Genomic DNA, 60948 nt, shown 5'->3' on the forward strand with positions numbered 1-60948 from the left:
TAGTATTATGTGCTTTTTCTATATTCGTCAAAAAAATGTACAAACGATTATTTTATAATATTTTTCCTACGATTGAGTGTATAGCTCGTGCAAAAGTTTTTCAGAGTTGGAAACGGTGGTCCACAATCTGCGATAGCTGGTGCAAGTATGATGGAGATTCAAATGGTCCCTTAGTAGTAAAATTATATGGCCCATGCAATTGATTCGCCACCCTACCCCTATATGCATTGCTAGCTATAGTATACTACTGCTTAACCAGATAGCTGCAAGATAAGTGCAAATATCACCAGATTTTCTCGAAAACATAGCTATGGTCCCCCTAAATTCAGACCCACAAATGGATTTTTATTTTATTTTATTGTAATTTTCCCTTTTAACTGTATGTTTCACGTAAGGAAGATTGGAACAGTGAAGTACGAACAAGGTGTCAGTGCGGTGAGTGCATGGAATAAACAAGAGAGAATTGGGATTCTGTATCAGAAACAGTTAAGAGTGTCTGCTGGTCAAGATTGAGATATCTACATGTAATGAATTTCTTTAAAGAAGTTGATGATAATGACCTCTCAGTTATGCTAGATGCTGAAGATCCATGGACTCCTATAAAAATTTATCTTTGTTATATTATAAAAATTTGCGTTTTCCAAGAAAAAGTTGAAAGTTTTACTACCAGTAAACTGCGTGAATCTTGGGTTGCTAATATTCCCGTTTTCATCAAGTTCTTGGAAATTGTTTCTCTTTGTTCTTTCTATTCTCAAGCTTCTCAATCTCAAATTTCACGTCTTAATTTCTAAGTTCTTTTCCATTGTCAGGCATTGTTATAAGTTATTGCGTGCATGAACATTAAGATGAAGATGAAATGAAGGTTACACAGACAGTTCTGTTATTGAATTTTCAAGATGAAAATATGAATTTGAAACCCGCTCATTTTCTATTTCAATACCTTAAAAGTACAAAAAGATTAATCTGATTATTCTATATTGACATGATCTAATACGATTATCTAAATAATAATATTTATATTATTAAATATAATATATTTTAATTGATTGAATGTATATACTCGATTTCGATAAATTTCACCTGAGCGATTATATATAACATTAATTATTTTATTTTATAAATAAAAGAGAAGAAAAAAGGGAGAGGAAAATAAAATAGATTAGATCTTCAACAACTTAATCGGAGCCGCAAGGAAAGGACTACTACGAGAAAACGGCGCCAATTTCGTCAATGGGCCTTTTCCGGACCCATGAGTTTTCATTTCTTGCCGAAAAGGCCACAAAGGATATTATGTCATAAACTAATTACAAAGTGTATATAAATACCCTAAAAATTATATGTTTATTCTCTTTCTTTATCTATATTAAATTATATATTATTTTTGTTTTTAAATAATAATTTATTTGCTATTTAATGGATATTTTAATAAAATAAATTTTAATATTTTAACTATTTAAAACTATACGCTTTAATTTCCACAAAATGGTAATAAATCTACACTTATAATCATGATAAAAAGAAGATATATATATATATTAAACAAAAATGAATCAAATTACAAAAACATCAAAACCAACAATTATCATAGAGAATGAGAAACAGATTGAAGGCCGCAAAATCCAAAAACCAAAAAAGTAACCGCCACCGACACGCAAAACGCGTTTCTCAGTCCCTCACATTCTTACCGCGAAAAAAAGATGATTAACGGCAACAAAAATCACGCCTCCCGCGTTTATCATCCAACTCTGATACTCTTTTAAAACGCTCCTTCATCTGTTTCACCCCAGATCTCCATCTCTCTCATCAATGGGGTCTCTCGACCTTTCCTCTCCCAATTTTTCTCCCAAAATTGACCCAAATACCCTCCTCAATCTCTTCAAATCCCAACAAAACCATCTCAATTTCTTCTTCCAAAACCTCGACCTCTCCCAGACCCTCTCCTTCACCCAAACCCTCCTTAATTCTCGTGGCACCATTTTCTTCTCCGGCGTCGGCAAGTCTGGCTTCGTCGCTAATAAGATCTCCCAAACCCTCATCTCTCTAGGCATTCGCGCTGGCTTTCTCTCCCCTGTCGATGCGCTTCATGGCGACATCGGTATCCTCACCTCTCGTGACATTCTCGTTCTCTTTAGTAAATCTGGGAATACTGAGGAGTTGTTGCGTCTTGTGCCTTGCGCTAAGGCTAAGGGTGCTTATCTTGTGTCTGTGACGTCCGTGGAGGGCAATGCTCTTGCTTCTGTATGTGATATGAATGTGCATTTGCCCTTGGAGAGAGAATTGTGTCCTTTTGATTTGGCTCCTGTGACTTCTACTGCTATACAGATGGTTTTTGGGGATACGGTGGCGATTGCGCTTATGGGAGCCAGGAAATTGAGTAAGGATGAGTATGCTGCTAATCATCCTGCTGGGAGGATCGGGAAGAGCTTGATTTTTAAGGTCGGTTGATTTTTTTTTATCGTTTGTGACTTTTCATATCTAAATTCATTTTTTTAAAATCAATTAGATTGTATATGAATAGATCTTTATTTCTCAAGAGTGTTCATCTGATCTGATTATGTTTGAGCATGCGTATCCTTAAGTTTCAATTGCTAAGATTAGTTACAATGTAGGCTTCAATTGGACAATGTCTGCACCAGAACTACTCAGGATCGAATTTATATATTTTTATAAATTGTTTGCAATTCCCTTTGCCTAGTTTGGGATTTAGAAAAGGAATCGATAGTTGCCGATTTCATGTGATATCTGGCAATGCTAAGATTCACAATGCATGTGTTTGGAGATAACAGTGACATGTATTGTTGATTGGTTTAGCAGTGTTTTGGTGGAGTTGCAATTGCATTCATGTTGCTGATTGTTTGAGCTGGCAACCTTGTGATTTTTTTGCAAAGCTTATTTGTTGTGGATGTACTGATTTTTTCTTTTTCAATTGAATGACCCTTTACTTGCTATTATAGCATAGTCTTCCCAGTCACTTCTCCCTGATAGAAATTGCAGCTTCATTAAAGAGAGAGATGAAACAAGTTGGAGTATACAAGGGATTTACTTAATTTAAAGTGTTGGTTGGTTATTCCTTGAAATTCTAGTTGAGTTTCAGTTAAAAATGCCACCGATTTTGCTTGCAATTGGGATATCAGCTGTTCTGTCGATCTCATCTTTGATGTAACAGTGGTTCATGCACCTGGGAATGCAATTTCTTCCTCAGGATGGTTCTTCAATTCCTTCCCCAGCATTCACAAACTGCACTCTCATACTGTTGCTTAAAACTACAAAATTATTGTGTTTGCATGTTTGGTACGTAGAGCACAGGAATGCCTAAGCTGCTGAATAATGGCGTACATGTAGGTAAAAGATGTTATGAAGAAGCAAGATGAACTTCCAGTCTGCAGGGAAGGAGATATGATAATGGATCAGCTAGTTGAGCTAACAAGTAAAGGTTGTGGATGCCTGCTTGTCATAGATGAAGAGTATCACCTGATTGGAACTTTTACAGATGGTGACCTTAGGCGCACTCTCAAAGCTAGTGGGGAAGGCATCTTTAAGCTCACAGTGGGGGAAATGTGCAACAGGTAAAATAAAGAAAATATGAATTTTTTTACTTTATATAGGATTATTTCTGGAACTTTTGGTCATAGGCTGGCTTGATTAAGAGTAATTTAAAAGAAAAGGCGCTAGGCAAGCTTAATCAGATGCCTAATACTTAGGCTCAATAAAAGTTGTGTACATATGGCAAATGCTTTCAAGATCGTCTTTCTTTTCTCTCTCCTCCGCCAATGCAGCAAATTATGATAGATTGGAACTAGGGAGAGGGAGTGAAGGATGGGGAGGGTTGTGGTAACATTACCTGATTCTTATTACATATTTTGCTGCTACAGGAACCCAAGAACAATTGGTCAAGATGCAATGGCCGTGGACGCCATGAAGAAGATGGAATCACCACCATCCCCTGTACAGTTTTTGCCTGTGATCAATCATCAAAACATCGTGATTGGCATTGTTACACTGCATGGATTAGTTTCGGCTGGTCTTTGATCTGCAACTTTTTTTTTTCTCTCTTTTCTCTAGTGATATATATATTTTTTTCTTAAGGTTAATTCTTTTGGCTACAACTTGAATTTACCCCATGGGGGGGGGGGGATCTTTTGTACTTCTACTGCTCAATCATTGACATTGTCAAATGAATATGCGTCTAATATTCGGTACGTAAAGTGGTCGAGTTGTTTGTATTTTTATTCAGATGGGGACATTGTGTCATTTTGTCAATAGTGACAGAATTTTGGCATTCTGTGCCTCATTTTAAGCCATTCCGATCAGTGTATCCCATCATCTAAAGATTATTTTCTTGCAAAGTTGCCCCTCTTCTACCCAAACAAATGCCACCTCACACGGAGAAAACTGGGCCGAGTGAGCCGCAAAAATATTAAAGCTTCCCTACTGATAATAAATAGTACAGGAATTTTTCTGAAATGCATATGAACTATAAATAATTCCAATAACAGATAAAAATTAAAACTCAAGTGCTTGACGATGAGATTAGGCCCAATTAAAAGTATATTACTATTTATTTGGAGCAAACGAAAGGGATACCATGAAATAAGAGTTACCATAAACTGTGCATTCATTTCTGAAATTGATTGCGCAAGCTAACAACTAAATATGAACAATCAAGGAAAATGAAGAATGAAACACACCTTCGTCATGGGATAGGACTATGGTTCCGTTTTGACAATCTAAGCATGACCACATGTATACCTCTACCAGAGGCTAGCTCAGCAAAACTACGCCGTCCAACATATCCTAGTAGAAACAAAAAATAAATAAGAGAATAAAGACCAATGAGCTTCAGTTTGGAGTCAGCTCCGAGACCATGTCTTGCATTTGATTCCTTAGCCAGAGCTAATTGCACATATAGAGAGAGCGCGAGACATTGTGAAAAGAGAATAAGCATACGACATTAAACCATTCCCCCCCTGAAAAGACTATGTCTCTATTTTAGTATGAAATGATACTTTGGGACTACTAATGCACAACTGTTAATACACTGATCTGCATATCTAGTCTACTTTGATTCCTCTGTACACTTAACCAAAGAGGAAAACTTTTGAATCTCAGAAGCCAATTTGCTTCAGCCTCCTTCATATGAAGCATGTAGCTCATGGTGCTTCCTAGAGAAACCCTGTACATTTTTCTTTCCAGGATGACATAGTTCAATATTTGAGATGGGAACAAAAAGAGCAATCATTTTTGACAAGCTATTTGCAATTCTAGGATGTCCCCGACTCTGAGGAACTTGAGACACTTGTACTTCCAGATTTTGATGCTAAAAATGAACCATCCGGAGCAGCACTCGTAACAAATGTAGAGTCTGTCATGTTCTGCTTTGGATTTTGCATGTTCAAGGATCTTGTTTGAAGCAGGCGTGCCTTTAATTCTTCCCTGAGGCTTGAAAAGTTACTACTGGATGTTGCTGAATTTCGTCGGGCCTCATGCTCTTTCTCTTCTGATTCATTTATGTGAGAACTTAGACCACCAATACCCCTTCTTGGTGCTTGTGAATTATCTTCAGAGCTATCGCAGTACACAGAGAGTTTAAGAATCTCCCTCGCACATTTGTATACTGCACTTAGTTTTCCTTCCACGGCTTCAAGAAGAGTATTTAACTCGCTTATTTCATAACGGAATAGAAAGATCTTTTGACTCCAAGCACAGGAGCATAGCTGCTTTGAATGATTAAGACACGTGTATCTGTCTGCGGAACATTGGCACCCAACTGCAGAAAGGTGCAAATCGTAGAAACATATGCTGCATTCTCTTTTGCTTGTTGCATCAAATTTTTTGTCCATCCTCTGTGAATGCAAAGAGGTGCAAAGGTAATCCCTTCTATTGCCTTCCAACTTTATTCGCGACTGCACAAGTTGGCCAAAGTAAGGAGATCAAGCTTGTCACTACAGCCAACACGTAGAATGGATTATGGATCTTGGCATTGTATTGGAAAATATATAAAGAAAAAGTACTATTTAGTCCCTATAATATGAAAAAACTCACTAATTACTCTCTTAATTAAAATACATTAAAATAAAAATTTATTACTTAATTTCTTCGTTAATTTTACCATTAATTATTTTACTACTTAGTCCATATGACTTTTAAAAATTTATTAATTGGTCCCTCAAATTTTTAAAAAATTTACTAATTAATCCTCCGTATTATAGACATTTTAAACTTTTTTGCAATACTTAATAGTTAAACTTAACAGAAAAACTAACTAGTAGACTTTTTAAAACATCCTAACATTTCAATATATTTTTTAAAATCGAGATATCAACTAATGTATTTCTCTATACTATAGAGACTAAGTAGTAATTTTTTTCAATATATAACAATCAAGGATAAATTACTAGTAAGTCCTTGAGTTTTTATAAAAATAATTAATTCATCTCTATTTCAAAATTACTCAATTAAAACGTCCTATCTTTTATAAAATCTAATTCTTTAGTCATTATGTTAAAAACCGTTAGTTGCCTTAAATTATTTATGATGTTTTGAATCCGTTTAGTAAAGCTAAAATAATTTAACTATCAATTTTTTTGACAAAAGACTAAAAAATTTGATTTTACAAAATATAAAAACGTTTTAATTTAGTGATTTTAAAATAAAGATGAATTAATGAATTTTCTAAAAATTCAGAAACCTCATAATAATTCTCCCAAAAAGAAAAAGCAGTAGATAAGAGAGTAATGAGTTTGAGAATGAAGACAAAAAGAAATCTAAACACACGATAATCCATTCGCATCATATTCAAACAGGACCTGAATTCAGAAGGAAAAAAAAAAGAGCAAAACAATTTGGGGCTGAGCTTACCTTGAGTGCTTTTGCTAGGATACCATCCTTTCCACATGCATCTTTCCATCTTAAATTATCTTCACTATTCTTCTTCAATAGTGAAATTTCCCACTGTGCCTTAACAGCTTTCCTAACTGCACCTAGCAATAACTTATCATGGGAAATGGATGTCTTTTTCCCCTGTTCACAATAGAGTTCTACAACGTTCTGCCCATATGGCAACCACTCAATTGGAGCAACATTTACTGCTTCAACACAGTTAAACCCACAATCAAATCCCGAATAATATGCTCCTGGAAGGATGAGAACAAACTCCCCAGGATACTGAATGCAACGATAAACAGGTATACCCTCAGACTTCACTGCAGATGGATACAGTTTATTGGCCTGTATCAAATAGATAAAATCTATTTTCATCTGGAAAGAAATGAAGCTAAAAGCTTGAAAGTAAAGCTAAGAATACATTTCATCATAGTAGAAGGAATGAGTCAGGACATTACAAGTTAAAATATGGAGAAAACACAAACAAGCTAAAGAAATTAGGATGCATAATATATGGCTTGTCGCATAAAACCAGCCATTACATGCTTCAGTCATTTAAGAAGATAACTCATTTCTCCTGTATGAGGCAATCAAAAAGAAGAAAGATACTGTAACTCACCAGCCTATCCCGCAATTTAGGTTCAACCACTAACAAATCTGGAAGATGTTTCTTCAAAAGAGCCTTAAACTTAACGTTATGCCTCCCGGGGATGCCATACCATATTTTAGGGGCACCCAGATGCATGTAACAGAGTGCATATAAGTGGTGCTCTTCAACTTTCTGTTTTTCAAAAATCAACTAAACAAATAAAAAGACCATAATAGAGAAAGGTTGGGAAGCTGCATTAGCAAAGACAACGCTGAGTAATTCATTGTTTGCAGATTAAAACTACTTTTGGTTCCACAAAAATATGTAAAAGAAATTAACTTATTCTCGGGCAATGAAAAATCTTTGAATCTTACCCAACAAAATGATGAGAAGCACATTCCTACTCTTACTTTAGGCACTTGAGAACCACAAGTTCTAAAGCTTTCAAATGAAAGAAGAGAACCCGAAAGCCCAGGTGTATTATTTAAGTTCCAGCCTGAATTCAAGTATTCATAATAATCAAGTATCTTAGAGAAGCTGGATCTGGAAGGAAATCCACCGAGAAAAACTTCACTGTCCAGGCCCCCTCCATAAAGCACCTATGATAACACAATAGAATAATAACAATAAAAAAAAAAAAAAACTGTCCTTAAAAAAGGAAGAAAACACAAAAAGTAATTGAATGTGCTTACCTCAATTTCCTCAGTAGGATTCTCAATAATTCGTCTATACTCACCCTCAATATTTTCCAAGGATGGTTCCCACCTCTCTTGATCCAGAGTGGAATCCACATCTGAGCCCACAACCTCACTTCTAGCACAAAAGTATTGGCTCTTGAAATTGTCAGCATATTTGTGGAAAGTTTCAAGAGTAAATTCTGGACCACTTTCAGATTCAAAACCTTCAACGTCATAGCATCCAACACCGTCAAGACCATCCATTCTAAGGCTGCTGCTCTCACAGCTTCCATTTTCACAAGTTCTATCCATTTGACCCTCTCCATATTGATTTTGAAGTCCATCTATCCGTTGAATTTGTGCAACAAACTTAGAATTTCTCCAAATTTCCTTTTCCTCCATAAGGCAAGGGTGGTGCCATGAAGGAGGAGGAACAATGCGACAAATTCCAAATGCCTCCATTCTGGGATGAATACTTGCAATATACTTCAATGTGTCTTCAAATTCCTGCAGTTAAAATTCATCCTCCATCAGAAACTGAGATTTCCACCAATTAAATCACTCCAAATTGAACTAACTTAGATATTAGGAACATACAAAAGGAAGTTGAAACAGAAAAATAAATGATAAAGTTATTTATTGCAGTTCGACAAGAAAGACCTCTTCAGTTGGATGAAAAACAGGAGCCTCTTCAAGGACATTGTTTCTTGCATCTTTGGGAAGCCACCTTGCCGTTACCTGTACCAAGTCTTCAATAAATGAGATGAAAACATGAGATGTTTACATGGCAACCTTTTATGGTTTGCAAAAATACACTACAATTTTAGTAGAAAAAGAGTATCTTGATGACAAATATCAACCTTCACACAATTACTACAGTCTGGGCATCCACGGGCAACCCCTTTTGGAAGGCTGGTTCTTAAAGAAATACCCTGTGAAGAATTATAAGAAATAGTTATGGCCAACAGCCAGTAATGTGTGAAAAGAGAAGGAAATAAAACACAACCCTGTGAGAAGACGGCTTGTTGAATATGTGATACGGTAGTGTTGGGAGACAAAACATACATGGTGACGCCTATACATATATAGTGGTTGCTAGTGTTACTCCCTCTCCCAGTAATTACTTGAGATAGATCAAATTTCAAAATATCACGAACTAGTAATTTTATATAGAATCTGCATAATATGCACTCTGCATAGTTTTCTGATTGCAAGATATCAATATATAAATAACTAGAGGTGCATGTTTGTGTGAAATATGGACAAGCATCAGCTTATGTTATTTAGTGTATCTACAAGAGAGCACAGGCATGAATATATATCTATATATAGGAGTGGTTGCTTGTGTTCCCTTTCCCTGTAATTACTTGCGACAGGTTAAATTTCACAACATCATGAACTAGTAATTTTATATAGAACCACACAATATGCACTCTGTATAGTTTTCTGAGTGCAAAATATCAATAAATAGGAGAGGTGCATGTTTGTGTGATATATGGACAGATCTATGTACACCTAAACTCGTCCCACCAGATTAAAAGCCATTACCATTATTTCTATATCTCAAGACTTTACTGTTGAATATGTCAGTACAATAACTCAAAACCCATATGTTAAATTATAAAGAGTAATTAACCACAGGCTATAGAACAACTATGTTTCCCCTCTTTGCTTGCAGCCATGCCTATGCCATTCAAGATATCCTGCCCACCTTTTAACCATTTTATGCATGCACCATCTTTTGCTCATCCACACATTAAGGCTTCATTTCTTTTGTGAAAAATATTTTCCAAAAAATCATTTTTCCTATTTGCTAGTGTTTGGGGTATTTATAAAAATTAGCCGATGAAAATATTTTCCAAGTCAAAATAAAATTAAGTCATTCATAAGGAAAATGAAAATATTTTTTCAAATGAGAGAAGTCATTTTTATGCACTTTGAGAATCTTATAACCACTATCGATTTTTTATACATGAATGTTACTAACGCCATTGATTTTTAAATATTGCAATCAAACAATGGAAACAAGTTATTTTCTTGGAAAATATTTTCCACATATATGTTATTTTTTGCAAAAACAACTGGGGACCTAATCTCAATGCTCTCTCCTTGTCATGCATATTGAAAGTCCTAATGTTGTCCCCATTCTAAAGCAACTTAATAAACATCAAACCAAAAAGAGAGGAAGATAGGGGGAGAGGGAGGATATATACCATGACAACTTGTTCAGTGTCAGATTTCTCTTGATTGTGATTGTGATTTTTCTGATTGTCAAGAATCCATGGTCTGTAACAGAAAGATCTTTTCAATGATGCAACATCAATAGCATTGGAAGCTGAATCCATCTCGATTGGATTTCCATTAGATGCACTTGCAAAGGCCATGGAAGTTGGTTCCTCACTTTCTACTTTCCTCAACTTAAAGGATGTCAGAGATGCAAAACCTGGAGGGGCGGAAAGTTTGCCTGCACTTTCATATTCTGGACAACTCCTTGTGCGCTTGATCCCCATTAGAATTCTATCGCCTTAAAAAAACAGAGAAGCACAACAGATGAAAACTTACTGGCAGATTCTGCAAAAAATTGCTTAATAGTCTGCATTACTATTCCAATTTTTTTTTCCGAGAAAAATCTAGACTTTTTTTTCTGTAACAGCAAATAAGGAAGCAATTAGTTGGCTAGTGGCATACAATTCAATTTCCACACAAGGTGTTACAAAGAGAATTTAACAAAGTTCAATATTCATGGATTCTTCTGAAAATCGAGAACCTAGATTATAACATGAAGAAAACATCTTCAAGCCATTAGTACATGATTCTGTAGGTGTGTTTGTCTAAGTTTATAGCTAACTAGCTTATAAGTCCTAAAAGTTAGATGACCTATTTGTTTATAACAATTTACTGGATTATAAATTCAGCTTGTAAGCCAAAAAAATAAGTTGGAGGTAACCAGCTTTTCATTTTGGTGCTTTTAAGCATTAAACTTATAAGCTTGTTTGACTAAACAAGTTACTATATTTCTCTTATTTAATTTTAAAACTTCTACACATATCTTATTTAATATCCATTTTAGTAACTTTAATAATAAATGTGCTTATAATAAGCTATTTACCAAACATGTCTAGTGCTTATTTGTCACTTATAAACATTTTAATCAAACACATAATTGCTTAAACTTTTAAAGGCTTATAAAGTGCTTATAAGTCAATTTTCATAAGCTAAACCAAACATCTCTAACCCTAAACCAATCAGGCCATTTATCATTAGCTTAAAAGTTACAAAATGAAGAACAAAGCACAAGTACCAGAGTTTGCAAGCGAAACTGGAACTTTCTAGCTTCTTTAGACAAAAAACCAAATAAAAATAAAATCATAATGTATATGCTTGACACTTCAGTACCATAAATAAACAAGAACAAAACACTAAAGCTTCAAAATGTAAAGGCAAATAACAGTATCATATGAAAAATTAGAGCCATATAACAAATGGGTTTATTGCTATTTGATGTTGGAAGAGAAGCATAACTGTAAGCACTTCGCTCATTAGGACATAACCCCTTCAAGGCAGTCCTCACAATTGAATATTCAATACAATCAGCAGCTTAATTGAAAGTTTGTGAACTTACCCAAAGAGAAACAGCGAGCAATGATGATATCAGACGCTGAACTCGGTCAAAGTTTGAAGAAACCATGAAAATTTGCTTGCTGGCTCGCTTGCTCGCTTGCTCGCTTAGGCTTCATCTCTAACCTTTTTATCTTCTCTAGATTTCGATATCCAACAATTACGGTGTTTGAAATTACGATAATGCCCTCGCTGATGACCAACACCAGAAGGGATGGCAAGGGGTAAGGTATTTTTAAGTACCTGCCCGACCTACCTGACTCAGGAGGACAAGCATGAGCAGTTATAATTGGATTTAAAATAATTTTAATTTAAAATTTAATATATAAATTTAAGTTAAATTTATATTTTTTTTAAATCAACATTTGTGATTTTATTATCACATTCAAAAAATTATAATATAAAAAGGGTTAAATTAACTTACTAAACTCTCAAATTTAACTTAAAATAGATGGCGTCACTAACAAATAGATAACTATATTAATCTATAATTAAAATAATATTTAATATCAATAATATCACTTAAAAAATATTTATAATCATTAATGATCAAATCATATGATTTAACGGTAAACCTTAATAAATTAATTGTTTGAACAATTGAATAATTAAGAGGGCATTCGATTCGATCAGACCCCGCTGTCAATATTCACTCTTTATCCAACTTAAAACTTTAACAATATCTATAGTTTCTGCATTTTTTACTGAGAATAAACCTGAATAATGTCAGACTTTAGCCACCACAAACTCTTCATATAAGTCACGCACAACAGCACTTAGACCCACAAAATCTAAACTCGGGTCGATAGATGTATCCACATTGACCTTCATCCATCCTTCCGGTGACCATTAAGTCACGCACAACAGCACTTAGACCCACAAAATTCAGACTTGGGCCGATAGATGCATCCACATTAACCTTCATCCATCCTTCCGGTGACCGTTGCCATGAACACAGGTGGTATGAACTTGGTGCAGCAGTAGTAGTTAAAGAAAAAGCCGCAGCAACAGTTCAATTTTATAGAAACCGTGAGGGCATATGAAAAACTGTTATTTATGTTTCCACACAATAAAGTTCCTATTAGTCCATAATATCCAACAAACCATGAGGATTAATTTGCATTTATTCATAGAGGTTGAAACAAATGCATCTAAGAACCAATCTATCAATGAATTAACACCTAAATACTATCATCCTACATCAATTTGCACCCAAATTTCTCGAGTAAAAGAACATTGAATCAAATTATGCATTATAGTCTCACTTCCACGCCGATAAATCTGACATACATTATGGATTTGCATCTGACGTGGTTAAAATACATCATAACAAGACACTACATTCAAAAGTGCCTTCCAAACAAAATTAAAAATTTTAGGGGCATCTTGCATTTTCAAAACTCGCTTCAAAGGCTCGAGATAGATGCAGGAGGAGAAGTATAAGAACACCATGATTACCTGATTTTCATTATTCTTTTATTTCTACACATTTTCCTAAGTCTTGTACTATTGATTTGTTGAGAATAATTGGAATTTGCCTCTTATTGCCTATGAATTTAATGAATGAGATATTCAACAGATTCTATCAATTCCACTCAAGCGGTTGTGCGTGTTGAATTTATATTTTATTTATATATACTTATTATTGAAATTAGATTATATAAATAATTAATTTAATATAAAAATATATACATTATAATATTTGTAAAATTTTTATATATTTTTATTTAAAAATTAAAATTTAATTTTAAAAATAAATAAAAATATTAATAAAAAAAGATTTTTTATATAAATTATTAATTAAAATATATAAAATTAAATAAATTCAAATTTTATTTGAATAATAATAATTTAATATATTTTATCATTTCAAATGAATTTAAAATAGATTCACATATTATTAATATAAATTAAATTCTAATTTAAATAATTTAATTTTCGCCAATATACTATCCGTTTAAATTAGGAGAACCCCTTTTAGACTTTGTTTACTTCTTTTCACTCAAATTTAATTTTAATAAAAAATCTATTGGTTTAAAAATACAATAATTTTATAGTTTGTTATATTTATAATTAAAATTTTTAGTTTTAAATAAAAACTCTGATTATAATAATTTTTTAAATTAATTTTAACAAAATTTAAATTAACTTACGTCACATATCATTATTTTTATTATATAACTAATTTAATTAATTAAAAATAAATTTTAATTAAGATTCTAGAAATTTATAAAATTATATAATTGAAATATTTAATTCTCTCTCATTTAAATAAAAATTTTAAATAAAAATTTTAGATAATTAAAAATTAAAAATTTTAATTAAAATTTATTTCAAGTTAATCAAGTAAAAATAATGATATATGATATACTAATGTGAACTAATTTAAATCAAATTAAAATTAATTTAAAGAATTATTAAAATTATAACAAATTTAAAAATTATAATTTTTTTATTTAAAATTAAAATTTTTAACGATCATAAATGTTAAGTATAAAGTTGTATAGGTAAAAAAAAATGTTGCATCCGAAATTTTATCCTTTTTAATTTATTTTTTAAATTATTATTAAATAAAATTAAAATAAAACTAAATAAATTTTAAAAAATATAATTCCCCTTGTGAAATTCCAAATTAATAATGTATTTTATTGATCTTTAATATGAATAAATTTAGATGGAAAATAAAATTTAATATTTTTAATTTTATTACATAGTTGTAAAATGGTTGTTGATTTCTTTTTAAGTTAATTGATCTGATTTAATTAATTTGTTTGTGATTTTAATTAATTTTTCGTCAAAATTCTAACCGAACTTTATTTTAGGTTTCAGAGAATAAGTTAATATTGTTATTCATAAGCTATTTAGAATAGTTATATATTATACTAATCTAATTATATAGTCTGTTTTTTTAGTGTTGTTTTATCTATTTTAATTTTTAAAAAATTACATGCTTTTTATTAGTTAATGTATTGTGCCGAGCATAATAAAAAGGAAGATGAATAATTGTTTTATTTTTTTAAAATTTATCAAAATATTAATTTTCTCGGTAGATTAATATCTTATATTTAATGTGTCTTTTATTTTGTTTATGAAAATAATACATTGCATTATTATAATTTTGTAAAATGAATGCTAAATATGAATATTTGTGAAATGAAATTTTAAGTACATCTCGAACGCTACACTAATTTTCAATTTAGCGCTGCAGATGGCCCTCCAACACAGCACCAAAATCCAGCGAAATTTTGGTGCTGCGCTACAGTGTCACGCCAAATATGATGTGACACATATATGATAATTGAACAATATATAGTAATTTAAACTACAATCATCAATAGTATATTAAATATTTAATATTCTGGAAGGTTAGATCCGATCCAACAATATTATTGAGATATTGATCATATACATTAGATGCGAATGATGCTGGTGATAGTTGAAGTAAAATAAACAATATAATATTAAAGAGAGAGAAGAATATAAACAGAATATTCTTTTTGGTGTTAAAAATGATTCAGAAAATTGGAGATAATATTGCGCTATTTTAATGTTTTGCATAAAAATAGTGTAAAAAATGGTACCTAGCATTGGAGATGGCTTAAATTATTAAGCAAGTGATATATTGAAGTTAAATACATCATTTCTCAAAAAATATATATCCTAATTTTTCAAGAATTCACAAATTTAATTTTCGATATAAATCTAATTATATAAATTTTTTATGCTTTAATTTAAAAATACATAATTATTCAGTTCTTGAGATTTAATTTTATTAATTTTATGTCGGATCTCTTATTTCATTCTTTAATTAAAAAATATAAATTAAAATTTTTTTATTAATGAGTTTTTGTTCAAGGTTGTAATAGTTTATCATACAATTTGTGCTATGATTATTCATTGCTTATTTTTCATAAAAGATTTGGTGATGATTTATATTTTTATCAGATTTTCAATGAGATTTGAATTTGATAAATTTTGATTCTATTTATATTTATAGAATCAAAATTTATCTCTACTAACCCTAAAACAAAGATAAATTCTAGACATTGTTAACCCTAAAAACTAACAATTTATCCATTAATATATTTATCAAACGAGGAGCTTATAAATGAAATTCTCAATATCTTCCTAACATCACTTTCTTTTTTTTTTTTCTCTTAAGCAAAGTTTAGTAACCCAATTTTTTTAAAAAAATTAATTTATTTTATTTGGAGGAAAAAAATAACTTCTTCTTTTTATTTTGTTTTAAATAGTTATTAAAATTCATGAAAAAAAATTAAAAAAAGAATTTGCTGCATATTAGAAATTCCTTTAAATTTATAGGCTTAACTTTCTATATATTAAAAGTAATTCTTTTGGGTATGTACAAACAGTCAATAAATAACTATTATATAATTTACTTGAAAAAAAAAATACATTAGTGACTAAGTGTATGAATACCTTGGTGCTGTTAAAATTTTTCCATATACTAAATATATATTATAGTCAATTCGTAAGCACAATTGAATTATTTAATATTTTATTTTAATAATATAATATAATTTTTTATATTTTATAAAATCATATCATACATTTTATTTTAAAATTTTAATTAAATATAATTTTATTTCAAATCTTAATAATTTTACTTTATATTATTTTTTATAAAAATAACCAACGTCGAATATGTAAATTTAAAATTAATTCATCTTTTTCAATTTGGTAGTCTTATTGTGCCACATAAATTTTAAAATTATTTAATTTAAATATTAAGTAGAAAGAAAAGAATTGTTTAAAAGTAAAAAAAATAATTACATGTTTATTTAAATTATTTAATAATATGTTGTTATTTAGGAGATTTAAGAGATTTCTTAAATTTTTTAAAAAATAACAATGGTGATAGTAGTTCTCGAAAATAAAAAAAAAAGTTTTAAAAAAAATGAGTGAGTAAAAAAAAAAAGGAGAGGTGTAGAGATGACACGAAAGATAGAGATTTTTTTCTACTTCTAAAACAGTGTTAATGTAGACTTTTTTAATGAAAAGATAATTTTTTTAAATTAAAAAATAATAAATCTTCTGCTGCTATTATTATTATTCTAATTTTTATCTGATTTTATTTGCAGTTATCTAAAATAATTTTAAATTTTATATAACTAATAAAAATATAAATTTTATAATCTTTTAAAATAATATTATTTTATTATTTTTATATTTTCAGATTAAAATCTATCCAAAATTAAAATATAAGTAAAAAGTCAATTATTTATATTAAAATTATAATAAAATTATAAAATTTAATATAAATAAACTGATGAATTTAAACTCATCAAATAATAATAAAAGGAGGTGGAAATTATTTTTTAAATATTTTTATTGATAAAAGTAGTAATAAAAAATAATAATAGATTATTTTTTAAGTTATTAATATAGATAGTAAATTATTGTAAAACTGTTTATAGGGCTTGTTTTACAATATACTAGTAGTTTTGCTTGCACGTTGCATGAATTATTTATTAGTTTATTTTAATAATAAAAATTGAGAATTTCATTCTGTTATTTAATTAATTTTCAAAAAAAAAAATCGTGACATTATTGTTAATTAAAAATATGTTACATTATATAGTTTTAAAGTGTTAGCTTCTTTTACATTTCTAGAAAATGTCTATATATATGTTTTATCATGCAAATAATGCATTGTAAAACCAAAAAGGTCGTAAAGATTACAAAAATTCAGACAATTTCAAAAAATTATAAAAAAATATGAATTTAAATTCTAATTAAATTTATTCTTTTATTCTTCTGTTGTTGATATTTAAGAAGGGATGATGAAACAATGACATGAACGTCGGCTTCCTTTATTACAAATGTATAATTAATATAGCAAATGAAACGAAACCCTAATCAGTGAAGAAAATCAATCATCTGTCCCAAGTCTAGATTAACTAAACCATCAAATGAGTTAGATACAAGGCATATTCTAATATTTCCTCTTCGTTGCATGATTGCTCCGTTTTGGAATATTTATAATGACATTATCTAATTTGTTTCAATAATTAAAAGTTATATATAAAACCACGCTTCCAAGTATTTGGAAAGTTTTAGGTTTCAGCTCCGGATTAATAATCTCTCGAATTTATTGAAATACACTTTATTATCGAGTTAAATCTGTTAGTATATAAATTAATTTAAAAGTAAAAAATATAAAATACCAACGAGAATTATTCGTCAGTAATTGTGATATTTGTCAAAAGTGTCTTAGTCTAATGATTAAGAATTTTAACTGGTATTTTAGTATAATTGATAAAAATTAAATTTAAATTTAAATTTTATCAATACTAATTATATATGTCTTTTTCTTTTTGTGTTAAATTCAATGGATTGTTTTAATGATTAAGGATCAATCATTTACGTAGTGAATTATATTAAACTATCATTTTATTAACTCTCGCTATAATTTAATACGTATGAAAATGTTTTAAATTTAAATTTGTATTTATTTTATAGTCAATGAAAAATATTTTTTAATTTAAAAAATAATTGAAACCCTTTTTGAAAATGAAATTTTTATTTTAAAAAAGAAATTATATTTTAAATTTCAAAAAAATAATAGTAATATTATTTTTTATTGTTATTGTTGTGCAAGGCATACAGGTAATATTAATAGTAATATTTTCTCTTATTTATTACGACAAGATTTATTAGTTAATTAATAATAATAAAAGAAAACAAATCTTTGTTAGATCTTTAAGAGATACATATGAAGGAAAAAACAAATTCAATTATATTTGTGAAATAGTCTTGTCTGAAAAAACAAATTTTTTTAGCACATGGATCATTATGTACCATCAATAATCAAGGACTAAAGAATATATATATTTATTTTTTAATATATATTATTGATCATGAGAAATAATAAAGTAATTTTCATTAAATTAAGAAAAAAAAAAAAAGATTGATGTCAAGAAAAGAAGCTCAAGTGGAGAAAGCAACAATGGAGGGGGGAAGCATTGACATGCCTTTATGAACAAGGCATGTAGAGAAATCAAGTGAGAGGAAAGAAAATAAGACGGAAATGGGACAGGTGGATATTGAAGAAACCATAATTATTACAGTACTTGTCAAAAACATAACCAAACACTCCCTTTGATTAATTTGAATTTCCTAAAAAAATTAAAACACTTTTTTTAAAAATAAAATAAAATAAATTGAAAGAAGAGCATAATTTTCTTGCATAGTATATTTCGAGTGAACCAATAAATTAAGAATATATCTGGAATTTTCAGGGTTGCAATCCAACACAGAGAATCTTAATCAAAAGCAAAGCTACTGTCTTCCAATTTAGATAATTTAAAATAAAATAAATCTGTTAAATTTTATTAGATAATATTTTAAAATTATTTATTTTAGATATATTAAATTAATATAAGAATGTTCAACTAAAAATTATCTTAAAAAAAAATTAATTCCAATGAAGAATACGATTAATATATATTTAATATAATTTTGTACAGATGACAAATATACAAAAATAAATAAATAAACCCTAATTAATTAACCATAAATACATATAGAAAAACTACTTAATACAATCTTAATACCTAATAAACAACATCTGTTCCAATCAAACCTTGAACTGTCCCTCAAATCCAAACATCAAACAAATACATCATAAATCAATAAATCTCTCATAGGAAGACCATGCTGTTACCCATCTCAAATCTCATGTTTTCCATGCTTGAAGCTCCTCCATTTCCCAAGCTATTTTCTTCCAAGTTCATGTCCTCCCACAAGAATCCATACTCGTCGTCCTTTTTTGAGCTCATATCAACTGTAGTATTCATGAAAATGTTGGTGTTTGTTTCCTGAGAAAGCTGAAGAAGGTTTATCAAGGAGTTCTGGTCATGGTTTACTTGATGATGATGATGATGATGGGATGGGGTTGCTGATGATGATAATGAGGTGATTTGCTGATGATACCCACATGGCAGACCTTGGTGATTATGATCAGTTAGAGGAGAAGCTGATAAATTATTTGAAGGAACAGTGGTCTCAAACATGAATTGTTCATCAAATTTGCTGCTGTTTTCTCCCTTGCTTTTGTGGAACACTCTACACAACACCCAATCCTCCTGTAATTAAAAAAAAAAAAACAAACTCAGAAACCCAATAAAAATTTTAGATATACTTTTGCTTTTGATGCATGTGAGAGACAAGAACGAGACAAAGCAGAACAGCCTTTGCATGAGAATCACTAATCACTGAAATGCCTACACATATTTGAGGGCTCACCGGACAACTTGCATGTCTATTTCTTGTGAGTTTCCTTTGAAAGAACATGGACCTTCGCCTATTATTAGGCAATCGATATGTTCTCTTATGTCTCTTTAAGTTCTTTCATATTCTCGTAAAATTATTTATAAGCACGACATCTTTTGTTACAGTGTAATAACAGTAGAAACTGATGATGAACACGTCGTCTGAAAATTAACTAACCTTAGGAGGCATATGTGGGGTTTCAAGACGAAACTCATGCATGATCCAACCAGTCTTGATTCCATTAGGAGCTCTGTTTCTGTAGAACACTAAGGTCTTTCTCATCCCTACAATCTCACGAGTTGTAGGGTCCAGCACCGCACGATCTTTTCCGGTAGCTTTCCAGTACCCAGATGTCGTAGCTCGATTTGTTCGGAATCCGGTGGCATATTTCCGGTCACGGAAGCTGAAGAAGTACCACTCATTTGCATTCAGCTTAGCCACCTCTAAAAGTTAGATAAAACAAAGCTTTCATGAACATTGCTTTATGTCTGAAATGTGTACATATGCAAAGAATGGTTGAAATTGGTAATTTCTATTAAGTTAAAAAAAAAATATTGCGCAAATATTATATAATATATAAAAATTACACAGCATTGCCTTGATATTTGACTATAAATTTAAACTTTTGCTTTCATTATAACTATTGACTAAATATATATAAGGCCAAATTTTATCTCATAGCTAAAATTATTGCCCTGAATTAATGATGGTGAGTCTATGTCATCTCATGAGTCATGTCTAAGAAACAAATGTGTCAATAATTATTAATAAAACCATTGAAGAAAGAAAAGAAGTTATGAGAAAGTGGTTCAAATTAACTTTAGAGACATTATTGCTTTATGAAAAATCAAAGTGTTACCGTTAGCTATAATTAACCGTGAATTTTTTTTGGTACTTATTAATTAATAAGTTTAAATAGTAATTACTATTATTAATTAAGCTTGAAATTAATGGATGGTAAACATGCATTGGCCCATTGTTTGACTCCTGGGATGGATGGATAGGTGATATACTATAAGAGAAGAAGCTAGCCACACGGATCAACAAAAACAAATACTTAGAAACATATATAAGAGAGTGAAATAACAAAAGAATCACCTAATTATTTATATTTTCTCTTTATTATATGTTAAAATTTTGAGTTCACTTCACCTCATCAAGAAAGAAGGAAAAAAGAAAGATAACACAAGTATGCACAGTTCTTGAAACTCATACTATTTTTAAAGAAAAAGAGAGAGAGAAGGAACTGAAGCACTGTAATTATAATGGAGAATACGCGGCTTTTGGCATAAAAGACTTGGAATGGAAGCAATTCTTGCTATAGAGAGGATAAGCATCCCAGGAAAGGTGGTGTCTATGCAGTAAGCCTTTGTACTGGTAAAAATAATTAGAGGGGAAAAAAAAATTCTTTCTTTGATATTATTTGCTTCAAAGATGACAGAAATATCATCATCATCCAAATATTAAAGGGCAATAAAAAAAACAGGGGAAAAAAAAGATATATTTGTTGATAAATATCAAGCTTATTCAAAAACTAAGCAAAGATAAAAAAGATGAAAAATGTTCGACAGCTGAGAAGACATTGATATAAATCAGAAGACAAGAAACCCAAAATTTGGCAGGATTGACGTGTGTTATAATTAGCCATGGAAATGATTTTTAAGGTTTTTCTTCAGTGAAGTTGAGGAGAAAAAAAGCAAAAGCAAAATCCAAACATCAATTTTTTATCTTGTTGTTTTCTTCTTGGATTTTCTCGGAATTTTTATGAGATCAGGTGAAGGAAAAGACTGGAAACATGATTGAGAAGAAAGCCTGGCATTTCCATAAATACAACTTACTATTATCTCTCTCTCTCTCTCGAATGAAAATCCATGTGAAACGTTTGTCTCTTTCCCTCGTACCAAACAAATAAGAACAATTTTCTTTTTCCTTTATTTTCTGTTGAGTTTGTTATATAAACACCGAGAAAAGCAAGAACATAGACTACCAGGAAGCTGCCATGGGTCACATAAGAGTGTAATAAGAAGAAGAAAAAAGACACCCATTAAGCAGAGAAGATAAGAAAGAAGAAGATGAATATCACATACCAGGAAGCTGCCATGGCTCACAAGTATGCAAGTCAATTTCAACCAAAGTACCCTTCAAAACTTCTTCATTTGTGATCTTTTTGTAGAGATAATGGCAGACCAGTTCCTCATCACTGGGATAGAATCTAAACCCAGGTGGCAGAGTTGCTCCAATGTCTCTTAACCCCATTTAATATTTCTTCTTCTGCTTCTGCTGCTACTGTTTTTGGCTTTTGGAAGGCAAAAAAGAAGAAAAAGGGTTTAAGAAATCATAAGAAGTTTGTTAAAATTTGGAAGCTAAAAATATTTAGTTAGAGAAAGGAAATATTGAAAGGATTGAGATTTAAAATAAAATATGAAGAAGAAAGGGGTTGGTATCATAGACATATATAGTTTAATAAGGATGGAAGAGAAAGTGGATTTGCTGGTTAGAATTTCTTACAATATTGTAGCAAGGGTCCATGCTTGTGTAACTAGTTAGTTATAGTGGGAAAGTTTCAAGAAAAACCAAAGTTACAAGAAATCTTTCTTGTGAAAATTTAATTCAACATTTTTATTACAGAAACCTTCCAAAACACCCCTTTTTATTTATAATTAAAATAATTTTTTTTTAATTTTTTTACTCACTTTTAACAATTATTTACTAGGTTTGATATATAATTCCACTTATATTTCACAAAATTTCAGTTGAAATCCAAACATATTCATCCTTAATCTTAAAACTTGATTTTTATAAAAATATAACGGCTAAATATTGTATAAATAAATAAATTATTGACGTTGGACAGATTGAAAGAAGTAATTCAATGTGTATATTCTTTGATACATCAACTTTTTCCTTTATCAAACTCTTTCCTATATATTAATTTTCTCTTTGCGTCATTATATTATCTCAAAAGGAATCCATCCCCACTGCAACTTTAATTAATAACTTTCTCGTATTTTCTTTTCCATTAATTAATTAAATATTCAGTACCTAATTATTTGGATACTAAAAACGTATGCAAACTAGAATATTTGTTCTTGAATTAAATTTAGCTTTTAATTCTTAATTAAATATTCCTTGGTAGAATTTAAAATATGAACATATAATAAAAATTAAGATAGGTATCCTTTTTGGTATATATTTTCAAATTTTATGGATATAAATTAAGGAATATTAATTAAATTGAATGCATAAACTGAGATTATATGTATAGATTTAATAATTAATTGGTTGGATGATTCCATCACAGGGACCTTGTCTTTAATAAAATTCCCAAGAACAAAATGTCCCAAGCACGTGAACCATTGTGATTGATCTAAGACCTAAAAATCATGGACAGCTCAAGAAAAACAAAAAATCAAATAAATAGCTGGAAAACTTTTTTTTTTTTTTTAAAGAGGGGGAGCCCTTGTAATTCTCCTCCTATCCCATCTGTTCAATTTTAGATCACATAAGAATAATTTTGGATTGATTCAGAAAAGGTGGGGCAGTGTGATTGCCTCAGAGGATGTGGGGTCCACTAATGATGAAGGACAATAGGTCCCATATACATCAAGACATCTTGTGGAACTTATCTAACAAATTAATTAATTAATTTCAGTGGAATTTTATTTTAAAAATATTTATTATTAGAAATGCAATAATAATGAAAAAAAGGACAAAAGGGTATTTGTCACAACATGTATCATCTGATCATAATAATTGGGATTTTATATATTAGATGATGACTGGACTGGGGTCACCACCTATACATTACATTTACATATTAATAATAATAATAATAATAATAATAATATATTTCAGCAAACATTTAAAGAAAATTATTTGAATTTCTGATATTCAAATAAAACCTTTGGAAAATCTTTCAAAAACTAATAATTAAAAATATTATAATATTTACATTTTAAAAGAAAATAACATATAATTTAACATTCACAAACTTAATTTAATAATGAGTGTATTTAAATAAATATAAAATAATTTTAAATTTTACTTCCTTAATATTCGATTTTTTAAAAAAAATCATATAATGTGAGTGTGCATGCACAATTAAAAAACGTCAACAGCAAGTAAAAAATTGGCATACGAAATATTAGAGGTAGGAAAGTTGCAGAAGATGCTGAAGAAAACCCAGAGTGTCTGTGTGCATACAATCACAGAGATATATGATGGGTCATTTTCGGACATAAATTCATAAATTATTTACTCCTCCATAAGCCATTGAAAAGCACAAACCGAATAAGCGACAGTTACAAGTTTGTTGGTTTTATGATCTTGTCGGAAAACAACACCCAGTTAATTAATACCCCTTATTTAATTATTGTTATGGGAATAATCTTAGTCATCATCATTTTACAATTTCGATACATCATCATCAATCTAAATTAATATTATTTCGCATACTCAGTTCATTTTCTCTTAATTAGTTTCTTTAAATTTTAATTTTAGATATTAATAACATATAAAATATAAATTTCTCTAATATTAAAATATGTGTATCAAATTTTTAGTATACAATTCAAGAGACTTAATTAATTTCAATTGGACTTTCAACTGCTCAATCAGTCTTCTTTTGCAAGCACAACTTGGCACCCATGCTTCAGACTTTAAGATCCTCAAAGAATAAGTATCCAACTTCTGATTTCTAGCTACTCTACAAACTCTTAAATGTACATACTATGATAGTCATATATATCATAAAATGTATGGTCTTAACCGATTAAAAATTAATGAATCAATTGCCTGCTATTATTGTACGACTCGAAAAATCTACAAAAAGTACAATTGTTCTTTTAGAAGAGACAAACGACATGCATACTATATATGATCACGATTATATATATTTTATTGGATGAAAAATATAAATCATATTTTTTATCTTATGAAATATTTCTTATTCACCTACCCTTACAATCTTAACCTCTCTAAAAATATTATTCGGTTCCAATATTCATTCACTTTTCTAATCACTAAATTCAGTTTATTTATTCTCTCAAAATCGTTTCGTCTAAAGTAAATATCATAATTTCCTACTCCAATAATATTTTTCAGTTCCATTAACCATTTATTTTTTTTATTTTTAAATTTTGTTCATTTACTCTCTCAAAATCATTTCATTTAAAGTAAGTGTCATAATCTTATAATCTCTGAATCTCATTATAAAAGTAATTTTTAGAATATAGGGTATTACTCCTTTAATTGATATGTTGATGCCTAATGCAAATATAGATTAATTAGACAAATTGATTTTGGATATTAAGTAGTGTTAATCATATGATCATTTTTTTAAAAAAAAAAGAGAATTCAACTTTCTAATTTGTTATATTTGACTTGGCGATCATTCATCAACTTATTTTCTCATAAATTAGGATAATATTAAAATGGTAAAAAAAGGGGGATTTATAGTAAGAATAATTGATAATGATGAGTAGGATGATAGTATTAGTATGAAATACAGATTAATAATTAATAGAAATTAATTAAGGAACCTAAATTAGCGGGAGGCAAATGCGGCGGAAGACAAGTGAGACCACAAAGAAAGTAACACGTCATAAAAAGTGACGTATGGATCATTCTAAAATAATAATAAAAATTGAAAACTATCCAAACCAAGGAACAACACAACACCCCAAATCATTGTTCGCCAGTTCTTATGCTATACTTGATGCCAGATTTTTCAAGGCAACCATAGATTTTATTTTATTTTTATTTTTTAAAAATTCTATATGTTTACAAGATTTATAATTTTGTAAAATGTAACAAATATATTTTTTATTTAATATGCGTGTTTGATTTTTAAAACGAAATTGTAATTTTACTCTACCCGATTTCGATCAGAGAGTTAAAGGATTTTGGCAAGCTTGGAATATTTTGTTAGGCGTTTTTAAGTGTTGTTATGTAATCATGTTATAGAAAGAGTGACGGCTTCATACTCTTCCCCATCTTTGAGGATCATCACCAATAATTCCATTTCTTAGTAGACCTATGGCCTGTTACTTTTTTTCTTAAAAAATATTATTTTAATTTATAATAAAATTCAGTAAATTTATGTTTAAATTGTAAATAAAAATATTTTATCATTAATTAATTTTATTCATAAATAATTTTAATTAAAACACGGCTTTAAGATTTATAATATTTTAAAGCGATTTTAATAACAATAAATTATAAATTAAAGTGGATTGAAATTTTACAATTAATTATTATTTTAATTTGTCTTTTTCTTTTTTTAAGTGGTCCAAGGATGGGTAGCATGAGGTCACCGAGTCTGCCATATAAAATTTTGCCAAGTCAGCTAAAAGAAAAAGAGACTAAAGAAACCCAGGTGGCATTCTCTTGATGCTTTTTTGGCAAGTTTTTCTTACTTAGAAACATTGCTAAATCATTTCTGTGGCCTACAATATTTTTTATTTTTTATTCCAACATTGGATGATTATCCTAACTTATTACAAATTCCTATTATTTTTTATAGGTAGTTCACTTTTTCTACTTATTTACTATTTTTTCTATTATAATTTTTTATTCATTTTATTTATTTACATATATTGAAAAATATTTTTTATTAACTTTTTAAATACATTCATATTAAAAATATTAAATTTTATTAAATAATAAAAAAAAATAATTTTTTTAAAAAATAAAATTATAATAGCCATTTTATATGTTATTATAATAAAAAAATAAATAATAATTTTAAAATAATAAAAAATAATTGACTAAAATTATAAGACTAAAAAAATATTAAGCAATAAGTGCAAATAAAAACAACTAAAAAACAACGATTTTCTTTTTTTTTTTTTTTTCTCTCTTTATTTCTTTTAATTTTTAATTTATGTTTATATATAATTATTTATACTTTTCCTTCACTTTCTCATTTAATCTCCCTCCGCTTCAGCATCGAGAAGAGTGAATACAGTAACGGATATAAAAATTTTATTAAGGGTTGAATTTTAATAAATAATCAATAAAAATAAAATATGTTAAATAAAATATATAAAATAAATATATATTATAATTAAATTAAAATTTATCTATTTTTTATTAATTAAAATATATTAATAATAAATTTATTTTTTTACAATTATCATTATATTTTTTTAACAATCAACTAATCAATAATTTTGTTATTATTCTATTATGAGATTGATTTTAATTGTGACATATAAATTTATGAAAAAATAATACGGTTAGAATAATATAATAATTTAAATATAATATTTATTATAAAATTTATTTTAAAAAATTAAATTATTTAACTCATTAACTATAAAAATAATATTTTATTTTATTTTTTCTTCATTTAAATAATTTAATATATTATCTGTAAAAATAATATTTAATTTATATTTAAATATTTTTAAATTTAAATTATCTAACCTATTACTTATTTTTTTTTGAATCAACTAACCTATTACTTATTAAATTTATATTTTTAAAATTAAATTAGTTTTTAAATTTAAATAATCTATAAAACTCATACATTAATAAAACATTATTCATAAACACTTTTATTTATAAAATTTTAAAATTTATCTTTTTATATTTAAATAATTTAATAAATAATTTTAATTATATAAATAAATTAAAAACTGAGATAATTATTTTCTAATAATAAAAATGGTGTATAAAATTAAATTATAAAATGAATGGATAATTTAAAAAATAATTACGTAATAAAATTAAAATTTTAAAGATAAAAAATAAATTTTTTAAATTGAAAAAAATAGAAAATGAGAAAGAGAAAATAAAGTTAACAATTAAAATTAAATAAACTAAATAATACTAAAAGCGGATAAGAATTTATTTGATAAAAAAGTAAGAAATTTAATTTTATATGCTATAAAATATTTTAATCGAATAATTTTAAAATAAAAATTTATTAATAAATTTTTTATATATGTAGAAATCTAATAATAACTTTTTCTGCTATATATAAAATTAAATAAATATCACTACATAATTTAAAATTTTTTAAGAATTATAGTCTTGGCACCAACATAGATCTGTCTATGAAAGAGTATAGTCAAAGAAAATGAATATAAAAGGAAGCATCAACCATGCAATTTTTTTGTTGTCAGTGAAAACACATGCATCAAATGAATTATTCAAAAGCCTATTACCAGAAATTATCATATTCTATCACATGAATTATTCAAAAACACATGCATCAACTCTTGATTCGATCGGTAATAATCAGACAACCCATGTTGAAGAAACACACAAAACCAAAGATCCGATGACTCAGTTTGAAAACTATCGAATTGGGTTAGTTCATACTCTCAAAATATAAATCCAATTATATTTTAGTTAAAGATTCAACATTCTATTTATATTAATATAAATTTATTTATTTATCTGTCATTTTTCTATAAAATTATCAAATATAAAATCATACGATGATAGAAATCTTATGGGTACTGCTTCAAAAGATGGGATATATTTATCTAAAAAAAAAAAAAAGAAGAAGATAACTTTTGCAGTTAATTAGATTCCATTTGTTTATAACCTTTTCCACGAAAAGTTTTCGACATTTGCTTTAACACTTTTTGAATTTTGCGACATCAATACATGACTTATAACGTTATCTGAAAAGAAAAGGCCTTTTTTTTAATACTAAAATATTAATCCTCCGACCTCTCCTTTAACGGTTCAAGAATAGTAATTAAGTGAGCCTTTGCCATTGCTTGTCTTAGTTTTTTTTTTTTTTTAAATCAAAATTTTATTAATCCTATATAAAAAAAATAATTTTTATAGGGTTACTATAGTTTTATTATAATGTTACCCGTCGCTATCATATAGAGTCATACATATAGATACACCTGCATTCTCACCATCATTAGGCGGTCATTTAATCCTCTTCCAATACTCGAATTTATGATATCATAACGTAACGACCTGTTTCCCTACTTTTCCATTACATCAGATACTTTCTCATTATATCAGATAAATTGAGTCCCTCTTTTATAAGTTTGGACCCTGATCAACTCGAATTACTCGATTATGAATTGAATTACGCGTTAATGGCCGGTTAATATAGTAAATTTTGATAAATTTTGAACTTAACTTTTCTATAAGTGCTTAATTATAAGTGATCCGACGGTCATACAGTTAAAATTAATGCAGGCCAACAGTATACCATATTCATACACTCAATATAAAATTTAAAAAAATTAAATAAAAAAATCGAAAGCTCAAATTAAATTTTAAAACTAGCATGAAATATAACTACTCGTGAATGGTAGTCATAATTAATGAGAATTGGAGAATCATATCCCTAATTATTTAATTATCATCAGATAGCTCACTGATCTTCATTTTTTAGACCACTTGTTGAGCTGTTGTCTTCAACTTCAGTACCTAAAATAAAAATATATATAAATATCTCAAGTCCAGTTCGAATCTTCACTTATCTGCTCTTTCACTTCAGAAAACAAAAAAAAAAAAAATGCAATCCTGAAATTTATTTATTCAACAAATATGCCTATCTGTGTAGCTTGGGACCTGGAGTGCTCAACCTATATTAATAATAATAATAAAACTGACTTGGGAAAAAAAAAAAAGAAAACGATACTTCAACCCCTTTTTTAAATTGTAGCCAAATTATTTTAGTCTAATTTTATTATTTTAATTATAATTATAATTAATATTTTCTTTCTTAAACCCAAAGGAATTTAATTTTACTACAGTAATTGGAAATTAAGCTGATTTACAATAATGTGGCACTCTCAATGGATACATTATTAATTAGTCAGAGAAACACACTGCAGAAGAATTTCAAACTTTATGTCATTATCAAATTATATTAAAAAAAGAATTTAAAAAAAAAAATAAATTTCGTAATGTAAATTCCATTACACATCAAAAGATTCGGTTGGTAGCTTGGGAACATAGGAAATTGTTTACTACAAGTATAAGCATCCTTTATCATGCAGAGCCTCAAATTTCATTCTTCCATAAACAAAAATCTACAAATCATTCACATATTTATCACCTTCCCCTTTTCTTTTTAAAAAATAAAAATAATAAATAAATTATTACCTTATATAATAATATTGAAAATAAGTATAATATTTTACAGTAGTACTGGAGGCACCGGATGGATCCTCCTCATTTCTGGACAAAAAAAAAAAGAAAAAGTTGTGTCGAAGAGCATTCTAGGGGTGACAGCTGGCTTCCTATAACAGGTTATGAGGTTTCTCATAAGCATTGGAGAGAGAGAGAGAGAGAAAGCGTGTGATGAAGGTCAAGGACATAATTGATTGATCATCACCAGTTAACACACATACAAAGCCAATGCCTAGCTCTATCACTGGGACGCAAAGATCAATAATCTACAATTTTGGCTTAATTTATTAATATTTTCCCTTGTCTTTCCTTCATGATCAGAAACAAAAACATCATCAGATCATGTCGTTTTCAGTGGTATTGCCTTGGAAATCCATTGGAGAATCAAAGCTGCAAGGTGGCTAAGATTGAAGCAGTTGTTTGAAAAATGAAAAATAATAACAAACTCCATATACGCATGAGTATCAGATGAGAGAATTTTGAGGCAAAATTATTGAAGAAAATTCAGACAAACATCTTCTCATCAGTTCATGATAGGCTAATGAATGTACAACATTGCATCTCTCTCCATCCATTAATATTAACCCACGATTTTTATTTTTTATTCTCTTTTTTCAAAAGATAGATTAAACCCTAGACCTTGTAGCTGGCTCGGTTTCAACAAGCTTAGTCTCTTTTAATACTGTTTCTTTTGATGGAAGCTATCATTCGAGTGATGGTGATGAAGCTGTTGTTTTCACTTCATGTCTTGTTTTTGGGAATTGGGACCATACCCTTTAATCATCTAAACCTAGAATGATACACTAGAATTCGTGATCTTTAAGTAAAAATGAATTTTATATATATGTAATTAGTCTCCAACATCATCAGCTCCATCAAGAAAACTGATCAAAGTAAAAGTAATTAATTAAAACATAAGATTAAGAATTATTTGTATAATTATTATGAATTAACAACCAAATACGCGTCGATTATTGTTTTGTTGTGAGACATATTTTGACAAACGAACTACAATTAATTTAATTTAATTTTATTTATTTTTTTTCACAAGACTTATATCAATCACAAGTCCAATTCTATCAATCTAAAGATTCTATGTCCAATCCTGCTTCCCTGCCTTCCGCCTTCTATTAACTAATCAAGTTTTTTTTTTTTTTTTTTTTTTATATAAAAAAAGAATTATTTATCAAGATGGAATATATACTATAGTTCATGGTTGCTCTTTTTAATAATCAAAGTTAAAATTTTTAATAAACATGCAATAGATATAATCATTATATTTAACATTAATTAATAATGAAAAAAAAAAAGATAATTGGGATAATGTGGGGCATAATTAAAACCTGGAGGGGAATTGATTAGATTCTTGATTTAGGGTTTGATGGGAACCACATGTGCTAATCCAAAAACTAAATTATTAATTAGTACGAACCTTTTTGTTACAGAGTATGAGTGGTGGGTAGCATCAAAAGACTTTTAGCATTGGATTGCCGTCTCTAGGGAGAATTTCTATATTAATTATTTTAGGAATATATACCAAAATTAATTATTATTATTTTTATCCATTTATAACTTTATTTCTTCCTTAATTAGTAGGGTAATCATACATGGGGAATGTATTTAAACTCATATCATTAGTTTAATAAGTACAATTTAATTAATTTTTAATTTAAAAATTAATATTTACATGTCAATCCAACTAATTAATATTATAATTATTTAAAAAAATGCCCATGGATTTGCCGAGTAATACGGACATCTCCATCAATCTGTAATATATGTGCAATCACATGCTGGGAATGTATAAAAATAATTAAATAAATGAATTTAGGAATAATTATGATGAATTTCTTTTCTACTTTTTCTTTTAAAACTAACTGAATTGAAAAAGCATATACAGTTGAAAACGGTTGAAGTTATCTTTTATAAAGCTGAAGAAAAAGAAAAAGAAACATGTGAAGCTCAAATCCATCACGAAACTCTGTTGTTAGCTACGGGTCGCCTACCCCACTGCCCCCTGGCTTTCTGAAAATGATATGTTTTTTTGCTTCTTTTGGATTCTCATATATATAATATCTTTAAAATATTAAAATTAACTGAAAAAAAATATTATTAAAAATATAAAATTTGTATTAATTTATAAAAATATTAAAAAACAAGTAGTTTAACAAATGAAAAGCCAGCAAGACATCAGCAGTTAGGAAACAAGGCCTTTAGGAGGAAAGTTTGGTCGAAGATGGAAGTTAGGACAAAAAAAGCAAATGGTCCAAACGCGTCAGAGGCTTAGCAAGAAAAAGAAAAATCATCTCCAATAATACATTTTTGGTTTTCTCCTTAATTTCAATTAATTTTCTAGTCACTAATTAATTATATTTTTCTCATAAAATTCCCAATTAACACTCTAAATTTAAAAAAAATATTAAATTAATTAAAAAAAGAGAGAAATTATATAAAATAAATAAATACTATTATGAGGTATTGATGAGGATATAATGTAGACAAAAATATTGTATAATCTCTTTGGCATTGAAGTAGTGAAGTGATGTCAGTGTGCTTAACTTTAATGCCACACATGTGAAGTTTGTCTAAACCTAATTTTTAAATTTGCTTGTGGATAATAAAAAATCATATATAAAAATAATCTTATAATTATGTGTTAAAGTCCAAAGAAAATCATTTGCTTATAAAAGGAGATTACATCCATGCAAGAGAGCTGCCATCTCTTTGCTGTCTTCTACTTCATAATAAAAATAAAAAATAAAAAATGAAAGAGCTAGCTGCTTACTTGCAAATATCCATGAAAGATTATGGAAAGAGAAAATATTTATATATAAATCAGATGATTTGTAGTTAAACTTTCATGCAAAATACAAGAAATTAATTAATGTAATAAAATACAATCAAAACACAAGTCACTACCATATCTGTCATTGTTAAACTGGCATTTCTGTTTATCTCACAATTTATCCATTTTAATTCTCTTCTTGTCTTAAACTCAACACAGCTTTCAAGTTGCAAGATATGGTCGGAATCAACAATACCCAGTTATCGATTTACGTTAATACTCTTGCGAGTACAGTGAAAAGTTTGAGACTTTGGCCATCGTTCTTTCTGTGGAGTGATAAGTTGTTGGTTTGTATTTGGGTGTTATTTTTTCCTATTAAGAAATCCTGTTGCAGTTTTTATCAATTTTGTATTTGGGTTTTGCAAATTTTGTTATAAAATTCTAATTTTTGCTACAAGTTGCTTACTAACTGCTTTAGCAATTTAGTTTGAATTTTTTTTTTCTAAATACATATTAAATTCATCAATTTAATTAATTAATATTTGCACCTAACAAATCTAATAAAACGGAATAATAATATTATTTTTTAAATTTTAATAGTGTTTTATATTTAAAATTTAAATTCAATATCGCTAAAAAAAAAAAATTAACATTTCATCTTTAATAATGGTAATATTTTTTAATTTTGTATCGTAGAAAAATCATTAAAACTATGCTAAAATTCATATTTGCTGGCTGTGAGGATACTTTTTAACTTCAATTTTATGATCTTTGATGAATTTTGCATGTATAAGTGAGCATTTGATAATTCTTGTTAGTTGTAATTAAAAATAAGTACATTTTTAAAGGTTCAAAATAAAGCCTATAAATTAAAAAAAAATTCTAAATTTTAAGGGGTGAAATTTCTTTAGATTTCGAATTTAAATTTTAAATATAAAACACTTCGAATTTGAATTCTAAATATGAAATACTTTTAAAATTTTGCTCTCTTCTAAACTAGGATTAGTAGTATAAATTTGAATTAATCAAAAAATTTTAAAATATATCCAAACTAGTAAATTAAAATATATCCAAACTAGTAAATTAAATAAATGGAATAGAAAATTTTATTTTAATTTTACTATAGTTTAATTATAATTTAGTTCAATTATAATGTACTTCTTACATCTCATAATTTTTATATATAAAAAAAAATAAAAAAAATAAAAATTATGAGACCCACCGAGTAATTTAATCTAAAATTTTGAAATTAATTTGATATAAAACTAGACCAATATTGAGATACTAACAGATAACAGACACGTGGGATTCACTATTGATGTGTGTTGCAATGAGCTCATCCCCAATTCTTAATTAATTGTGATGCATTATAAATTGTTATGATTATTTTGTTGAAGGCATTAGAGAAACCTTAATTTAATATTATTGGAAGATTATGTATGATATTTGATGATGTAAGATGTCTTTATTTTCTTATTTATTAAAAATTTCAAATAAATTATTAAACACAAGTTGTGCCATCCCAGTTGAGCAGCATATTCCTCTTGATCCCTTCTTTAAATTTCGCTTTCACATATTCCTCTGCCCCCCATAAACTAAATGCTTCTTTAATTTTTGTTAAATAATTAATTAACTCACACTAATCATAATTTCATACCTAAACTCTCAAATATTTGTTTAAGATGAAATAATTATATTCTTTTACTTATCATGTGATAGAAAAAATCTCTCTCATTTTCAAACAGGATGATATTGTAAAATTCAAATCAGTGCATAATTAATAATAACAAGACAAAATAATTGTGGCCGATAATCTTACAACAAAAACAATTAGTTCAAAAAAAAAAAAAAAATCAAAAGTGTGATACATAGATTGAGTGAAATAGTACAAGATATAATTAAACAGAAAATTACAAAAGTGTTCTTAATATATTTCATAAATCAACATCCTAGTATATAGTATCTTTAGATCACAATGAATCCTAAGATTTGGCATTGTCTATGTAATGGCCAAATTTGAAGGGAAAAAGAAAAGAAACAGATAACACACAACTGCAAATATACAGCTCAAGAAAGAAGTAACACTCCAATTTTTACATATTTAATTTGTTCATTTATTTCATTTCAGTAAAAAATTTAAATTTGAAACCTTCTAGTCAGGCAAACCAATTGAAGTGTTTGTCTTGTATATATATAATTTAAAAGGAAAAGAAAGTTATGTTGTCTGAATTTAAACCTATATTGATATACGTGGAGCTCCAATTGCAGATTGAGTTAATCCAGGGATCCAACCAAATATAATGTAGCGTTAGAATAGTTTTCAAAATTAGCAATTTCTTACATTTAAATTTAACTAAAAAAATCATAAAATTTATATAAGTAATATCCCTGTCCAACACTTTTTCAATATAGTTTTAAGCAATCTTATATCTTATATTTAAAAGGGAAAAAAAAAAAGAAAATCTAAATAAGCCCTCGGCTTTTTATGAAACTTTAAATAAGCAAAATTTAATATTTTTTTGCCAAAATAAAAATACATAGCAGACCACATAATTCTAGAAAATTAGTCTCACGAAGAATTGGACAGATGATAAGTAAAGCTTGCTGGAATAGCAGGGAGTTCATATGATTTACTTTGCATTAACTCGTGCCAATGCATCTGATTGCATAATCTTTTCTTCGTTCTCACTGCTAACCTGGTTGTTGTTAAATTTATGTCATTTTCACGTGATAAATAAACCAAAAATATGAGAATCTAAAGACAAAAGGCAACTAAACCTATTACCGGCAATTGACAAGAATTGAGAAGTTATGTGAATCCATTTGGAGCTGGGAGTCATGAGCTCTAATCCTTCGAAACCCGAACAACTAAGCCAGTCGGTGTATTGACAGTAGTGAGATGCCCTGAACCGATCAGGTCACGAAGGTGAAATCTCATATCCATGGGAGAAAATCGAAGACGCTTCTTTTCCAGAGAGGCCAACATAATTTCTTTATATCTCCTCCGGTTTAGAAAAGATAGGAGTTCCTTTCTCCCCTGTGAATAGAGAGTTCAAAATACTTCTACTTAAAAAAGATTATTCAATTTTTCTTTTTCTAAACTAAGCATCTCAAATCTCAGACAAACTACTACTAAATTCATCTCTCCAATCGAGTAATACAGAATTCCAAAAGCAGTTGAAACGAAAATCCCAGAAGTTCAATTTTACACAAGGCATTTCTGTTTCAATCCTTTAGCTTTCATTTGGATGTGCAGGGAACTGACATGAAAAGACTTTACTAGACATATTTTTAAATTAATTTAAAAAAATGATATTAGGTCAGCATTGTTTTTCCTTTTTAATTGGGTAGATTCATACTTGTGATAATATGAATGAAATTATTTGAGTACAAACCTGGTATATGCAATAAAAGGTGAGAGCTCAAACCATAACATTTATTCATTACATGTTTTTACCTGTCCCCTCTTTACCAGACCAAGCTTTTTTTTGGCAAAAATCAGTTTCAAATCCTTTGCATTTCCAATTCTTTATTGAAACAGAAGTACAAACCTTGTAGAATTTTTGTTACATGAGTGCACATAAGATCAAGATAATTATCAGAATATTTTGATTTCCTGCCCAAAAAAATTCCATAAAATTTGAGAGAGAGAGAGAGAGAGAGAGCAATTCTGTACCTGAGAAAGGCCCTTGAGTACTGAACCGATATTTGGAACTGCAAACCAAAACACGTTTGGATCAATCAGTTGGCGAGTCTACACAAAAGGTAGATATCCATGTTAGACTGAAAGGGAATTTTAATGACAGAGACAGCCAAACAAATATGAATAAGTACAGAATTCCTAGGATTATTGCTTGCCTTAAAAATAATTAATTAGGCATTTAATTTCCCTCAATTCTAAGCAGCACAAACTACATAATTATAAAGAGCATCAAGATCTTTGCAGAGTTCCCAATCTGGATGTTACAGATAAGCAAATGCATGCGAGCTCATTATTGTAAACTGTATTAGAAGTAGATATAGGTAGAGTCTTTACTGCAGGGATCTAGCTCTAATTTCTTCAACCAAACAAAATGGGTTGAAGAAAGGAAAAGCTGTAAATGACAACTAATTCCCCATATTTGAGACATGAATAGTTGCATACAGATGCTTTCTCCTATTTAAAAATTGTGCATTAACAGGTCATAGCAGGAACTACAGAGTAGAATACAAATTGGGCACACCAACTAGCATGTTTTGAATGACAAACCAAGAAAAGTACAGATTTTGCTGCTTCACATAAACCAAGCTGCTAAGTAGTAGCATAACTCTGAGCTCATTAACTCGGTGAGCTCAGATCCAACAAAACTGAAGTTGAATAGGTTCAGCTCATGGACAAGGAGCAACAGGGATCTTAGTAGTAGACACAATGAGTAGATTGGAACTCTATCATGCTATTCTTCGACAGTTCCATAACTCAGCAAAGCCATTCATCCATTCAAACCAGAACAAATATAATATATATATGCATATATATACAAAAGAGAGAGAGTGCGCAAATGAAATTCAAAATTTGCTTACTAGAAGCCCAGCATTGATCAAAAGGGAGATGTGATCATCCTTGACTTTTCCTCCATTAGATAAGAGTGAGCACTACATTAAAGAGTAATGGAACTGTGATTATTGATGTTCATGTATGAGTATGTATAAAAAGCTGATAAAATGATTACTAATACATTGAACCTAAAATAAACAGACCTAATAGCAAATGAGCAGCACAGTAGATTGTTGCCCACAACACTTACAAGCTCTTGATGGTGAATACTATGTTCCAGCTTGACATCAATAACATGAGTTCTAAACCAGCCAAAAACTTCAAGATCACCTTGCTTCTTTTCCTCCATTCTTTTCATGACATGTTCTATCTGCAAACAAAATGTGCATAACAGAAATGATGTCAACATGATGACAGAATCTTAAAAATGCTGTATTGCATGATAACGTAGATGTGTCCAAATGTATATTTGCACCCATGAAACTATTTGGAATTTTACTTATCATAATAAGCCTTAAAGGCTTAAACTTTTTTTTTTTTTTTGTAATATATGGCATACCTGAATTATAAAATTTCATAAAAAAATTAGCATGGGGAGTCAAATCATTCATGAGAGAGCAAGTGACAATAAAAGGGGATTTACATGCAAATCTGACGGCCTTTTCAACTTCTAAATCTAACGGCTCTCCATCTTTTTCATTAAGACCCAGCAGCCATAAGGCTTTCTTCTCTGTCTTTCTCTCGCCAGGATGTCAATTCTGTCTTCTCCCTTAATACATACTTGTCTATTATCATGCAACTTGTGCCGCCCTCACCATCTCCCAGCTCAAGTTCAGAAATCTCAATCGAAGGTGAATCTCAGACTCTTCACACTCCTTGTGCTCCTTCCTCTGACATCTGGGGTTTTTATCTGAAATCTTGCAAGATGCTGACAATTCTCGACTCTGCCTCCCTGCCTCAGGCCATGCGAGGCCTATTACCATGTAACTTGTGCCGCCTTCAACCTCACCTGGCTCAAGTCTGTGATCTCAATCAAAGGTGAATCTCCGCCTCTTCATGCTCCTTTCTTTCACATTATGGGTTTTTATCTCAAATCCACAAATCCAATCTATTTCCTCTAACATAAGAGCTCTTTTACAAGAAAACCCCTACCAAAGTTGATTTCAAGTTAAGATGAAGGAATGAACAGAAGCTGCACCTTTGAGATTGAAGTTGATTTTACTTATTTCATTGAATGAATTAATAGTTTTAAAAATCAGTTTACAAATTCACAAATACAATTAATACAAGGTCAGCTTCAATTAGCTTCTTATTTTGAATGGAATAAGAGTGTCATCTTTTTAGCCTCTTCGTTTGGGGTTAGATTGAGATTTTTTTTTCTATGGATTTTTGCCTGGTCACTTAGAAACTGAGGGAAAATGTGCATTTTTATGTGGTTTTGTTTGGTTTTGGTTTATAGAGGTGGTGGAAGGAGGTTTTGGAGGAGGAGAAGATGAAAGAGAGCAAGACAAGGGGGACCAGAGAGAGAAGGCTGCACATTCTTTTTCTTGGTGGAAAAAGAATGTTTCCAGGTCCTTCTTGGAAGGAGAGGAGGAGAGGAAGGGGTCCACAGATCAGGTAGAGCGATAGTCAGTATAGTTGCGATTACACATGCATGGACATGCATTACTGCATTTGCAGTGAAGACTAGCTTGTGCTTCATCATTTATTAAAAAAGAAAAGGGTTCAGGTGTCCAATAGGTTCAGAAATGCAATTGATTAATCCCAAAACATTTAGGGTTGTGAATATGCATTTGGCTAATATTGATATTACAAGACAAATGCATATACTAAGAATGAATGTCAAATAGCCACCTTCCGACTTGCTGAATAAAACTACAACAACAAATGATTGCAAAGACAATCACAATGCAAATGCAAGGCATCCTTATGAATCAGGTGGATACAAATAGTACAATTTAACCAACCTGGCTTAGGTAGTCATCCAAAAACATTATGGCATGATCATCTTGTCCAGTGTTTAGTTTAAAAATGCGCAATACTTTCTCCCTTAGTAAAGACTGCAAAACCAAGGTACAAATCCAAATCACAGTACACAAAAATAAATTGAAACAAGCAAGACGCTAAAGAATCGAACTCCAGATTCAGATTATGACCACTGGAGAACACAAATGAACAACATAAAAGTTGTAGGAAAGCATTAAGTAAACAAGAAAACACATTTATCTCAATCTTGTTCTAAATGCTGATAATCAACCGTATAAACAATTGAACATCTTACTGGTCCATCGTTACATTTAAATATCAAAATGAACTTTCATTTGATCAAAACTAATAGCGACTCAAATTGTTTTGATGATTAGAACAGACTATGGTTCAAGATATCACTCGGTATATCATAAACAAGGAATCCAACCTCTAACTCTCTATCTACTTGAGTTCTGTCCTTCACGCAGCTGTACAATTGTGAACGCAAAATGAAGGGCCGAATTGAGACCTGAAATTAAATTTCACAATTAAAATATAAAAAATAAAGAATAAGAAAAAGAATAGCAAGTCCAAAAAGCTATAGCAAAATATCACAAAATTTATTGCTAATTAAAAAAAAAGTAATTAAGAGAGATAAACCTTGTCAATGCTGGGAAACTGAGCTCGAATTATACGTAGCGCCATCAACGTATCACTAAATATGAGGCTTTCTTCTTCATTTGAGACAAAGAAAATTAATTGGAACTATTTTCGATTAGAGAGAGAGAGAGAGAGAGAGAATGGAGAGATTGAAGTGAATTTACCAAGTGATAGCGTCTGATCTGCATCGCTAGTTTCAGCTCGAATCTCTTCTTCTTCTTCCTGGCGAAGGCGTTTTCGACTTTTGGATGATTCAGGAATCTGAGGCATGTTCCTTTTAGATTTCCCGATCAAAGGAGATTCCCTAATTTTAATTTACCACCGTATTTGAACGGCATCTTTATGTTCGCGCTAGTCTTCAAACGACCCGTAGTACTGTACTCAAGCTTACTTTTGGTTTTTAGAAGTTAGAACTTTGTCAGCTAATCTCAATATGGGCCGACCCAAAGGTCCCCTAATGTCATTATCCAACTGTTGAGCTTAAGCAAGGAGCCGAAGATCTGCCGACCCTCAATTCCCAGCATAAAATCTACAAGGACACCGCTACCCATGCACTATATATAAAAGGTCAAAAATATCAAATTTACTTTTTCTTTGTTCAAATTTAAGTGTAAACTATCATTAAAAGGTTGGTTTCTCGGTTAAAGCGTCCAGAACAAAACTGAGAATAACCCATTTTTTTGTGTTCAAATGATACACACGATTCTGCTCATCTTAGCAATTTATTTACTTGCTGCTTCTTGTGTAATTGGCATGGGAACTAATGTAGACATGAGATTGTGGGACTGGTGAAAGAATGGGGAGCAAGGTGAAAAGCTTTAACGTAGGATATAAAGTGAGCGTAGGATCATGCCACTCCTGTGGCAATTGCACAAATAATATTGAAAATTACTACCCACAAATAGGATGGCAACGGATCGGATATTTTTGGATATCCAATCCGATCAAACCCTAATAAAATGGATTTGGATATTTAGAATTGGGTTTGGGATGAGTTCGAATTTTAAAAATAATATTCGTTGTATGTTCGGATCGGATTTCAATTTTATATACAGGGTTACTCATTACTCGAACCCGTTTATATAAATAATTAATTTAATATAAAAAATATATTTTACAATAATATTTATAAATTTTTTTTATATATTTTTATTTAAAAATTTAAATTTAAATATTCTTTAGAAATATTAGATTTTTTAAATAAAAATTATTAATGAAAAATATTTTTTATATAAATTATTAATTAAAATATATAAGATTAAACAGATTCGGATTTTATTCGGATAATAATAATCGAGTTTTGAATGGATTCAAATAGTTTAACTTAATTTTTAATCGGATTCAGAACGGATTCGAATATTACTAATATAAATCGAAATCGAATAGTTTAATTTTCGCGTATATTCTACCCATTTACATTCCTACCCACAAATGATACGTATGGTGCCAAGTACTACAATGGACGATTACTTGGAGATCATCATTGCAAATGAGCAATTCATGATTCGTATACAAGACAACTAATTAACTTTTGATGCTACTGCTTCTCTTCTATGTTCTGGGATCATAGTGTATACTATGGCCCCTTGAAATATTATGCACTCGACAAACCTGATATATGCATGTGATTTAGTTGGCCTCGGTGGGAACATGGCAGTGAAATTTCCCAAGGTTTTGGGAACAAGGAGAACTTATAATACATTGGATTTTCCATATAAAATATTTTATATTGTCTAAACTGCCTAATTTGATTGATTAAGAGGTATAATGCTTGATCCCTAGATTTGAGTCTTGCCCTGCCCTGCTAAGAGCTTTAAATGTTAAAGAAAACATGCTAAAAAAAAATCAATATTAACATAATTAGGAATTGTAAATATTTGTATAGTAGGTCCAAAAAGATAAAAATCAGATGAAGGCGTAACTTTTGTGTCAATTATTGTTTACTTCTTTGAAATATTATTGGTCGTACAGTCTAGGAGAGCAAAATCGACAGTTGACACAATTGCATCAGTGCAGCCTCTTTTGCCTTTGATAGGCTTATTCAAGTCACATAGAAAGATGCCATGTAGTGGATGTTGAAAGCTGATGTTAGATAGTGGTTTGTCATTGAAATTGGCAGCACAATCAGGCATGGCCAGTGGAAATAATTCATACTTAATTTGTTGAGACATGAGAAAAAATTCATGATCCAGTTTGGTGTTTTAAGTTTCTGAGGATTATGTAATCTGTATCATCAAATAAATATTATGAGAAGCAATGTGTAATAAATTGGATTAATCTGCGGTAGAGTTGGTTCACCATGGTTCTAAGACATGAACACTAATTGATAAATTTCACAGGAGACCATGGTAAACCAAACCTAATCAACACATCTTCCTGCAACACATCATAAGTTTATTGTAGTAATACTTTCTTATTGCGAGAGACGGGTCTACAGACCAGAGGCCTAGCCTAAAGCCAGCAGTATCAAAAGCTACTTAAAGCACAAAGTTCAGAAACAAGAGAAACATGACATGAAGCGTAAAAACAGTACCATCAAAACCAACAGTATAACAAATTGATTATTTAAGGAAGTTTAGGTTGTACAGGGAGCATCGTCACGATGTAAAAATATGAAATATCATTCTCAACCTCTTAATCTTACTTCGGCCAAATGAAATACAAAAAGAAAAAAAAAAAAAAAAAGGGAAGCAAGAGCTTACTCTACAAATACATTGTAATTCTTTAAAATAATGGTTCTGTGATATAATAGTTCCTTGATCAAAATGGATTATCAGATTTTGTTATACACGTCGAGGCTAGTATTTTTTTTTCCCTCATAGTTAATGGGTGGTATGATAAGTCTAAGAATAAGATCAAAATTTTGAAATGACTAGTAATTTATGTAGATCTAGGTTCAAACGAAAATCTACTTGGTTTTGGTTGTTTCACACTGCTGTAAATTTTATAGAATAATATTCCTCAGTACTACAAATGCAAAACATCGGAAAGTCAAGAAGTTGACTTTTTTTTAAAACCCTTTTCACCTGTCATAAAAACCTCGCCAGATGGCAAGTAGTTCACGAAATACAGCCTACAAAAATGTGTAAAAATGTTTAATACTGTTTCACTCTGTTGGAAATTTGCTCACAGATCCTAAGTCACCTTTTAAATAATACCGTTTTCGTTATCTTCAAGCAGATTTCAACTTGACTGATGTTGAGGCCAGATGGGACAGGACTCTGTGTCCAACGAACATCAGGAAAGCTCCCAAGAGACCAAGTCCTTTCAATGTTGTGAAAAGATCCAACTGTCGACAGAAACAGTTAGTTTAGAACTTGAAGATGGGTCTTTAGCAATAAAGGGATAATGCAGCAACAGTTAAATCTATGTCACAAATCAAACAAAGGTAAATTACAAGCAATTGCGAGTGAATAAAGCACCAACGTTAAAAACTGACCTTCAGCCAGAAAAGCACATAGAGCAACAGAACTGCAGCAATTCCAACATGGAAGAGGATGGCAAATATAGCAGGCACAGATGCAGAAGGAAAGTTCTTCAGGTTCACTCCCAGTCGTAATAGCTGTCACAATAAAAGACATGTTAATTTAGCACAACCGATTAACAATCCTGTAAGTAGCTGCCCCAGATTAATTGATGCTGACACAATCGATATCCCTAATCTATCTGGGTGTATAACACATGCTTGGATTGTTTGATATTACTGTTTAAACTATTGTGAAGAAAAGCATAATTTCAAAAACATTTTTAAACCTAAAAATTGTGATTTTAATTTGAATTTGACATAGTTTAGTCGTAATAATTTCAAAATAGTAAACAATATTCTCTAACTGCTTTATTCAACAACTAAAGTGGTGTTTTTCAGAAAACAGTTTCAAACCAGATCATAACCTCCCAACCACAATCCCAAATGGAACCAAAATGCTACAACCTCTCTCTGATATAAAGTCAATACTTGTGACCTTTCACACTGAGGTCACTTAACATGTTATATAGGTATAATCACACCAGCAAGTGCTGGGCCCCAAAATCTCAACTGGCAAATTTTAACCAGAAGCTTCGATAGCACTCGCTCACATGCACACTCGGATACAAGGGCCTTTATAATTCCAATTTCCAACAGAAGTACATAGTTTCTTAAACAACCCACGGCAAGTTTTAACAAATTCACCTAAAATAGGGGGGGGGGGGGGGGACAAAAATTTGCACGAGGAATACAAGTATAAACAGCTCACTAACCACGTGATTCAATCAAGTCCAGGCAAATAATATGAAAGATCAATTGTTGAGAAATTTCCGGCAGATATTAATGCAAAACTCACACCAATTATGATTCAGAAAGAAAAGAAGATAAAAACTCACCCCAATTAAGAATCCAATGAATGGCAAAAGTGTAAGACCCAAGAAAGTAAGAGAGAGCTCCTCAGGTGGACGCTTATCTGGTGCCCTAAATATGTGGGTTATCTCCGCTTTTGGATAATACCTTGAGTAAGGGTCAACAGGCTGTGGGGGTGGACGGGGTGCCTTTTCGGGTGGTTCTGGTAGGTTGAGTTCAACACTACCAATGGCACTAAGGAAAGAGTTCTCCTGAAGAAGATAAAACACAAACATATTATACTAACATAGTAAACTAGGCATGCAAACATAAAAGGGAAGAAAAATTTTAAGAATAAAAGGACACATACCATTACAGCATCACCAACAGTAAGCTGAAGGTCATATTTACCAGATAGATAGAAGAATTTCTCAACCAGTCCAAGAAAATCCTACAAGACATAGCAAAATGTAATTTCTAGAGCTGAACATCAAGTTTGTCTGCAATAGAAAAACACAGGCACAAAACAGAAGCATTGCGGAAGAAGTAAATAAATCCTGAAACAAGCTGAAGCAAGAATGGTCTGGAAGAGAACTTCAGCCTGAAGAAAATGAAAAAGAGCTGTTTTCATCATACACCATGTTGAATCCCACATCGATTGTGGAAAGGGGTAATATGCCCCTTATATGAGCCATAGGTACTCCTCCCGCTTGAGCTAGCTTTTGGGGTGAGTTAGGCCTAACCCAAATTTAACATGATATCAGAGCCTCCCATCCTATGTTGGACCTCCCATAAATATGTCACACACCAATAAAATTTTGGGCGTGAGGGGGTGTGTTGAATCCCACATCAATTGTAGAAAGGGGTAATGTACCCCTTATATGGGCCATAGGCACTCCTCCCCCCTTGAGCTAACTTGAGGTAACTTTTGAGGTGAGTTAAGCCTGGCCCAAATTTAACACAACATAAGACATCTAGGATCCTGAAGCAAATTTCATTTTGCAATCTCATTAATTAGATATTCTAACTTTATTTCCAGTTATGAGGCATCAAAAGTCGTTCAACATGAATACAAGAACTTCCCATTCACTAATTTTCATGCAGCAGCTTTATTATCACCTTGTGACACCAAATCTATTAGATTATGACTGCCAAGAAGAAGAGGTTAAAAGGATATTGGAATGTGTCACCTATGCACTGAATTGGGGAGTAGGTAGCATGTGAAAAACAAAATAAGTTGATTTTTTTTTTCTTTCTCTTTTTGGACAGGTGTTGAGGAACAGAAAAAGAATAATAGCATTGTGAAAGAAACTTAACTAGAGTTATCTCAAACTTCTTCCCAGTGTTCCCAATCAAAAAGATATGCTCAACACCAGTGTCATGTCTCAACTTAAGAATTGCCTGCAAACCAAGAAATGTCAACAACTAAGTTTCAAGGACTGCAACACAAGAGAAAGAAAGAGACAACTAGACAACTGCGAACCTGGTGTGGCTCAAAAGCATGGCCAAGAAGGGTGGTCAACTGAAAAGACAGGTGTAGCTTCTGGAGGTGGTTTGCTGACAACGAGACAAGATTTTCTCCAGCTAAATCTAGCCTACAAGATCCAAGCAGTATTATACCCAAAGCAAAGCTATGCAGTTAAATCTCAGCCAAAAAGAGAGAGAGAGAGAGAGAGAGAGAGAGAGAGACTGAAGATCTCATTCTCTAGATTATTAAACACATTTGAACATGTAATGATGAGAACTATTAACAACGACAATTGACATCAGGTATAAAGCATCATAATTTCAGGAAACAAACAGCACAAGGATGTAAACATACTTCCTTTTAGTGTCTACAATCCCCAAGTCGCTGTCAAGCACTTCAATTTCAGCATTATCAACTTTGATAACTCCAGTGAAAAATATTGGAACTTGAGTTTGGCTTCCCGTGGTATAAACTTTTTTATGCTCAGGATCATGAAGCACCGTCTAAAAGAATTCACATTGTCCATATTATGGGCGGAAGACAGATGAAAACATATAACGCCTCAAAAGAGATAGATTACCTCAAAAACAAAAGTATAACTTCCAACATCAACACTCTTTGGTAGAGCATCCAAAAAATACTCTGCACTTTCAGGATCAAATTTGAGTTCCTAAAATGTAAAATTGGAGAAATGCACTTAGTTAAGGGTTGGGCAAAACCACTTGTCATAATATAACTCACAGCACACTAATAGGTAGACAAAAGAATGCCCAACAATGAGCCAAAGTTGAGGCATTGTCTCACCTGGTTGTCAAATACGGAAGTATCCTTTGACCCAGAACTGAGAACTTGTACAAGTTTCACAGTGAGAGGAGGTGCACTTGAACCAAGAGCAGAATTCACCTTAACCTGAACAAAATTTACACATCAGAATACATCTAACTAAATGGTGTCAGAGATAAGGAAAATGCGCATAGAAACTCCACAAAGTCATGCACATCAGAGAATTTAAGAGGAAATCTCACAGATTAAGAAACAGAGAGAAATTATAGCAGCTAAATTAATGCAAGTAATGAAGTGAATGTGCAAGATTCTTTATCATATGAATGGCAATTCACCTTAAGCATGTCCATCTTAGTCAGTGAAAGCACAGTTGCAGGAAGTGATAGAATCAGAGGGATGGAAACCCTGCAACAGGAAGCCAAAGTACAGCATCATTTGAAAGAACAATAGAAGTCAATGACAGATTCTGTGAGGAAAATTGAGGACTTTTAAAGTAATAATTGAAATAACAAATTTTCAGGAGGCACCAAACAGATGCTATCAGTTTCCATGCTCTGATTGCTCAAGGGAAATAAACAAATGAACAATAGCATGTTCTATAAATTTCTTGCACTTGCCTACTGTTCTCCAGGCAAGCCAAGGAGTCAATTTGATTGAATAGATCTTTAGAATCGCCAGGAATACCAATGCCCAGGAAAAACTTAGCCAAACCCACAATTTTATCTCCAGAAAGCTGAAAGCCAAAAGCATAAGCATTTGAAGTTAGAAGCATTTTCATAATAAATTTATCAGAATTAGACAGACAATATAGTACTGACATTCAAGCTTCCTGAAGTTACAGCTGCAAATGCAGTCAATCCTCTAACAACAGAGGATGTAGTTGAAAGAGGACCTTGATGTTCATGCTCATCAACCAGTTTCTCATCAAAGTAAAAAGCCCCATCATCTACAATAAGAAAGATTAAACAAATTAACCATGCTACTATATAAAATAAAAATAATAGATGACTTCCAGATCTAGTTCTGTAGCCTACACTTCATATTTCATATTGAAGAAGATCCTTTCTTTCAAAATAATAGATGACTTCCAGATCTAGTTCTGTAGCCTACACTTCATATTTCATATTGAAGAAGATCCTTTCTTTCAACTGATACACAGTAGAACTAAAGTGCAAATAAAGTTTGTACGAGACTCCACTGACTAGTTTGGTCCCCCAGTGCATTTCACAAAACAAGATACAGACAAACCCAAACATAATCAAAGAGAGAGCTGCAAGATCCTATCAGTCTAGCATCACTATAAATAATCTTTAAGTTAAACGACATGATGTTCAAACTTCAAAGTGGACCAAGCTAAGCAACAGATTATCATAGTCATAATATGCTTCATAATCAACAATTCCAGATGCATTATATGTGCAAGAGCAAAATAATCAAGAGAAACTTCTATCATGTGAGTAGAAAAAAAAAATTGTTTGAGTTGCCGGCAAACTGGCCATAAAAGTGATAGATCATGAGTTGACAATAGGACTGGTAAATTACAAGTTCTAAGCACTAACTTGACTCAAAGCATATAATTATGTTCACACTAAGAATCTTTCTTCCTGGAATATATACATACCATACTTCTCAATGATGTCAAACAACTTCACTATATCATTTTTAGTTGTAGCAATCTGCCAACAGGAAACAAATGCACATCAGATTGAACAGTATAGATAAGCACCAAAAAAAAAAAAACTGAAACATATGATTTGCCTAAAAACAAGAAAACATTTAGCAAGTTGCTCATGAAACTTTTGACTGGTTTGACTAACAAAGGAAGAGATGAAAACCCTAAACTAAGGGTACATCTGGTATGGTGTTAAAGGGAGTTAAATATTACAAGGGTAATAGTTAACCTCATTTAATTACAATTGATTTTGGATTAAAATGTACACTATGTTAATATCAAACATGAGAACAGTCAATAGGTTAATAGTTAACCTCATTTTCAATATTGAACCAAACATCATAAACGAACAAAAAAAAAATAGGGGTAACTATTACTCCAAAAAAGAATGCACCATTAACCATTCACGTTATTTTGTTAACCCCATACCAAACATATCCTAAGCATAAAAAGCCAAAGCATATATGCAAAAAGGTATTTCTGTTTTTATTATTGTGTCAAATACAAGAACAGGATCAATAAGCTGGAGTGAAACACCAACTCATCTCTTCAGGAACTACTGGGAGTTCAATGTGAGGTTCAAGAAATATTTCTTACATGCCTAAAAATGAAAGGTCACTCTCAAAATTACAATTGAGAGATAGGGCACATATTTAGCAGAATATGAGGTCCAAATAGGTGTATGCATGCATCACCAAATGTGAAACAGTAGGAATGACTATTACACCACATATATAAATCATTAGGAGGAACAATATTTCCACAACAGTGCATCTGTAATTCCATAGAACAGTACAATAGCATCTACTTTAAGACAGTACTAAGGCAAGAAATGAAGATAGTTCTGATCCTCAGAAAAGGTTAAAAGTTCTGCACAACCAGAGAACACTTCCAAATTACCAGAGATTCATCTATCTCAGAGGATGATAATGAGACCACTCCAGCAAGAGCCTCAAGTGCTAAACCTGAAAGAATAATGATCAATCAAATGATTATGAGCCAATAGTCGGAACATATGAACTGAACTGGGGAATGCAGTGAATATTAAATAAAGTATGCCATCCTTTTTCACAACTTTAGTCCCAAATTTATGCCTATTGCCATTTCTAAACACAGAAGTATTCAATGATTTTGCAAGCTTATGCTTATATAGGAGGGAAAGAAAGATGAAATGACCTAGGAAAACCTTTGTGAATCTTTGCACTTTAACAGATATATACATTAGGAGAAAATTTTATAATAGCGTGCAAAACAAGAAGGGATCTTACCTGCAGCAAAGGTACTAGAATCAGGTTTATTAGAACTATAACGCCATCTTCCATCACTCTGGCTCAAAGCCTGCCAATAATCCGTAAACCAACTCAACCATGCATAAAAATATATTTACATAAACAAATAAGCAATATGCTTCAAACTGGCAAAAAAGGTAATCTAATGTCCTACATTAACCAAAAAGTCTCAGGATTAACTGAAAAATCAATTCAGAAGCATATACCAAACTAACATCACCCACCCAAATCCCACCATGTCAGCAACTAGTCCCACAAGAGGCCTAATCAGATCTGGATATTCAAGAGGAGGAAAATCCACTAGCAAACCTAATCCTCATTTTAATAATAATGCTGACGTCTACCAACCTTGATGGAGCGAAAAATTCCTTCAGCATCTCCAAGATGTAGATCATCTTTAGATGTTTGATCCTGCATTAAGAATAATTAAAATAAATAGCAACATAATGGTAAGTACTTTGATACAAGGCCGCAGAAGAAATGTTATATTCTCCCAGTAGAAGGTGATCAAATAGACTGTTTAACAAAAGTATTACAGAAATAGAGCTTCACAAGCACATGTCTTTTTCTTAGCAAGACTACCTACCAATGGTAGGCTACCACAAATCACGCAAAAAACAGTCACAATAAAAAAAAAGGTCCTAAATATCATATGAATAAAAATGAAAATTCAATACAAATCTTTTTCCTCTTCATCATGAAAACCAAAGTCGACTCTAGATGCAAGATAAGTATAATATCTAAGTGGCATTCCAATATATTACCTCCATCTCTCAATAACTGTCGTTTTAAAGAATTTTCTTAGTCCCAAATTATCTATCACTTTGAGAATTTCAACATAACATTTATTTTTAGTTTTCATATATATCCTTACCAGTGTTTAAATCATTTAATGCCAATATGTGAAAAAAGCATGATCATCTAAAGGGTATTTTAGGACAAATTATTATAACTTTTTTTAAAACTAATGCTATTAACTAGCCTTATTGGTTTGAGTGAATAAACCTTAATCGACAAATACTGCGGAACCAAGGTAGTAATAATTACCTTTAGAAGTGTCAAACTTCCTGTTGAATGGTAGAAATCAAGCAATGAACTTGCACTGCTGACAGCAGCTTGAAGTTTTGGAACAATGCCCTTCCACAGAACAAAAAAATAAAAATAAAATGGCCAGTCATTGTAACAAGCTTTTTGCCAAAAAAAAAAAAAAAGTAATAATTTTCAAAAGCAACAGACAATATAAAGCAAATAAGTACCTCAAAAACTTCCTCACTTATCCCACATTTTAATATTCCATTCACTTTTAGAGCATAAAATAAATCCTTTGATCCTGAAGATGACGACCCAAAGGTTTCCAATACAGACCGGCAAGCTGGTAAACCTATCTCAAGCCTTTTCTCAATTCCAAGAACCTCAAACGTCCGAAGAGCCTCATATGTTTTTTCTAAACTGGTGGCATATGATACCATCTAGTTAGATATTGTTTCTCACAGACCAGTTGCAGAATTAGCTCAAAGAAAAAAAAAACTTTAATAATTGACAAAACATATTAGAAAATGCGCCCACTATTACTAAACATCATTTATAAGCACGATTAAAAATATCAAGAGCTGCAAAAATACCCACCTTTTCAGTCAGCATTGAGGCAAAACTCAGATTTTGTTCAATATCCAGGTGTCCCATTGGACAGAAACCAATTGGAAAGGACTTACAAAAATAAATGACCACCAGTAGCAGGTGATAAAAATCACAAGTTGACATTTGCAATGTGAACATAAAAAATAAAACAAACAGTCTAAAATAACCAGATCACATATTGAGAAGGTTATTCAATCGCACAGTCAAAACTAAGTTGGAAAATGCAACAGAGAAAATACAATCCAAACATATATACATGCTATAGTTCTATTCAAGTAGTCATCTTTTATTTATCCATGACGATCTAGTAACCGGTAAAAGGCTTTAATTAGGGTTTAAGGACCTTCCAAAGGACCCATCAAGGGGCGTGAAAAGATCCAAAGCGGCAGATCGGTGGGAGTCAGATATCGGTTGAAAGACCGAAGCAGCGTATGCGACGAAAGCTGAGCAGATCAATGCTGCCGCGAGCAGCAGCATAAATCCTCCTATACTTCTGGCCATTCCTGCATTACAATCAGCTAATGAAGATACGATACATGTATGTATACAGATTTGAATTAATGGTTTTCTCGGTAATTGGAAAAGCAGGAACTAGGGTTCGAGATCGAGAAAACAGATCATACTTGCAATGGAGGAATGAGTCGTCTGAGTAGTGAGACTGCGCCACGCATACGATGGCTAGTGAGATCAGTCGTTAGCGTCGTCGTCTCTCCAGTCTCCTCTGCTAAAACAAGTGAAATATTACGCGATTACAAAATTGCCCTCGTGCTTCTCCTTTACACTGCGTTGGATACATAGAGAGGAAGGATTAGTTTTCATGTTTTATTTTCTTTATTGAAGGAAAATAATGAATGCAAAGAAAATAATTTTTTATTTAGAAAAAACAGGTAAAAAGAAAATAGCAATATATTTTTAAATTAGTATTTACTCTCAATTTTATAAATTATTTTAAAAGCTAAAATAAAAAATAAGATAAGAACGTAAGTTTATTGAGTATTCATTTATTTCACAGTATTTTTCTCAAAAATATTCAAAAAATTAGTTAATAAAATTATTTTATGATTAAATAAAAAAATTATTTTCATGATTTTGAAAGTTTTATTAAAATTTGTATAAATAAATAATAAAAATTATCATAAAAATATTTTTTATATGCATAATATCTCTCCAAATAAATGGAAACTAATTGAAATATATATTTTTCCTTGAACTTCATTTTAACATTGCATTGGAGATAAAATAACAAAAATAAAATAAACTTTATTTTCCTTTTCCTTCGTTATTTTTATTCTATTTGTCAAATAATGAAAAATGATAATTGATATAGTTAAAAATAAAGTTAGAACCTAAAAAACAATAATATCTATAAACAGTTATTTTAATACTCGAATTATTAAAATTGTTAAATGAGTAAATATAATAATTATTAAGTTGTATTAGTAATTTTTTTTTAAAACTTATTCCATCAGATGAAAATTTAAATATAATCCCTTCATTATTTTCAATTAAATTGTATTTAATATTTCCTACAGTGTGAATATTATTTAATTCAAACAAAAAAAATTAAATTAATTTAAAATTTTAATTTTACTTTTTATTTTTTTAAGGTCAGTTTAGTTTTTATTTATAAAAAATTAATTATTTTAATTCAATTCATATTTAATATGAAAAAATTAATAAAATTAGAGATAATAATATATTATTTTTATAATATAAAAATATTAAATTATAATTAAAATTAAAATATTTTAATATAATTAATAAAATTAAAATAAATTGAATCAGATCAATTCAATTCAAATTAATTTCTATTTAAAATTGATTCAATTCAGTATTTATATAAATATAAGAATTTCAATTTATGCAATTTAAAATCGAACTGATTATGGATATCGGTTGCTGCTCTTTTCATGAGTCTATGGTATGGATATATATTGCTAGGTGATATATGTATATGAGCTTTTTTTTAAAAGCTAAATCATGATATAATTTATCATGATTTGTGTTTTCTTTAATTATAAATAGAGATGAACAGTATCAATTAAAATAAAAAAAATGATAATATTGAATAAATTTGAAAATTTAATTTAATTTTTTATTATTTTTAATTTGATTTAAATTTTATCTTTAAAAATTTTAATTATTTTAATTTATTTCAATTTTAATAAAAAAAATAAAATTAAATCAATTAATGAGTAATGTTTTATTATTTTTTATAATATAGAAATTAAACTATAAATAAAATTAAAATATTTTAATCGAATATAAAATATTAAAAATAAAAGTGTTAAAAATAAAAATTTATTAAAAAGTTTAATAAATTATATTAAAAATGAATTAGATTAATTAATTTAAAATGATTTTTATTTAAAATTAATTTAATTTATTTTTTTATAAATATTAATATTTTAATTATTAATTAATTTAATTTTAAATTAAATCAATCAAATGTTGAATAGACTATAATGCCCATAAGAGTTTGTTTTTTTTTATATATATATGTAATTTGCTTCTTGTTATATCTCATTTGCTGCTGGTCAATGCAAAGGAATCTTCTTTCAGCAGCATCTGGATAACACAAAGACAACTGCATTAAGATGGTCAGCTTTGTAGTTGTGTCGGCTATTTTCTTGAATACAAGATTAAGAATTTCATAAAATTTTAATTTATTTTTTTTTAATAATTTTAAAAAAAATTATTCTTGTATAATTTTATAAAAATCTATTTTTTTTAAATAAATAATGTAAAAAAAATTGAAAATCAATGAAACAATTGAGTAAAGTAATAAAGCATAGAAAAAAAAATCATGCGTGTAAAATAATAATTGGAATACATGGAATGTTTTTTTATTCATGAATCTTGAACAAGTAACTTTCAAGCTAACCATACAATCCCTGAAAAAATTAGGAAGTCGTCTTGTTTGCTTTGAGGTAATGAAATCATTTTCTCAGATTTTCCATGACCACAGTTAACGTAATAAAAATATCGAAACCAATTATAAAAATATAACCAAATAGAAGAAATTAATTAATGAGAAAATAACAAAAAATTGAAACCAATTATACTCTAGGCCAAAATATTATCCATTGGATTTTATTTGTTTGTAAAAAATATATTTTGTGAAAATAAAATATTTTTCAATTAAATAATTTATTTTTTATTATTTAATTTTAATTTAAAAAAGTAAAATTATTAAGAAATATATATAAAAAAGTTTAATAAAGAATTTTAAAAATAAAATTATTAATAAATATATATAAAAATATTTTAATACAAATTTTAAAATGTAGAAAAAAATGACTTATTTTTTTTCTTTTAACCATAAAAAATTATGTGAAGAAGGTAATAACACATATAATAAAATAACTTTGGTGGATGCTGATAAACTTTTGGTGGATGTTGATAAAACTGGAGCAATTTGGCCTAGAATGTTATATTAGGACTTCATCCCTTCTTTGAATTAAAAGAAAAAGTAGAATTTATCAAATAAAAAACCATTAAAAATAAAATAACTTTATTAATAGATAATATTCTTTATGTTCATAATTTGTGTTTAATTTATTTTTTTAGATATATTAAAAAATATAATTTTTTATTATTTTATTATATTTATATTAAAATATTAAATTTTATTAAATATTAATAGATATTTTGTTTTTTTTTAAATAAAATAATATTGTAATTAATTTATATATTGTCATAGTATAAAAAGTTAATAATAATTTTAAAATAATTTTAAAAAATAAACAAAAATGATTGAAGAGAATAATTAATTTCAATATAAAGTATAAAATTGGGTGCGCGTGAGGAATGTAACAAGGAGCCATTTTCTCCCATCGCAGGCTTTTTTTGGTTTACGTGGCATCTCAATGACCCACCACGTGTAAAAGCTACATGCGACCAAGTAGACCCCTAGTTCAGTTACCAACTCCGCCGACGCGTCAGCAACCTACTGGTTAAATGAAGAAGCGAGACTTGTATAGAATCACCGGCGATAACAGTATTTTATCCGTACAACCCTTCGATTTTGCAGAGCTGAGGAGAGAAGAAGGAAGGGAAAAATGGCTGAAAAAGCATGGAAATCGAGGGAAAGCGAAGACGATGAGAATGGTAAACAAAACAGTATCAGCGTTCGTGGCATGCAATTCGCATACGAAGGGCAGCATCCTCTCTTCTACGATTTCAATCTCAACATTCCTCCCGGATCTCGCTGCCTACTCGTGGGCGCCAATGGATCCGGTAGTGAAATTGCTTCATTTTCAGATTTCAGTATAAGTTTTGTACTCTGTTGCTAATTACTTGCTATCTGATGCAGGGAAGACTACTTTGTTGAAGATTTTAGCGGGTAAGCATATGGTGGGAGGAAGGGATGTTGTCCGAGTGCTAAATCGTTCGGCTTTTCATGACACTCAATTGGTTTGTGGTGGTGATTTGGCCTATCTAGGTGGTTCTTGGAGTAAAACCGTTGGATCCGCTGTGAGATTTCGAGCTCTGTTTCTTAATCAAGCTCTTAATAGATCTACTGATTCGTATTTCAAAAGATAAACATTTTCTTAATAGAACGTAGCTCAAAGTTAATATTATGTGATTAAAATATCAAAGGAATTAGTTTGAGTGTATAAGTTTTCCCAGTTCCAAGGTAGCAAATTCATGGTTTTGCCTTATGCCTGACATTGCCTAAGAGCACATATCGTTTGTAAAATGTAAACAATAAAATAGAGAATACTTGTTCCCATATCTTATTTGAAGTTTTATTTGGGCTGAGAGCACTGGCAATTCTTGGTACTTAGGTTTGTATGAAAAACAAAGATAATCTGGCCATATACTAGTTGATTTATGGATTTCAAAGTGAGCATTCAGGCTTCGTTTGGATGAGGTGAGGGAAGAGTAATTAATGGAAGGGTAAGGAAAGGTAAAGGGGGTAGAGAGGTATACAATAGAATATCCCTTTTCTAATTCTGATAAAAGTGATAAAAAAAAAATTTTCATAGTGTGGACTTTCCACCATTGAAATTTGAAAAGCAAAGTGAATATGAGTCCTTTTTTTCCAACTGTTATTATATTTCCAAAATAATTTTCTCCAAGTTAAGAGTTTTAACTTCAAATGCATTATATCAAATCTGAATAAATATTTCTTGATCACAATTTTCCAGGGAGAGATTCCTCTCCAGGGTGACTTCTCTGCAGAACATATGATATTTGGAGGTAATTAATGAGCTTCTGTTGGTATATTTCTTTTCTTTCAATTTGTGTTGCATTTTATACCTTTGTCATTATTCCCTGTGTAATTGCAACTTTATTAAAAGGGAAAAAAAAGAGAAAGAGAAAAGAAATCTCACATATTTAGTCCTTTCTATGGACAGTCGAAGGGGTTGATCCTGCTAGGAGAGAAAAGTTGATTGACTTGCTTGATATTGATCTAGAATGGCGTATGCATAAGGTATCAGATGGGCAGCGGCGTAGAGTCCAGATTTGTATGGGTCTTCTTGTCCCATTTAAGGTACTATAAACTGTGCAATTTCTGTTGGTGCATTTGCAATGTGGTAGTGGATTGGGTTATTCCAGATTCGATTTTCTTAAAATTCAGTAAAGCCAATTCTGTTTTCTAGGATTCTACACCTTTTCTGTTGCGATGCATATTTCCATACTTAGTTGCTCAAAACCCCCATTTGCAAGAATTCAATTCAATCCCTTTTCTATTTTGTTCATTCTCAAGTTTAGAAAAAAAAAAAAGAAGAAAGAAATCATGCATGAATGTGCAAGAAATAAATTGAATTCTTTTCCTACAAATGATCTATTCCAAACAGGGAGTAAATCTACTTTCTTGCTGGTTTGGCTGGTTAATAAGCCAAGGGTTTCAACATGCAAGTTTTGACTGACCTAGTTCATTTGCCTCCATAAGTGTGTTATTTCACGACCTGGTTGCTAATATGATAAAGATATTGCTGCGTGATCTTAGTATTTCAGTTTTCTCACCAGCCAAAAATTTTATGCTATAGGTTCTTTTACTCGACGAGGTCACAGTTGACCTGGATGTTGTTGCCAGGATGGATTTGCTTGAGTTCTTCAGGGAAGAATGTGAACAGGTATGACTTCTCATTTTTATCATAGCATCCACATGCACATTAAATCGGATCGAACAACTAGGGAAGAGATGAAAATAGATTAGCTTATATGAACTAAAATTGTTAAATTTGAAACATTGTCTGCTCTCTTAAGTGAAATAATATGATTGACTATCCTCTCGGTGTTCTATTTTCTAGATGTTTTGGTGAGGAATGAAGTGCATAGAGATTTTTTTTTTTTTTTAAGGCCTTGTGTTTTAGATAATTACAAGAGAGTTCACCTAGAAGCCAATAATGCATGTCGTCCATTAATGCTATTTTATTGATTTATTGATCGCAGAGGGGAGCTACACTTGTATATGCAACTCATATATTTGATGGACTGGAAACATGGGCAACACATCTGGCTTACATCCAGGATGGTGAATTGAGGAAGTCTGAGAAGTTAACAGATGTTCATGAGTTGAAAAGTTCTGCCAATCTGCTTTCTGTTGTCGAGTCCTGGCTCCGGTCTGAAACCAAACATGAGAAAAAGAAACCCACCAACCCTCCTGCTCAAAACCAAAAAACCTCTCCCTTTGGTACTTCTCCTTTTATGTCATCCAGGCACATGGCATATTACCGATAATCCTTCTCAAAATAATTTTCTCTTACACTTCAGTTTCAAAATAGAAGTAAACACCCAAGAAAATTGGGGAAACGATCAAGTGAGGGCATCATTTCAAATGAAGGAAAGCCAAAGATACCCAGGAGGCCAGGAATCTAAAAAAAAAAAAGGGGAAACCTATAGCCGTTTGTTCACTAATGAAATATAGTCTGAATGTATACGGATTGTTCAAATAACATTGAAATTCTCTTTTCCTTGGTTGTCTGCAGAAATGGATTGTTCAAATAACATTGAAATTCTCTTTTCCTTAGTTGTCTGCAGAAATGGGGATAGCTCATCGCAGATAGGAAAACACCTACTGGCTTTTGGTCTGGTGGTGATACAATAGGTAAACTTCTAACTAGTGTTCCCTGAGCAATTGTTGTTTGTAATATTATTCATGAGCATGTTAGTAATAAAAAATAGCTTTGAGATTCATTTATTCTGCTTGAAACTGGTTGAATGCCTTAGATTTAAAGCTTTTTTTCCTTTTTCTTTGTGAAAGAGTGGATCTTTTCCTGTTTGTTCTACTGATATATATAACAAATCTCCAACTGTTTTCATGGAGGACAAAATCATGGAACTTCTAAACTTGTGCAAAAATATCAACATTTTGATCTTGCCCTTTGGAAATATGGTCTAACCAAGCCGGGGATTCCATGCCTTTTCTGTTTGACTGAGCCATTATACTTGGAGTACCTGATTTGGAATAATTAATTTAATTAAATTCAATCTTTATAAATAAGTTTTTTAAAAAATATATTTTTAAAAATTAGGGATGGATATATATTCTAATGTCACAAATTAATTATAAAAGTAAATAAATTGTTTTGGTAGGTTTGTTGTTATCAAGCATCTAATATTGATAAATTAGAGTTCTGAATGTTAAATATTTACCTAAACACAATTATAATCGGATGAAAGTATTTTAGTAAACAATGTTTTGTATTTTATGAGTTGCAGTAATTTTTGTACGATGTATATGTCTCTCCAACTTCGCACACAACCACCTTATCAGCACCAACACTATCAACCTTTCATTATTATACCGCAAATACGGATTGGAATATCAGAACAACCCATGTCGTGTGATGGATTTCGAGTGCTGATTTTCCTTATTTTTTAGTATATGATCAAAGCAACGAGGACTTGAATCTGATATATTTAAATCATTTAATATTAGTTAAAAGTATCAATTTTAAATATTCTTTGTATAGACTATTATTTGTGATTTCAAGTTTTTTAGACTAATTGATATAGTTGCTCCTTAAATAAGGCATATTTTAAAATATTCATTAATATTTATTGATTTTTCTTCTCAAAATGATAAATAATTTTAGGCAAAAGGAAATAATTGTGAAACTCCTACTTTTAAGGAGCAAAGTGATTAATTATAGTAATGGATTTAAGGTAATTAAAGATCATGGGGCAGGTTGGTTGTGGTGTTCACATCCAGTGTTACTGAAGTAAAGAAAAGTTACAAATTTTTAATATTTGGAAAGCTCTTTTTCATATTAGTTGTTGTATGGTAATGCTCTTATTGTAAGAAACCCCTTTTTTGGCTTTTTTTCTTCTTCTAAGATTTTAGCAAAATATTTTCTTTTATAATTTATAATCTCATTCTAATCTTGGCAACAAATTTTTTTTAAAAAATTAATAATTTAATCATATTTAAAGGTTAATAGAATATATTATGATAATTTATTTATTTTAACTTTTTTTTATATATATTGAGAATGAAAAATTAATATTTTCTTCATTTTATAATTTTATAATTTTATTTTAATGATAAGAAACTTTTCAAAATATCTCTTGTTTTCTCCATTTTATAATTTTTGTCTATTTACTTTTTATACATGTTAATATTAAGAAATATAATTTTTTAAATTATTTAATTTATATGTTGTTATAATTTAAAAAATAAATAAAAATAAGAGAACAGAAAAAATAATATTTAATGTATTTAAAATGAATATAATTAAAAAATTAATAAAGATTTTATATTTTTAATATATATAAAATAAAATAAATAAAAATTATACAACTATAGAAATATTAAAACAATTAATATTGTTCAACAAAACTCGACACTGATCAGTTATGATCTTAGAAGTAAAAATATTATTTTTTTATACAAAAAAAAAAAAATCCTTTTCAACACTGGTCGTTTGATATATTAACTATAAAACGGTAACTGATAAATAATAAAATAGATGAATTTTTAATTTAAATTATCATTTAGTTTTTTTAAATAAATAATGTTAAAGTAAATCAATCCATTTCACAAAAAAAAATGTTAAAGTAAATCAATATATTAAATATTCTAAGTATATGTTATAATGCTTTCATTTCATAGCTTATCAAAAATCTAAAACGATTATTATGCGTAAAAAAAGAAGAAATAATAATATTTTTATTTAAAAAATTTTGAACTTTAATGTTTATCATTTTCTATTTAATTAATTTATATTGTGAAATGACTTTTGAAGTGATATAATTTCATAAAAAGTTAAGTAAAAATAAGAATTTTTTCCTAGAAAAAATTACTATTAATCTATATAAATTAATGAAATTAATAACTTAATTTTTTTTAAAAAAAATATAGAGTAATTTATGTCTTTTTAATTTATTTTATTAATTATAAAAAATTAAATAATTTCTTTTTAAAATTATGATGACTATGCTTTGGAACAATAGATCCTAACTAGAAATGAAGACATTTTTATCATTTTAGACGTTACTAACTGTTTATATAAATTGGAGTTAACCGTTTAAAATGAAAATAAATAAATAATTAATGATTTTTGAAGTAAAAAATATGCATATTATTTTAACTATTTTTTAGAAATATGATTATTTTTAAATTTTCTAGGAATTAAAAACTAAAATAATTTATACATATTAATTTAATTTTTTTATATAAATATAATTAATTAAAAAATTTATCG

General features: G+C 29.8%; 6 protein-coding genes across 8 annotated transcripts; 2 read left to right on the forward strand and 4 right to left on the reverse strand.

Moving 5' to 3' along the window:
- The first annotated feature begins 1591 nt into the window (after nt 1–1591).
- LOC110627357 (probable arabinose 5-phosphate isomerase) lies at nt 1592–4301 on the forward strand. The gene is made up of 3 exons (XM_021773635.2): nt 1592–2436; nt 3343–3566; nt 3873–4301. The coding sequence occupies exons 1-3, from the start codon at nt 1807–1809 to the stop codon at nt 4027–4029; spliced, it is 1011 nt and encodes a 336-aa protein (XP_021629327.1). The 5' UTR covers nt 1592–1806; the 3' UTR covers nt 4030–4301.
- Nucleotides 3341–11918, reverse strand: LOC110627356 (putative lysine-specific demethylase JMJ16). 3 transcript variants are annotated; one of them, XM_043948666.1, is made up of 9 exons: nt 11771–11918; nt 10362–10672; nt 9009–9080; nt 8809–8886; nt 8164–8655; nt 7846–8070; nt 7502–7681; nt 6859–7227; nt 3341–5903 (listed from the first exon to the last, which is right to left on the reverse strand). In XM_043948666.1, exons 2-9 carry the CDS (start codon nt 10656–10658, stop codon nt 5262–5264), a joined length of 2355 nt encoding a protein of 784 aa, XP_043804601.1. In that variant the 5' UTR covers nt 10659–10672; nt 11771–11918; the 3' UTR covers nt 3341–5261. The 3 variants fall into 3 exon arrangements, with proteins under 3 accessions (XP_043804601.1, XP_043804600.1, XP_043804602.1); XM_043948665.1 differs by having other exon boundaries at nt 10362–10792; nt 11771–11878; XM_043948667.1 differs by having other exon boundaries at nt 7502–7663; nt 10362–10792; nt 11771–11877.
- Nucleotides 11919–19214: 7296 nt separating this feature from the next.
- LOC110628013 (protein CUP-SHAPED COTYLEDON 3) lies at nt 19215–22545 on the reverse strand. Its single transcript, XM_021774450.2, has 3 exons — nt 22149–22545; nt 20239–20504; nt 19215–19874 (listed from the first exon to the last, which is right to left on the reverse strand). Exons 1-3 carry the CDS (start codon nt 22315–22317, stop codon nt 19431–19433), a joined length of 879 nt encoding a protein of 292 aa, XP_021630142.1. The 5' UTR covers nt 22318–22545; the 3' UTR covers nt 19215–19430.
- A 12765-nt stretch (nt 22546–35310) lies between these two features.
- On the reverse strand, nt 35311–40630 carry LOC110627758 (serine/threonine-protein kinase 19). Its single transcript, XM_021774119.2, has 9 exons — nt 40289–40630; nt 40125–40198; nt 39913–39993; nt 39464–39556; nt 37747–37866; nt 37523–37594; nt 36639–36716; nt 35748–35999; nt 35311–35658 (listed from the first exon to the last, which is right to left on the reverse strand). Exons 1-8 carry the CDS (start codon nt 40392–40394, stop codon nt 35808–35810), a joined length of 816 nt encoding a protein of 271 aa, XP_021629811.1. The 5' UTR covers nt 40395–40630; the 3' UTR covers nt 35311–35658; nt 35748–35807.
- Nucleotides 40631–43040: 2410 nt separating this feature from the next.
- LOC110628255 (dolichyl-diphosphooligosaccharide--protein glycosyltransferase subunit 2) lies at nt 43041–52089 on the reverse strand. Its single transcript, XM_021774825.2, has 20 exons — nt 51913–52089; nt 51633–51792; nt 50908–51100; nt 50699–50788; nt 50000–50062; nt 49631–49700; nt 49263–49327; nt 48312–48366; nt 47509–47636; nt 47308–47423; nt 47026–47095; nt 46712–46816; nt 46488–46577; nt 46262–46410; nt 45923–46034; nt 45757–45840; nt 44810–44890; nt 44487–44711; nt 43564–43686; nt 43041–43413 (listed from the first exon to the last, which is right to left on the reverse strand). The coding sequence occupies exons 2-20, from the start codon at nt 51788–51790 to the stop codon at nt 43297–43299; spliced, it is 2094 nt and encodes a 697-aa protein (XP_021630517.1). The 5' UTR covers nt 51791–51792; nt 51913–52089; the 3' UTR covers nt 43041–43296.
- A 3160-nt stretch (nt 52090–55249) lies between these two features.
- On the forward strand, nt 55250–58438 carry LOC110627298 (ABC transporter I family member 21). Its single transcript, XM_021773560.2, has 6 exons — nt 55250–55528; nt 55605–55765; nt 56443–56494; nt 56653–56789; nt 57289–57375; nt 57695–58438. The coding sequence occupies exons 1-6, from the start codon at nt 55351–55353 to the stop codon at nt 57980–57982; spliced, it is 903 nt and encodes a 300-aa protein (XP_021629252.1). The 5' UTR covers nt 55250–55350; the 3' UTR covers nt 57983–58438.
- The last annotated feature ends 2510 nt before the right edge of the window (nt 58439–60948 follow it).

This window comes from Manihot esculenta, chromosome 12 (genome assembly GCF_001659605.2).
Source record: "Manihot esculenta cultivar AM560-2 chromosome 12, M.esculenta_v8, whole genome shotgun sequence".
NCBI lineage: Eukaryota > Viridiplantae > Streptophyta > Magnoliopsida > Malpighiales > Euphorbiaceae > Manihot > Manihot esculenta.

Excerpts from the sequence above, each read along its gene's own strand:
- LOC110627758 (XM_021774119.2), bottom strand. The coding sequence starts at position 40,394 with ATGCCTCAGATTCCTGAATCATCCAAAAGTCGAAAACGCCTTCGCCAG. Across the intron at positions 37,867-39,463 it reads TGGATGACTACCTAAGCCAG|ATAGAACATGTCATGAAAAG; the intron begins GTTGGTTAAATT and ends TTTTGTTTGCAG. Across the intron at positions 36,000-36,638 it reads TACTCAAGGGCCTTTCTCAG|GGGAGAAAGGAACTCCTATC; the intron begins GTACAGAATTGC and ends CTCTATTCACAG.
- LOC110628013 (XM_021774450.2), bottom strand. The coding sequence starts at position 22,317 with ATGGGGTTAAGAGACATTGGAGCAACTCTGCCACCTGGGTTTAGATTC. Across the intron at positions 20,505-22,148 it reads TGAGCCATGGCAGCTTCCTG|AGGTGGCTAAGCTGAATGCA; the intron begins GTATGTGATATT and ends TCTAACTTTTAG. Across the intron at positions 19,875-20,238 it reads CCCCACATATGCCTCCTAAG|GAGGATTGGGTGTTGTGTAG; the intron begins GTTAGTTAATTT and ends TTTTAATTACAG.
- LOC110627356 (XM_043948666.1), bottom strand. The coding sequence starts at position 10,658 with ATGGGGATCAAGCGCACAAGGAGTTGTCCAGAATATGAAAGTGCAGGC. Across the intron at positions 9,081-10,361 it reads ACACTGAACAAGTTGTCATG|GGTATTTCTTTAAGAACCAG; the intron begins GTATATATCCTC and ends AATTCTTCACAG. Across the intron at positions 8,887-9,008 it reads ACTGTAGTAATTGTGTGAAG|GTAACGGCAAGGTGGCTTCC; the intron begins GTTGATATTTGT and ends GACTTGGTACAG.
- LOC110628255 (XM_021774825.2), bottom strand. The coding sequence starts at position 51,790 with ATGGCCAGAAGTATAGGAGGATTTATGCTGCTGCTCGCGGCAGCATTG. Across the intron at positions 50,063-50,698 it reads GAAGTTTGACACTTCTAAAG|GATCAAACATCTAAAGATGA; the intron begins GTAATTATTACT and ends TTCTTAATGCAG. Across the intron at positions 44,712-44,809 it reads CTGTTGGTGATGCTGTAATG|GAGAACTCTTTCCTTAGTGC; the intron begins GTATGTGTCCTT and ends TATCTTCTTCAG.
- LOC110627298 (XM_021773560.2), top strand. The coding sequence starts at position 55,351 with ATGGCTGAAAAAGCATGGAAATCGAGGGAAAGCGAAGACGATGAGAAT. Across the intron at positions 55,529-55,604 it reads CGTGGGCGCCAATGGATCCG|GGAAGACTACTTTGTTGAAG; the intron begins GTAGTGAAATTG and ends TATCTGATGCAG. Across the intron at positions 57,376-57,694 it reads TCAGGGAAGAATGTGAACAG|AGGGGAGCTACACTTGTATA; the intron begins GTATGACTTCTC and ends TATTGATCGCAG.
- LOC110627357 (XM_021773635.2), top strand. The coding sequence starts at position 1,807 with ATGGGGTCTCTCGACCTTTCCTCTCCCAATTTTTCTCCCAAAATTGAC. Across the intron at positions 2,437-3,342 it reads GGAAGAGCTTGATTTTTAAG|GTAAAAGATGTTATGAAGAA; the intron begins GTCGGTTGATTT and ends GCGTACATGTAG. Across the intron at positions 3,567-3,872 it reads GTGGGGGAAATGTGCAACAG|GAACCCAAGAACAATTGGTC; the intron begins GTAAAATAAAGA and ends TTGCTGCTACAG.